The sequence below is a fragment of the Diospyros lotus genome, chromosome 7, assembly GCF_014633365.1.
Source record: "Diospyros lotus cultivar Yz01 chromosome 7, ASM1463336v1, whole genome shotgun sequence".
Taxonomy (NCBI): domain Eukaryota; kingdom Viridiplantae; phylum Streptophyta; class Magnoliopsida; order Ericales; family Ebenaceae; genus Diospyros; species Diospyros lotus.
Genome location: NC_068344.1, coordinates 31,268,527 through 31,339,871, shown reverse-complemented (window position 1 = coordinate 31,339,871; position 71,345 = coordinate 31,268,527). Strand labels below are relative to the sequence as shown.

The 71,345-nt window shown below is 36.3% G+C and overlaps 8 protein-coding genes across 8 annotated transcripts in view; 2 read left to right on the top strand and 6 right to left on the bottom strand.

Moving 5' to 3' along the window:
• Positions 1 to 268, bottom strand: part of LOC127806019 (class V chitinase-like) — a 2,115-nt gene extending 1,847 nt beyond the window's left edge. The window contains exon 1 of the mRNA XM_052342964.1: positions 1 to 268. This exon is cut by the window's left edge and continues 850 nt beyond it. Within this exon, the coding sequence (XP_052198924.1) occupies positions 1 to 228 (228 nt within the window). The 5' untranslated portion in view covers positions 229 to 268.
• An 8,030-nt stretch (positions 269 to 8,298) lies between these two features.
• Positions 8,299 to 8,967, bottom strand: LOC127805666 (uncharacterized). The gene has a single exon (XM_052342421.1). It carries the CDS (start codon positions 8,965 to 8,967, stop codon positions 8,299 to 8,301), a length of 669 nt encoding a protein of 222 aa, XP_052198381.1.
• A 3,419-nt stretch (positions 8,968 to 12,386) lies between these two features.
• LOC127806018 (class V chitinase-like) lies at positions 12,387 to 14,400 on the bottom strand. The gene is made up of 2 exons (XM_052342963.1): positions 13,244 to 14,400; positions 12,387 to 12,659 (listed from the first exon to the last, which is right to left on the bottom strand). The coding sequence occupies exons 1-2, from the start codon at positions 14,325 to 14,327 to the stop codon at positions 12,637 to 12,639; spliced, it is 1,107 nt and encodes a 368-aa protein (XP_052198923.1). The 5' UTR covers positions 14,328 to 14,400; the 3' UTR covers positions 12,387 to 12,636.
• Positions 14,401 to 32,760: 18,360 nt separating this feature from the next.
• Positions 32,761 to 35,733, bottom strand: LOC127805665 (class V chitinase-like). Its single transcript, XM_052342420.1, has 5 exons — positions 34,632 to 35,733; positions 33,891 to 34,016; positions 33,594 to 33,769; positions 33,300 to 33,510; positions 32,761 to 33,212 (listed from the first exon to the last, which is right to left on the bottom strand). Exons 1-5 carry the CDS (start codon positions 35,731 to 35,733, stop codon positions 32,968 to 32,970), a joined length of 1,860 nt encoding a protein of 619 aa, XP_052198380.1. The 3' UTR covers positions 32,761 to 32,967.
• A 5,255-nt stretch (positions 35,734 to 40,988) lies between these two features.
• LOC127806016 (cysteine-rich receptor-like protein kinase 7) lies at positions 40,989 to 44,133 on the bottom strand. The gene is made up of 7 exons (XM_052342962.1): positions 43,011 to 44,133; positions 42,704 to 42,823; positions 42,438 to 42,613; positions 42,151 to 42,361; positions 41,823 to 42,060; positions 41,566 to 41,716; positions 40,989 to 41,486 (listed from the first exon to the last, which is right to left on the bottom strand). The coding sequence occupies exons 1-7, from the start codon at positions 44,104 to 44,106 to the stop codon at positions 41,178 to 41,180; spliced, it is 2,301 nt and encodes a 766-aa protein (XP_052198922.1). The 5' UTR covers positions 44,107 to 44,133; the 3' UTR covers positions 40,989 to 41,177.
• A 3,542-nt stretch (positions 44,134 to 47,675) lies between these two features.
• LOC127805664 (uncharacterized) lies at positions 47,676 to 48,692 on the top strand. The gene has a single exon (XM_052342418.1). It carries the CDS (start codon positions 47,676 to 47,678, stop codon positions 48,690 to 48,692), a length of 1,017 nt encoding a protein of 338 aa, XP_052198378.1.
• Positions 48,693 to 49,469: 777 nt separating this feature from the next.
• Positions 49,470 to 50,907, bottom strand: LOC127806020 (class V chitinase-like). The gene has a single exon (XM_052342966.1). The coding sequence runs from the start codon at positions 50,887 to 50,889 to the stop codon at positions 49,870 to 49,872; it is 1,020 nt and encodes a 339-aa protein (XP_052198926.1). The 5' UTR covers positions 50,890 to 50,907; the 3' UTR covers positions 49,470 to 49,869.
• An 8,909-nt stretch (positions 50,908 to 59,816) lies between these two features.
• Positions 59,817 to 63,088, top strand: LOC127805663 (receptor-like protein 15). Its single transcript, XM_052342417.1, has 5 exons — positions 59,817 to 59,882; positions 59,989 to 60,047; positions 60,857 to 60,996; positions 61,066 to 61,766; positions 61,832 to 63,088. The coding sequence occupies exons 1-5, from the start codon at positions 59,817 to 59,819 to the stop codon at positions 63,086 to 63,088; spliced, it is 2,223 nt and encodes a 740-aa protein (XP_052198377.1).
• The last annotated feature ends 8,257 nt before the right edge of the window (positions 63,089 to 71,345 follow it).

The window sequence follows — 71,345 nt, the reverse complement described above, 5'->3', positions numbered from 1 at the left end:
TTGCGAGAATGGGCCGGAGTTTGCGGGTGAATCGATGACTTGGTTTGTGCTGGCATCAAGATCGGCGAAAGCGCAGAAGAGGTGGGTGAACAAAGTGGAGTCTATGGCTTTGGCTTCGATCCCACTGCCTGGAAACCAGTAAGCCGATCGAACTGCATCTTGGCCTGCTGAGACATGATTTTGGATTAGAAGAAGAGAGAAGAAGATATGAAGAGTCTTGGAAGCCATTGAAGATGATCTTCTTTGTTGCAACTGTCATTGTAAGCACTGCAGCAGAACCTCAAATACAGGCTTTAATTGCTCCCAGTTTTCTTGGTTTTGACTCTTCTTTTCTCGGAAAGATTTTTTTAACTAATAATAAATGTTTTAATCAATCCTAATTTTAAAAAACTAATTCCCTGAACAAGCCCATCAATTGAATTATTTCATATGAAATTAATTACAATTGTTACCGTGATATTGTTGACTAGGGGGTTGATTATGCACTCAACTGAAAAGCTAGCCGTGGCTGAGTTGGATGATGAAGTGATGATTTTGTCCTTTTCATCAATTCTAGTATCATCTTGATCTCTTGACAGTTTCGTGCAGGGCAAAGCCTCTTTTGACGGCCACAGAGGATAAGGATGACATCCATCAATGGTCGATTTTCTCGAATAATGAATTATGGGTGGGAAAAAAAACTAACATAATTCCATCATTGAAATAAATAGAAGAAGAAGAAGAAAAGTGACCTATGTAATTGCATGCATGTGCGCCAATTGTCCATTAATTGTTTGGTCCAATACGTAAGCTTGAATTGGTCTTAATTTGATGATGAAAAGAATGCACATCAATGTCTTCCGACATGTGTTGAGATTTCTCCACAAAGTGGTCCATCCCCGTCCACAACGCCAAACAAAGAAGCCGACATGATGGAGTCTTCAATATTTTGGCCGTTCATAAGTTAGATTCTTTTTGTATATATGCATTCACTGTCCACACACCCCTAATTTCATACGAGTAGCTAGTTTTTTACTTTAAGCATATTATTTAATTTTTTTAATCTAAATATCTTTTATTACTGCTAAATGAGGTACTTGTCATGTTTAAATAATATCAAAGTACTCAACTTGTAATCTTAGGCGCATATTCTTGAGAGGAATTCGGACTACTGGCTCAAAACCCTAGCGGGTTATTTTATTGACAAAAAGTTGCCCTTTCCAGTGGTTCAATCGATTGCATTCAAGATTGGGAACCATTATGGCCTTGTTGAGGTAATATCCAATAATTGTGCATTTTATTTACTTCGTTTTGACATTCAAGATCACATGTTAGGTGTGTCTGGCCCATGGCATTTTGTGAGTGAGCCTTTATTCCTAAAATGTTGGGAACCTAAGTCTTACACAAGAGTCCTATATGTCTATTCCTATTGGGTTAAAATTTATAAATCCTATATGTCTATTCCTATTGGGTTAAAATTTATAATATTCCTCTGGACGAATGATCAATTGAGGGTGTTGAAGTGATTGTCAGTGGGTTGGGTAGGCCTCTTCATGCTGATCCAATGGCAGAGGATTACTCGCTAGGGTCTGCATGAAAATGCATCTGACTTCAATTTTTTTGAGATATATTAATCTAGATCAGGGTTTGAATGATTTCATAGGTGAGCCTAAGATTACTTGTCTACTCGTAAAATATCAATGATTTCCACTTGCGTGTACTCACTATAAGGTGTTTAGTCATACTGTTTTTCAATGTCCTAAGTCTCCTAATCTAGTTCAGGTTGTGTCAAACATAGCCTATTCCCACATCTGGTCAAGGACAAGGGGCTGACCTTATGAATCATAAAGGGGAGGGCCTTGAGGGTGTTAAGATTAAGGACATGTGGAAGCCCATGAATAATTCTCGTCGGGCTTCTTCACCTATGTCATTGTGTGCGATTGCAAAGTATGCTTCTCAAGCTAGCCCTATCAACTCTTCTAAGGTGGGTCAGTTGATGGAAAATTGGTTTTGCTCCCTCATGGAGGAGGATATAGTCATTCCTTCTTCTAGGGATTTGTGTTTTCCCGTGGAAGAATGATGTCTTGTAGAGAAAAGGATGGCTATTGAAAATAGGGGTAAACGGGATCATGTTGAGGAGAAGGATTTTTCATCTGACTTTGTTCTTGTGAAGTTCAAAGCCAAGTTGAAGAAGGAACGGAAGAAGAAGGATGCACTAGAAAGGGCTAAACAAAACTCAGATGCAGTTGGGCTCGTGCACACAAACTCAGCATGATGTCGCGCTCCAATTTCACTTCCTTGTGTTGTGAGTCTTTGTTCTATCTTTTGTCTCATTCTTGTTGGGTTGGTTTGCTAGTTGTTGTTGTGGTCTTTCTTTCTTTGCTTGCTCAATATATGCCCTAACGAAAATTGTATTTGCTTGGTGTTTTATTATTAATATATTCTTATTTAATGAAAAAAATTATTGTATATATTATCTTTAACATAATATATATATCTAATTGTTTTGGTATTAAGGTAATATTATACAAATATAATCATTATACAGAATTATATTATTTAATAATATCAACCCCTATTGTGATTTATACTTGTAAAAATATTGCTACCACATCTTGCAGGACTTTAACCCCTCGTATTTATGTTTATACTAATGATAAATTATTCAAAATATCCATCAAATATAGATATTGAGTGATTGAAATCATCATTTGAAGTAAAATGGTGTCATTTCACCCTACGTGAATGATAATTTTAATCACTTCACCCCTGTATTAGACCTTCCTTCTAAACAAATTATGGATTTCTTATATTTATTTTAATTCTCAAATAGAATAGGGTAATTTATAGCTTTTTCTAAGGCAGTATTCTTGATATTAAAAGTACTCAAATTTCAGTCTAGAATTGATGGGACCAGAGCCGGCTCAACACATTTTGGGGACTTAAGCAAAAAAATAAATAAAATTGGAAAACTGCTTATGGTTTTCCGAAGGGATGGAAAGCTGGTATGTGGAAGAGTTGAGGTCTGCGTAGGCACACATGAGGTGAGTGAAGAGAGCAGAGTTTATGTCGGAAACGGGGAATCCGCTGACGTTATACCAGTAACCAACTTTGATCCATTTCTGTGCACTTGAAGATGGTAAGTTGCAGGGAATTAGGAGGATGAGGAAGAGGGTGATAGATGTCAATGCCATTGCCATTGAAGAGTTGTATTCTGCTAGCCGAAACATACATATATATATTCACAAATCAAATTTGATTATTTGTGGGTAATTGTTTAAAAATACGTTATGCGACATTAAGACACATTAAATAACAGAGACTGGTGGTCAAATTGTTTGTTTTATAGTGTCGGTGAGAATTCGCACACATGATACCTTTTCACTCGATTTTCAACTCTGCATTCAAATTTCCAATCATTAAAAATAAATAGAAGAAGAAGAAAAGTGAGCTATGTAATTGCATATGCATATCCGCTAATTGCGCTTTAATTGTTTGGTCCAATACGTAAGCTTGAATTGGTCTTAATTTGATGATGATAAGAATGCACATCAATGTCTTCCGACATGCGTTGAGATTTCTCCACAAAGGGGTCCATTAGATGCCCCCGTCCACAATGCCAAACAAAGAAGCTGACATGATGGAGTCTTCAATATTTTGGCCGTTCACAAGGTAAATTCTTTTAATATATATATATATATATATATATGCATTCAGTGTCCACACACCCCGAGAGCCTAATGTTATGTACAAGAAGAGACTTTAAAGAAGTTAGTATATATATCAAGAATGGTAAGGAAGGAAACATCACCAGTTTGATACCTTTTGAATTAAATGTGAATAAAGAACTCTCGAATTAAGTATACTTAAATTAGGGTAACTTAAAGATGGGTGACCCCTAGAAAGTTTGCATAGGCCCATTATGATAAGTTGATCTGATTCTTCCTATCACTCAATACAAAATGTTACAATCAAAATATATTCCCTATCCACTGTAAGCTCACGTCCAACCCTCCCATTCAATCGAAAGGAACACCCATAATTCATTCCTATTATAACCTTCTTTAATTGAACACCAACGTAACATAATGAATAATCAATGTTCATTTAACTGTTACAGCGTATAATATTTAATCTCCATTCCAATGGTCATCTCCATTTTTCTAACATTTTTTTATTGTCAGAATTGTTGGTCTTTAGTCTTTAAATACCAATTTCTAGGGATTTTTTTTTACATTAATATTTAAATAGTGATTTTTTTATCTTTCTTTTTTTATGATATGGTTGCATTACATGAAAAATACACAGTCAAAACCCAGAAAATAATAATTCACATGAAACACATGTATACTTGAGCACTTTTTTATATGGATTGGGAATACGATTTCAAATAAAATTTAAAGAGTTGTAGGTTAATTCTCACAATGCATCTAAAACTATTAACACAATTATATACATTGTGTTAATTATAACCTTCTTATTTCATGTGTGGTTTTGATTAAAATTGCTTCATTAATTGTAACACTATTTTTTGATGTGCTTAATTATTTTCACGCAGTCACTCATTTGGACTATTGCTTGAATTAACTATAAAGCAAAAAAAAGAATTTCTTCTTGTGTTCTTTAGGCGCAATGCAAGCCAATAATACTTTGTGTTGTGGTTGATTAAGAGAGTTTACGAAAATGTGATTTTTTATACATTGGATGGGGCCCGGGGGAATATATAGAAGGGGCATTTATATATAGATAATAAATGAGATAGAGAGAATAAATAAATGAAAAGAAATCCAGATGTGTGTTAGGTGGTGTAGGCAAAAAAGTACCTAACTCACAAAGAAAATCAAAGTTACTGGAAAGACACAAAATTTAATTTAACTGAGAAACACTTTAAGTACATAGAAAACTCAGCAAACAAACTGCAACGTTGCCCATGTTCTCATAACTGTTAGACTAAAAATAAACAACTAATAACAAACTCCTAAAAACTTGGTAAAGTTGGCTGTAGCATGTTGCACACTCTCAACCATTATGAAAAACAGTTACTGAGGCATGTAACATAACACTCCTCCTGCATCAGTAGCTGCACACTCCCAACTTTACTCTTAGAAATTCAAATATGCTCCTAGAGAGGGCCTTCGTAAATATATCGGCTAATTGATCAGTTGTATTGTAATATTGCAGACTCACCTCACCATTTTGCTGTACTTCTCTGAGAAAGTATAGCTTGATATTGAAGTGTTTAGTTTTACCATGGAAAACTGGATTATTTGAGATTGCAATTGCTGCTTGATTATCCACAAACACTTTAGTACTCTCCTCCTGCTCCATATGTAAGTCTGTCAGGATTTTCCTTAGCCACAGTGCTTGGTTTACAGCTGCAGTTGCAGCTATGAATTCAGCTTCAGCAGTAGACTGGGCAACTATCTCTTGCTTCTTTGAGCTCCACGAAAACACACCAGATCCAAGAGTAAAACAGTACCCTGAAGTACTTCTCATGTCATCTATGGATCCACCCCAATCACTATCAGAAAATCCATGGAAATGATAATCTTGACCATGATTAAACAAAACTCCATAATCTAGAGTCCCTTTGACATATCTTAGCACACGTTTGGCTGCCTTGTAATGCTCATCGCTGGCACAATGTAGAAATCTTGACAATACACTCACTGCTTGTTGTATGTCTGGTCTGGTTGCAGTGAGATACATCAAACAGCCTATGAGACTCCTATAAACAGCTTCATCAACCTTGTCTATACCATCTTCCTTGTGAAGTCTCTCCTTTTGATTCATAGGAGTACTCATTGATTTGCAATCCTCCATTTGAAATTTCCTCAAAATCTCCTTAGCATATTTTCTTTGACAAATGAAAATTCCTTGCTGATTTTGCCTAATCTCCATTCCAAGAAAATATGCCATTACTCCTAGGTCTGTCATTTCAAAGACTTTCATCATTTCCTGCTTGAACTGCTCAATGAGCATGACATTACTTCCTGTCACTAAGAGATCATCCACATACAAAGAAACAATCAGAGTATCAGCATTAGAGTGCTTAACATAAAGAGTTGACTCACTCAGACTTTTTGCAAAACCAAGACTTAACAAATGCTCATCAATTCTGCTATACCAGGCTCTTGGAGCCTGTTTTAATCCATACAAGGCCTTCTTGAGTAAATAAACCTTGTCTTTCTCCCCTTGCATTATAAATCCCTCAGGTTGCTCAACATATATCTCCTCTTGTAAATAACCATTAAGAAATGCAGATTTTACATCAAGCTGAAACACTTTCCACCTTTTTAGAGCTGCCAATGCCAAGAGCAATCTGATGGTGTCAAGTCGTGAAACAGGAGCGAATGTTTCTGAGAAGTCAACTCCAAACACTTGAGCAAACCCCTTCACTACAAGTCTGGCCTTGTGCTTGTTGATAGAACCATCTGCATTCAATTTGGTTCTAAATACCCATTTGACTCCGATAACATTTTTGTGTTGAGGCCTCTTAACTAGCTTCCAGGTCTGATTTTTTTTAATCATTTTCAGCTCCTCTTGCATTGCAGCTACCCATTTTGGATCTTCTTTTGCTTCACAAAATCCCTTTGGTTCAAACACTGCAACATTGCATCTCTGGTAAACATTAGTGAGCAGCCTGGTTCCTCTAACAGGTGGTTCATCAACTTGTTCACTTTGCTCCAATGGAAAGTCAATAATTTGCTCAGAAATTTGCTTTACTTCTTGTCCTTCCCAACACCATTGTTGCTCTTCCACAAAATGAACATCTCTGCTGACTAGAATCTTACCAGTTTGAGGTTGATAAATTCTGTAAGCTTTAGAGATGTTGCTATAACCAATAAAAATACCAGGTTCTGCTCTCCTATCAAGTTTATCTCTCTTCACCTGAGGCACATGAGTAAAGCAGATACAACCAAAAATTTTTAAATTTTGTAGTGAAGGTTTATAACCATACCATACTTCAAATGGAGTTTTCCCATTGACAGCTTTTGTAGGAAGTCTATTTAGCAGAAACACTGCTGTATTAGCAGCTTCTGCCCATAAGTTTTTTGGAAGTCCTTTCTCATGTAGCAAACATCGAACCATCTCCATTATTGTTCTATTCTTTCTTTCACTCACCCCATTTTGCTGTGGAGTGTAAGGGGTAGTAAGTTGGTGTTCAATTCCAGCTTTTTCACAAAACTGATTAAACTGAGCTGATGTATACTCCTTCCCATTATCAGATCTCAAAATATGAATTTTGCAGCCACTTTGATTTTCAATCCAAGCTTTGAATCTCCAAAAAACTTCTGCAACCTCTGATTTGAATCTTAAAAAATAAATCCAACACATTCTGGTTAGATCATCAATAAAGACAATGTAATATTTACTTCCTTTTAATGATGGCTCTGACTGAGGTCCACAGAGATCAGTGTGGATCAACTGCAACTTCTTTGTTGCTTTCCAAGCTGTCTGTGATAAAGGCATCCTGGTTTGCTTGCCATATTGACACACCTTGCAGCTTGACATTAACAGTTCATTCAGCAGTGGTAGTCCTTGCACAAGATCCATTTTCCTTATTAGCAGCAACGCATTAGAATTGAAGTGTCCCATCTTCTTGTGCCAAAGCTCTACACTGTTGTTTGAACTAAGAAAGACAGCTTGCTCAGCCTCCATCAAGTCTAATGAGAAGCTTTTGCCCCTCATTTTCACTTTGAACAAGTCTTGTCCTGCTGTATCTTTGATTAGACATAATCTGTCCTCAAACAGAACTTTATATCCCTTTTCAAGCAACTGCCCAACACTCAACAAGTTTTGAGTAATTTCAGGTACATAAAGAACATCAGTTATAATTTTAGTACCTGAACTGCTTTCCATTGCAACTGTTCATCTTCCTTTGACAGCAATAAATTCTCCATTACCAATTTTGACTTTGGAGGCAGCAGTTCTATCAAGCTCCTTGAATAATTCCTCATTGTATGTCATATGATTGGTGCATCCACTGTCAATTAACCAGCTCTCACTTGAGTTGCTGGTAGCAAAACAAGTTGCTGCAAATAATTGCTCATCCTCTTGACTTGTAATCTGTGCTTCAACTTGTTGCTGCTGGTTTTTATTTTTGCAAAACTTTGCAATATGACCCAGCTGATTGCATTTATGGCATTTTACATCCGGCCTCCTCCAACACTTATAATGAGGATGATTTCTTCTGCCACAATGTTGACAAGGAGGGTAACTTTGTTTATTATAACCTCCATTGCTACTGCTGTTGTCCGTACCTTTTGTTTGAGCACAGTTGTTGCCTTTTGCTGTCTTTTTCTTCCCTTTGCTACTTTAACCAATTTCAAGCTTGGCCTGCAGAGCTCCCTCAATGGAATCTTCTTGTCTCATGAGTCTTCTTTGCTCTTGAGCCTGTAAAGCATTCAATAATTCTGCCAAGGTAATGCTTGACAGGTTTTTAGTATTTTCCAAAGAGGAAATTGTTGATTCAAATCTTTCTGGGACAGTAACTAGAATTTTCTGAACTATTCTAGAATCAGGAAATTCAGTTCCAAGCAATCTTACCCTATTCACAATGCTGAGAAGTCTGTCCAAATACTCCTTCACAGTATCTGACTCCTTCATCCTTTGCATTTCGAACTCCCTTATCACATTCAGCACTTGCATCCCTTTAACTCTCTCATTGCCTTCATACTCTTTCTTGAGAAAGTCCCAGATCTCCTTTGCTGATTTCAAGGTCATAATTCTGGTAAAGATTGTTGATGATACAGCTGTAAACAGACATGCCTTTGCTTTTGATTTCCTTTCCCTTTTTTCCTTGTGATTCTTGATTTGAGCAAGAGTTGGGTTGTTAGGCAAAGGAGGAATCACATAGTCCTCTTCTATAGCTTCCCAGAGATCACAAGCTTCAAGATATGCCTCCATTCTAACTGCCCATACCTGATAATTCACACCTTCAAACACTGGAGGAGCAGTGGCTGTGAAAGGTGAATCAGAATCCATAATGGGTGTAATAGGGTTGGTTTAGTTTTTGAGTGTGTGGTGTTCCCTCAAACTCTCACAATCCCTCAAGAACTTGACTCTGATACCAATTTGTAGGCAAAAAAGTACCTAACTCACAAAGAAAATCAAAGTTGCTGGAAAGACACATAAAATTTAATTTAACTGAGAAACACTTTAAGTACATAGAAAACTCTGCAAACAAACTGCAACGTTGCCCATGTTCTCATAACTGTTAGACTAAAAATAAACAACTAATAACAAACTCCTAAAAACTTGGTAAAGTTGGCTGTAGCATGTTGCACACTCTCAACCATTATGAAAAACAGTTACTGAGGCATGTAACATAACAGGTGGCCTAACCCCTATTTGTGAACATTATTTTTTTAAGAAATATATATTTACAAGTCCGCTTGTCAACTTCTTCAAGCCGTTAGTTAGTGATTTATACTATTTAAATTTGTTAAAATAAATAAGATAAAATTATATTAAAATAAAATTTAAATCATAATATAAAATTGTTAAGACTGAGAAGTATTTTAAATTTTTTTTAAAATTATTTATTAAGTTTTTTGAAATATATTGAAAGATACATGAATTATTTTTTCTTAAATAATATTTATTAATCAAAATATAAATCGTAAAAAGTGATATATGAAAAATATTATAAGTAAAAGTATTTTCTATTGTATTTATTAAATTTATCTAACAATCTTTAAAAAAAAAGTTACATGACTTTTTATCTAAATTTTTCAGATAAATTTATCTTTTCCCCTCTTTAAATAAATTTATCTTAGTCCTTACAGATAAGAAAAACATAACACGTTTCCTCCAGTGAATTTCAAAAAAATTGACAAATAATTTGGTAAGATTTTTGAAATATTTGCCAGTTTTATCTTAACAATTCTATAATTTGGTCCGAAAAGAATTATAACATATCCTATTCATTTTAACAAACGCTATCTTATTGTAAAATTCAAGATAAACTTATTTAGTGGAGGAAGAAATAAATTTATCTGAACAATTTCAGATAAGAAGTCGTGTGACTTGTTTTCTAAAGGTTATTAGATGAATTTAATAAATATAATAAAAAATACTTTTCTGTAGAATATTTTTCATATCTTATTTTTTTCGGTTCCTATCTTTGTTAACAAATACTATTTTAATAGTAAATAATAAAATGATAACTAAATTATATATATATATTATATTAGAGTATAGGAGAAGGGGAAGATTTATGGAAAAGGTTTTATTGCACAAGAATTTTTTTGAAGGGATTGTTGTATTTTGAGAAGCGGATATCGACAAATTCAAAGCACAAAAGCACATATTTGCTCTTAGGAGATCCAAAAAAATTTCTAAATCTTTAAGACAATAACATGCCCAAAAGAACGGGGCATTACATATGATATAAGAGTATTTGTAATATAATATAATTTAGGGTTATTTGTGATATAAATTAACACTTAAAATAATTTAATGATTATAATTAATCTAAAAAAATTGAATGACTCACAATTAAAAATATCAATATTCCAATGATACCACAGAAATTCCCCTTTTATGATTGATGGGATGTCTTGTCGCTTATTGGATGCTTTATTAACTAATTTTGAAGACTGTCCTCCCAATTACGCCACTAATTGTTCAATTAGGTGAATTTTTTAATTTATTTTAATTAATTAATATTAAATTATTCATGCTCCTTAATCTTATTAAAACCTAATTAAGTAGAGCTTACTAAATTACCTAAGAAAACCTGACCCTGCTAGGATTACTACTTAATTACTTTAACCCCAACTTAGTTTAAGTCTCTCCAACCATGCATGGGTTATCAAATTGGGTTAATTTATTTTAAATTAGGCCACTTCTGTAATTACTATTTAGAGCTTGCAATTAGGTATAGACTTTTAATTCAAGATTGGGCCTAACACCCCCATTAAAGGGTCTTTAAAAACAATTTAAGTCTAATTTAACCTACTCTAATGAGTCAGTTAAATAATATTATATTATTGTAAAAATTATATAACACATACGAAAAATGAATAAACTTTCAAGTTTTTTTAAACCCAAAATAGTTAATTTGTAAAGATATTCATCTTCAATAAAGATGAACAAATGAACTCAAGTCAAATCTAAAATTGATTTATGTTTGATCTAAGTGATTTGATGTGAGCTATTTCATTCATTTGTTCTCATACCCAAATTGAGCTTAGGGTTTTTCTTCAAATGAGAGAAATACAAAAGTAGGGGAATAAAGAAAAACAATGAGTAGAAGCCAAATAAAAAAAAGAAAGAGAGACACCATTGACATTGAATCAATAATTGGACATCTTCAAATATAACCATCCTAGTTGTTATTCTTTTTCCTTCCCCTTCTTCTAATTAGCATTGCCAATTACTCATTGATAGCGATGGGATTTTTGCAACCCCATAGTCGATGAGGTTGGTTAGCCATTATTGCTCTTTCGATCGATTGATCAAGAGAGAGAGATAATCACGATTGTTAGTAACATAATCGATTTCCAGTAATGAGACATAGATGAGAGAAAGCATATCTTGGGTGTTTGCAAAAGATTAATGTTAGTTTTCAAATAGTAAAGAAGAAATTGATATGGAATGGTGTAAATCAAGAGAGGTACGTGTTGTTTTTTAAAATATTCGGATAACTTGTGCTTTTATTTTTTTCAAACTTCACGTTTAAATTGTTAAATTTACTTAATAATTTATCTAATAATTGATTGGAAGAAATTAGTTATTAACATATATGTTAAACAGGTGAACATAAAAGATCATAATCTTATCAGAAATATGGTGCATGATTTGTAGATGATGTGTATAATAAAATTTTCACGAATATTATAATTAATTAAAAATTTATATATAAGTTGACAACTTGGAATCTAAAACTTTAAATAAAATGTGTAATTGTAGGAAATAAATAAGAAAAACTAAAAAAATATAGTTAATGAAAAAAACAATAGATGAAAACCAAAAATTAGAAAAGTGGGAATTTTAGTTAATAAAAAATAACATCTATCAATTGTTAACGTAAAAAAAAATATTTTTCATAAGAAAAAAAAAAAAAACTCAAAAGCTTGACGAGGTTAGAACTTCTTTATAGTATTTTAATAATTATATGTTAGGGTGTGACTTACCTTATCTACCTATAAGTTAAAAAAATATATTTAATAGTTGAAGTTGAGTCTTTTTATTTTTTTAAATATTATTTGTATGAAAAAAATTTGTGTGTAGTGACAATATTACGTTAAATGTTAAAATACTTAAAGTTAAAAACTTATTAATACTTAAAGTTATAATTTATAAAATTTATTATAATATAAACTTAAAATCAATCTTTCTATTACAACCAAACTCAAATTGGCCTAATTTTTATTTAAAAGATATATAAAAAAATTAAATTTTAACTGTTAAATATATATTTTTATTTATACATACATAATAAAAGATACACCTCTGGTGTGTACAAATACAATATTAGAAGACCACAATAACATGGAGACAAAAAAAAAAAAAACTTTATTTTATTCTATGATCCATATCATTTAGCTTTCTAAGTACAAGCCTTGTACAGTAAAAGGCCGTTTATTCTAATTAATTGATCTTCGTGAGCATATATCACGGATACGCGTCTCCCTTTAGCCTTGACTTTCATGCTCCCCATGCTTGTTTGGCTGCAAGAAAATTAAAATCAAAGCCCAAATTAATTAAACCAAAAAAAGAAAAAAAAAATCCGAAACCCCTTGAAGGTGTTGGGGTAAAGATTCAATAAACTTCCTAAAATTTATGTCTTAATAATATGCATGTATAATTACAATAACAATATGATAATAACCACAACATGTTGTGCATTTTTGTTAACCTCTATAAGCTATTACAGTTAATAATTTATACTTCCTTTTAACGTACACGCAATAATTTTTTGTTTAAGCCCCTGTTCTTTTCAAACTTCTATAAACTTACCTTGCAAACAATATTAAATTACAAAATTATGGGGCAGTACTTGTTACAATTTGAACCTTAGCATTCTACCTATATATATGTATATATATATATTGCTGTAACACGCATCTCCTAAATGTTATTATTTCACATAAATTCAATACGTATTATATAAGCGTCAGTAACAATTTTTTTCCATAAAAGAACAGTATTTAATTAGACCTTCTATTTATATAGTTTTTTAAACCTCACAACAGCCACTCTTTTGACTTTATTTATATAACCAAAGTAGATAATAGATAGATTGAGAACTAACCTGCTTTGGAAAGTGCCCAATTTTCATCAGCTGCAACATGCCAAGCAAAGTAACCAAGCAAGCGCTTTTGCTTAGCATAAGAAACCTTGGTGGAAACAGTCCTGGTACCATCGTACCCTATCCAAGTTGTCCCAGAATAGCAATAGTTTGTGACCACTGTCGCATTGTACACAACTGGGGCATTGTTCTGAGTGATGAAATTCCTGATTTGGTTGAACCCCATTGCCCCACTTTCCGGACCCACTGCACCATTGGCCGGTGCATAAAGGCCATGATTATTAGCATTCACCAGCCTCCAGGCATACCCATAAAATGGCAAACCCAGAACCAGCTTCTTTGAGCCCAAACCGGCCTTAATCCAAGCCCCAACCCCATAATCTCCACTGACTTGGCCTGCTGGATCGTACAATGCAGCGTGAGAATTTGTCACCTGAGACCTAGTTGGATCGTAGAAGTCATAAGCCATCAAGTTGATCCAGTCTAGTCCATTTGCTATAGCTTGAATTGGATAATCCACTCCATTCACCCTAGGCGCATAGTAAACAGCTGCAGTCAGAAGCAAAGCCGGTTTTCCTGTGGCTTTTGCGTCGGCGGCCACCGCCGCCCGCCACTCATTGAAGAGAAGCCGGAGGTTAGACATGTGAGCAGCAGTTTCTGGGTACTCCCAGTCAAGGTCCAGGCCATGGAACCCATAATTCCTGGCTAGTTTTATTGAGGAATCAATGAAACTTTTCCTGGAGCTGGCTTGGCTGGCCATGGAGGCGAAGGCGGTTGTATCAGAATTTCCACCGCCGATGGACAAAAGGGTTTTGACATTAGGGTTCTTTTGCTGGACAGTTTGGGTGAATTGTGAGAAAGGGCCAGAGTTTGAGGATGAAACAGTGACTTGGTTTGAGTTGGCATCAAGATCGGCAAAAGCGCAGAAGAGGTGAGTGAACAAAGTGGAGTCTATGTCTTCGGCTTCAATCCCACTGTCTGGAAACCAATAGGCAGATTGAACTGCACTTTGGCCTGCCGAGAAGTGAAGTTGGAGAAACAAAACAGAGCAGAATAAGGAAAACATCTGAAGAGTCTTGGAAGCCATTGAAGAGGAGGTAATGAAGTTTTCTCACTTTGTCATAAATGCTTTGGGATATGTAACTTGACATCGCTAACCATGGATGTGGTCATAGTTATAGAATGAATGGATAAAGATCTTTTGACAATATCGCACCTTGACTATTGTATATCAATCCTAGGTTGGACGACTTATCTTACATTTTTAGGCAAAGGCTTTTTAGGTGTACCGGCCATAGGATGATGTACTAATAAAAGGTGACGATTTATGAACGTGGTTGGTTTTCTGCATCAAATTAATGATCAATTGGGCAGTCCTTGATGAACGAACGATCCAGAATTATCTGTGTGTGGCAATTGTGTTTGTTTGGTCAAATATGTCATGCTCCAATTGGTGATAATGATGTTAAGAAGCTAGCTATGATCTCTGTTTCTTATCCAACATGGGCTTAGATTAATCTCTATATAAATTTGGTCTGCGTAGTTGCCCAGTCAACCATTCCGCCAAATTAAACAAGGTAACTAACACGCTATCTTTTTAACTGAAATGCTGCATGAATGTCTCCCCCTCCCGTTGAAAGGTCTCCATTTACATGGAAGCTAATTAGAACCGATGATGCGGAGCCGATCGCCTTCTTCTGTCTCGGACCAAGTACCTGCAAAAAGGGTGGGGACTTGCTCCCCGTGATCCCTCCGATGCTCAAGTCAGTTCATAGGGTTTTTGAGGAGTATAATAGTAATGGAAAAATAATATATGAGTCCCTTAGGAGTCAGATCCTCATACCTGTAGAGGTTGCCCTCTATTTATAGATGTCCCGCGGCCTTTCCTTTAGGAGATAAGATATATTTCAAAAAGAGAGGTTGATCCCCTTTCCATGGGGAGAAAAGATAATCTTCCCTAATAGAGATAATTCTTGGGATATTTAAAGATATCATTGGTTGACTTAATCTTCTTCTTTATCTCTTTCCAGTTCAAAATCATAATAAAGATTATAAAGATAAGCGGAGCTCCTAAGTCTTGACACGTGGCGATCGCCCATTGGCCTTTACTAGCACACATGTCTCCAAGTTAATAGTAACCTCTAGGGGTAGCATAGTAAAATTGCCCCCCTATAAATATTCCCTCATCACTTGCCCCCCACTCCTTGAGCTGATCGAGCGAGGAGTTTGAGCAGCTGAAGGAGTAGTCATCATTGTTTTTCTGAGCCTCTGTAAAAAAGTTCTACTAAAAGTTGGGTTAGCAGTCTCGAATGCTGAATTCGCTTTTCAAGTCTCCCAGTGCCCTTTCACTCTTCCCATGCAGAATGTGATTAGGTCGCTCGAGGTGATAGAGACGTTCGGGGATTTTCCTATAATAGAAAAGGGGTCAGCTCTTAAATTAGTACATATATATATTTTTATTGTTATTTTTGGCCTAGGGCCGAGGCTATGCTAGTCAAGGCCGCATTCCTCATCTTCGAGGGCCGCTGGCTGAGGTTATGGTGGCCGAGGCCGCTTGCCTTATCTTCGAGGCCGCTGGCCAAGGCTGTGTGCCTTGTCTTCTGGGGCCACTGGCCGAGGCTGTGGTGGCCGAGGCCACGTGCCTAACCTTCGGGGTTGCTGGCCGAGGCTGCGTGCCTAGTCTTCGAGGGCCGCTGGCTGAGGTTGTGGGGGCCGAGGCCGCTTGCCTTATCTTCGAGGCCGTTTGGCTGGGGCTATGGTCCGCTTTGATCTTCATTTGATGAAGGTTCGTAGCCTTCGAACTGATGCCTTTTGGTCTTCACTTGGCGGAGGTTCGTAGCCTCCGAACTGGTGCCTTAATTAGTAGGGGTGGTCCCCTTTGGTCTTCATTTGGTGGAGGTTCGTAGCCTCCGAACTGGTACCTTAATTAGTAGGGGTGGTCCCCTTTGATCTTCATCTGGCGGAGGTTCGTAGCCTCCGAGCTGGTGCCTTAATTAGTAGGGGTGGTCCCCTTTGGTCTTCATTTGGCGGAGGTTCGTAGCCTCCGAACTGGTACCTTAATTAGTAGGGGTGGTCCCCTTTGGTCTTCATTTGGTGGAGGTTCGTAGCCTCCGAACTGGTGCCTTAATTAGTAGGGGTGGTCCCCTTTGAACCTTCGATTTTGAGTTGTCAAGAGTTCGAGGATCATAAGTGATCATTTGTTTTTGAGTGTTCGGGGGTTCGGGGGCCCCCGAGGATCATGTCTGATCCTTTGTTTTTGAGTGTTCGGGGGTTCGGGGCCCCCCGAGGATCATATCTGATCCTTTGTTTTTGAGTGTTTGGGGGTTCGAGGCCCCCCGATGATCATATCTGATCCTTTGTTTTTGAGTGTTCGGGGGTTCGAGGCCCCCCGAGGATCATATCTGATCCTTTGCTCTTGCGTTGTCGAGGCATTTCAGACCCTCGGTCTTCATGTGCACATGCTGGCTTGGATTGTAGTTGATGACGGGATTTTAAAGAATACCCATATTTTATTTTCGGCGAAATGCCTACTTCCACAATCCGAAATAACATCCATATTTTGTTTTCACGGTTCGGCTTGATGCCTACCTCCGCAATCAAAGATAATGTTCATATTTTGCCTTCGCGGTTCGGTCTTGATGCCTACGTCCGTATTCCGAAATAATGCTCATATTTTGTCTTCGCGGTTCGGCGAAATGCCTACGTCCGCAATCCAAAATAATATTCATATTTTATTTTCGCGGTTCGGTCTTGATGCCTACGTCCGCGATAGCCATCTCTACCGTCTTGCCATGCAAAGATGCATCCTACTAACCACTGGCCATCTCTTTGAGCTAGCCCAATTTGGCCCTTGTTGCCGTCATGGAATAAAACCCCCATGGGTAGAAAAAGATGCTATGCTTATTGAAAAAGCCCTTTATTGACATTGTAGCCCAAAAGATAGGCCAGAAAAATATAATGTATACAGCATGAACAAAATCAAGCTTCATCATCTTGAGGTTTTTGACCTCAACAAGTGCAATTAATAAGCAACGATGATAAACAAACACATAGACTCAATGGATTAGAAAAATTAGCAGTACCTGTTATCGTGAAACTCCATCCATTGATTCTGCTTGTCTTTTTTTCTAGCCTCTAAAAGGTTTTATTTTAACCTAAAACTGCCTAGGATGGCAAAATCAAGCCTCATAGGATCTATAAAATAAGATGAACATCTTCTTTCTCTGGGATTACCGCTCCCAATTTCTTCTCCCATTTTTTCGGAAGCCGTTAATGAGGTCACATAAGAGCCAAGCGTTAATGAGGCCACATACGTGAAACCTTTTCTTTCCCACTCAATCTGATTGTGCTTCGAGTGGCTTGAGATTATACTTGGCAGACAAAAAGAAAAACGAAGGCCCCACGGTGGGCGCCAATTGATGATGCGGAGCCGATCGCCTTCTTCTGTCTCGGACCAAGTACCTGCAAAAAGGGTGGGGACTTGCTCCCCGTGATCCCTCCGACGCTCAAGTCAGTTCATAGGGTTTTTGAGGAGTATAATAGTAATGGAAAAATAATATATGAGTCCCTTAGGAGTCAGATCCTCATACCTGTAGAGGTTGCCCTCTATTTATAGATGTCCCGCGGCCTTTCCTTTAGGAGATAAGATATATTTCAAAAAGAGAGGTTGATCCCCTTTCCATGGGGAGAAAAGATAATCTTCCCTAATAGAGATAATTCTTGGGATATTTAAAGATATCATTGGTTGACTTAATCTTCTTCTTTATCTCTTTCCAGTTCAAAATCATAATAAAGATTATAAAGATAAGCGGAACTCCTAAGTCTTGACACGTGGCGATCGCCCATTGGCCTTTACTAGCACACATGTCTCCAAGTTAATAGTAACCTCTAGGGGTAGCATAGTAAAATTGCCCCCTATAAATATTCCCTCATCAAGAACCTTTTTTTTTATATATATATATTTTTATTAAATAATAAGATATCAACAACCCCAAAGAAACCAGAAGCAAAGTCTTGAAGAAGATGATCCAAACAGAGACCACGCTGAGAAAAGATCCAAAACAGCCCCCAACTACAGACCCACGAAATCCGCCCGAATGCAACAGCCAAAATAGGCCTAAACAGCGCACCTTATAATGGGATGTGACACAGAAATCCAGAGCTCCCCTCCATGATGCATTCAATTTCGTCAAAGAGATGAGTAGCATTTGATTGCAACCAGTTCATTTTATTTAGGTTAAATTGCCTTGCACCCCCTCTTATGATTTATTTTTATCCTTAGAGCTCCTCGTGCTTTTTAGTTTTTGCAACGACACTCCTTGATATAGACACTATAATAGTCAGACAGCTTTTAGTTTTGCCTTTAAACCATACTTAACCCAATTAAATAAAAGCTAGATAAAAGCAAATAAATAAATAAAAGAACTAGTGAGATCTATCCCATCCAAAATTTTTATATAGCAAGGCATCATCACCGTCTTCAAGCATGGATTCAAGATTGACAAGAATATCATTTCACCTCCTCCATTTTTGACTTAATTTCTTCAATTAATTTTGGTATATTTCATACACACATCTTTATTCCATTTTCAAAAACTCGCCATGTACTTTCAATTCTTTACAAACACACCCTCTCTATTACTTTTAACAATTAACACTGTAAATTTTAATTCAAAAGGACATAACACTGATTTTAATATCTTTAATTAAATTATATAAAATTAAAGTTTATTGAAAATAAAATAAAAAAGCAAAAGAATCAATTAACTAAAAATAAAAAGTCAAAACATAAAAAATTTAAAAGAATCAAAAGAAGAAGTAAAAGGGTTAGAAACTATTTCTTCTTATTATTCTTTTATCTGTTAATAAGACAATTTCAATCATGGGAAGATGGTTTGAACCTAATTTGGGTTCTATTTTCTTTTTCAATCCATGCTTCTTTTACAATCAATCTTCTTCTTTTTCTTATTTTTTCTAGACAATTTCAATCATTTGAAGATGGTTTGAATGTATCTAGTTCAATCTAATTTGGGTTTTATCTTTTTCTTTAATCCATCTTCTTCTTCTTTTACAATCAATCTTCTTCGTCTTCTTCCTTGTAAAGAGTCAATGGAAACAAATGGTTCCAACATCATCATTTTTTATGATGGTCAATAAAGGGACTTTTTGCCTTTTCTTTAACTTTTATTTTTATATTTTAGTTGAATTTATTTTTAGTTATTTTTATTATCTTCTAGCTCAAATTTATATGTTGTTTTGATATAAAGTAGATGACATTAGCCTTAAAGTTGATAAATGGGGGGTGTTTGTGAAGAATTGAAAGTACAAGAACTTTCAAGGCCAATTTTAAAATACAAAAAATATTGTTGGAAACAAAAGATTAACGTGAAAATAACAGAAGAAGAGAGAGGAATGGAGGATAGAGAAACTAAGAGCATGTTTTCAAAAAGGGGTAAAATGGTTAAATGTTGCACTACCAATTAATGGCAAGGGAAGTCAATGACATTTTAAAAAATGCAGGGATACTCGGTGCAATTTAGACAAATCTCAAAAGTTGCATTGGAAATTTATCCAAAATAATATGTATCAAAATAAATTTATATTTTTTTTGTTACATAAATGATAAATTATGTTATATTGACCAAAAACAGTTTCATCATCAGAAAGTTTTGGCCAAAATGAGAGGTATAAAATTTTTGCCCCTTTTGTCCTTGTGATTGTTAATGCAAGGACAAAATGGAAAAAATTTCACTCTCCTATTTTGGCCAAAACTCTCATACCGAGAAAAATATTGTTTGTCCCTAATAATATTTGCCTCTTTAAAAGTTTACTATTTTTATAAGCAAAAATACTACTTACCCTTAATGATTTGCTTCTAAAAGTTAATTTTATTATTTCAGAGGTAAAAAATACGATTCACTTCTAATAATTTTATTATTTTATTAATTTGTTGCTGAGAGTTACCTTTTGTTACTTTTAGATGCAAAAAGAATGCTACTTGTCCCTAATAATTTGCCTCTGAAATGCATGTTGTCTTTCCCTTCACTTTGTCCTTCTTATATATATTATAAACTCTACCATAATCTCCTCATCCTACCTAATTTCTTTGAACAGGCAGGAGTTTGGCTTTTGTGATCAGAAGAGGACCAAGTTATATGTAGTGACTTTGAAAGAAAAATGAATTGAAGAAGAAAAGGGTTAACATTAATATACATTTCAAAGATTTCAATCTCCACATTTACTCTGTTTGCCAACTAAAATATTATACAACCAGCTTAATCCTTTATTATTTCCTTGCAAATTCTTGTAGCTAAAACACGACCTAATCCACCTTGAATGTTCCTTGATGTTCTGATAATTAAATAAGACGGACCCTTTTACCAAATATTTTTTTGATTAATATAAGGGTAATTATCTGGAAAGGCATCTCAAGACAATGAACCATAAACCTAGTGACTAACCTTCAAGTAACTGTCTGAAGAATGTAGCTGCATGTTGATGTGTTGAATGTCCAGTGCTTTGTTTAAATTCAATTTCCAGACTAACTAATTTTCTCTTTTAAGCTCTTGATTTTTGAATAGATGCATATCCTAGTAAGAAGAAGTCTCTATCTGGGCACCGTTGGAGTTATAGTAGCATCATCCACTGACCAAGTTTCTTCCTGTGACGGGGATTTTCGCACGCCACCACCATCTATTCTAACATAAAAAAACAGGCCTTTTTGGAGCATCCATGGCTGCAGTTTCGTTTTTGAGCATTGAAGACACTTCCAACATGGAAAGCCTATCAGCTGGATTTTCTTGGACACATGATGATAAGGCTATTTGCATGCGTCTCATCAATTAAATCCACAATTTTTTTTCACAGGAATGGCCCACGGAAGCCACCTTTTCAGCGCACACACATATATATGAAAGCACAGAGTCAGAGCGAACAGAATGGTAGAGAGAACCACGAAGAACAGAGCGCAGCAGCAGCCCACCTTTTGAATCTTCAATGACCCCATCGATCTCTGCTCCATCTGCAAGAACACGGATTGAAGTAAGGCTGAGGGTAACCAAACGAATTAACCCTCGATTCGAACAGTGTTGGATTTGAAAGGGTTTAGATTGTCAGTGGAGCAGTTGTAGGCAGGCATCATCGTGGCCCCCAATTTTTGCTTAGGCGTCTCTCCCCCTTCTTCTCTTCCTATCCCACTCCGGGCGACTGGTCTCGACGCAGTAACGCCATGATCCATCCACCCAATCCCACCCCAACGATGATTCCTGCACTCATATTTTAGTCTAAGGTTTAAGATTTAAATTTTTTAAATATCTTATAATTTAATATAATTTACTTATCATAAAATTATATTAGTCTAAGGTTCAAGCAATGAAACATGGCTTATTACATATTGAATAAATTATAACATGATTTATTCAATTGAGTAGACAACAAGTATCAGTTTCTTCTTTAATTTGGACATCGTTTATCAATCTTTTGTTCCTTTTTTTCTCAGCTTCTTTGGATAAGATAAGCAAATGGGTCTCATGTCGAAGAGTTTTAGATTGAAAAACATTTATGATGGAGTTTTAGGCCAACGAATTTCTTGAAAAGCGTTTCTAATGTTGATTATATATATATATATATATATTTATTTGGCCCGACAAGATACATATTGACATCTAATTCATATTATAAAATTGTTGCATGTATTCTTTTTTTTTTATATTATAATGGCTTCTATATATCTCTCATGAGATGAACAGAGATTTATCTACTTGTCTCAATTGATCCTTTGTTGTTTATCTATGTTTCCTTTCCCAACATTTTTAGATAGGTAGATTTAACAGAGCCTTTGTTAAGAAATTTTTTTTATTTAGGTTTAGGTACACTTCTAATGCAACACTGTTACAGAATAGACGGTTATTAAGGATTATTTCTTTGACTTGTTTAGGGATGACAAGCACTTGTTCCTTGCCATTGGTATTATGATTTTATTATTATGAATAATAATAAATTAATCTTATTGATCTTGTCATCTGATGATATAAATGTTAGACTAAATGAACATTGATAGTGATAAATTGAACAACGTTGAATTAGCTTCCCTTAATGGGACTCACTGTCCTATTAAAAAGCATTGTCTCATGGTCTAAATTTAAGTCGCGACATGACAAATCGTCAAACATATTAGTAACTTGAAAAACAATTAAGCTAATATTAAAAAATTTAAATTTTTTATTCATATATATATAAATATATCTGTTAGAATTGCAATTACACTATGATAAGTATTTAGAATTTGAATTTGTTTCAAATTCATTAGTATTTGAATTTTAACAATATGATGGGATAAGTGATTGAAATTTGTGTGATATCTATAAATATGTGTAGAAGACATAATTAGAATCAGTTTCTGGTCGCTCGTTTCCGGTATCACCATTCGATCCTTGGACAAATAAGGAGTGGATATATAAGAAAACTTTTATAGTTTTCTTTCACGGAGCCTGTTAGAAAAATCAATTTCGATTATTTTCGCTGCAATCCAGGCATTTTATATATCGTTTGCAATTTTATTAATGGTCTGTTTGATTGGCTATCTTTTTCAAGGAAAAAATGACCATTTTTTACCCAAATTTCATCTTTTTGGGAGTTTGATTGGCCAAATTTTTCATGAATTTTTTTTTTCCATTTGTGGTCTTTGACCCTTTTTTCTCACTTTTGCTAGAAGAGAAATTCCCATGGGGGGAGAAATTATTTTATGGGCAAGGGAAACCATCGATCTGCAGCAAGAGAGAGGGAGAAGCAACAATAGACTTCATCGATCAGCAGTGAGAGAGAGGGCGAGTGAATGATTTCATCCTCTTTACTATGGCTGCGGCTGCGGTTGCGGCGGTTGTGAGAGAGGACGAGCGGACGACTTCTTCGATAGAAACCATCGATTACCGTTGTCATTGGCCACAGTTGTGGCTGCGACGACTAGCGATGACAGCAGCGGCTAGTGACGGCAGCGATGACAGCAACAACTAGTGACATCGGCAATGGCAGTGGTGGCTCCTTCATCATCTTTGCTCGGTGTGTATGTATATTTGTGTATGCATATTTGATTTATTTTTTAAATATTTTGTGTATATGTATTTGATTTATTTTATGTAATTGATTATTGATTTGTGTATTTATTGATTATCTGCATGTATGTAATTATTTTCATGAAAAATAATAGCAATCAAATACCAAAAGTTGAAAAAATATAACAATTTCTAGGTAGAAAATTAAGCTAATCAAATACCTTCAATTGATATTTTCCTTGAAATTTAATTCTAGACAATTCAATTGCCTAGAAAATATTTTCTTTTCATGCAAATTCCATGCTTGCAATCAAATGCACCCTAAAAATTCTACAGTGGTATCGGAGTTTTATTTATTTGTCTAAACCTTTATGGTTGATCATTCAGTCACATTCCATTCGAGTTGTTGGTGAGCATGGGGTTGCAGTCTTCTGCCATTTTCTACCATAACCGATGTTTCATGCTTGGTGCTTGACATGGGTTGGATCGATTGCATCGACATAGGTTCGTTACGACTTTGTTCTCTCCCATGGGATGAATCTCGCCATTGAGAGGTCGACGATGTTGAGCCTACTTGTCATATTTAATTTATTTTAGGGTTTTGATAATTAACAAAAAGACTAATTTTGAATTATGTACAAATCGTTAACCCCCAATCTTATTTTATAGTATTTCTTATGGCTTTAATTCAAATAAACTATGTTTATGTATTCAAATCATTTTGCAAATATGTTTTAATGAAGAAAATTCATTCTCAGTATTTTTTGATCATTAGTTGAATAACCAATAACATTAGTCAACTAAGTAAAGAGTATTTTTGCGTAAATATTTTCTCTCTTATAGCATTAGTTGATTGGGCTGAGAAAGGTTTTTCATTAGTCGACTAAAGATCCAAGTAAGTTGATTATTGATTTATATTAGTCAACTAAATATTCGACAATAGTCAACTAAAGGTTCTTATTAGTCGACTATTCAGGTGTAACAGGCAAAAAAGTTTAAAAGGAAAACAAGTCGCCCTAAGGAGTATAAAAACGCTTTAAGCCCGGATTGAAGGTTCTTTAATAACATTAAAAAAGCATTCAAGAGTCATTAACAAAAGTTCTCAAAGCCCTTACTGTTTCATTCAGATCTGAAAGGCTTGTGTGCCCTATTGCTCATTCAACATCGAGCCCAAGGCAATCGAAAGTTGAAGTGTTGAAAAGATATTTTTCATCTCCATCAACTGAGGGTATAATTGATTATTTATTTTACCATTGCCTTGTAATATATTAATTTTGTGATTTATTTGTCCCTGTGAGGACAATCTTTGCAATCATTAAACTATTGTGTGGTTTGTTTTGATTTCCTAGATCCGATGAAAATTTAGGTGTTTGTGTGTAGTTCCCAAAGTAAGCTAAGGGTAAATCTTGACATTGATTGGTTAGTGGAACCCCAAGAGTGGTTGAGATCTTTGAAGAATGGATTAGGTGTTTGTGATACACTGAACCACTATATATCGCTGTGTTCTTTAATCGTTTTTTATTACTTTCTTATTTGTGTTATTGTTTGGCACAATATAGGTTTAGTATAAGATAAGATTGATTTTGAATAATCATATAAATAATTAAATAAGAAATTTTTTTTCTCAATTCACCTCTCTTTTGAGTGACTATTATCTAAAGGACCAACAATTGGTATCAAAGTGGGCTTCTAAGGTAGTTGAATCTTTGTGTTTTAGTTCAACCTAAAAGAGATCTAGATGGTCTTTTTCACAAATCAAACCATTCCCGAAGTGTTGAGCCAAATTGCTCTAATCAATCTATTGTGTGTTTTGATGATTAACAAAATATCATTTTAGTAAAACTATTTTTGGTATATTTAAAACCCCTAATGTATTTTTTATATTTCTTAAGTATTGTAGTATTTTGTATCAAAATAAACCAAGAAATGTTATTTCTCTAAGTTTGGAAATCTAACTCCCGATATTTTCATAGCTAATATTCATTAATGTTAAAATGATTTTTAATGAATTTTTCAATAAATGGAAAGTATGTATTTTGGAAGTGCTAAAATTGCCAAATCCAAAATTTATTCTAAAACCAAAAATCTACTTTCTTATCTATTTGAATTTTGATTTTTTAGATATTTTTATTGAATCCAAATGTGGTACTTTGTTATTTACATTTAAGTATTAAAGTAAATGGAAGGTAAATATAAATAAAATAAAATGAGGATATTTACTTGTATGATTTATGTCTTCAAACAATTGTTACATGTATAAAATCTATTTTCTGTAAATCTGGCCTCAAAAGTCGATTCTTGGTTCAAAGGAGTTGACCCCCCTTAAGTTGGAGTCGACTCTTGCAAAGCTAGAGGCGACCCAGCCGAGAGCAATTGATGCAAAGTCGACCTAGCAGCATTGGTGTTTTTCGAAGAGTCGACTCTATCATTAGAGAAGTTGACTCTTGTATAACTAGAGTTGACTCCTACTTCAAATAGGAGTCAACTCATGTTTTAGAGAAGTCGACTCTCGGGTCCAACGGTCGAATTTTTTCTAGCTGTTACAGATCTGTTGGAAGCTCCATTATAAATATCAAGAAGGAGTTTTTAGAGAAGGCTAATGCTCTATCATTTCCTATCTTCTAAAAACACACCCAAGCTCTCAAGCACTCAAGAAAAACAATCCAAGCCTCAAGCTCAAAGATATATCATTTGGAGCTCAAGGCAAATGAGAAGAAGATATTCTCTCCACTTGTGGTAAATTGTATTTGTACTAGGGATAACCCGTGCCTGAAGGCACGGTGCAACTAAAAAAAATTGAACATTAAATTTGAACACAAAATAATGAAGTACTGAACTCGGATACGTACTAAACTGAAAGCTTAAACTCGCTTATATCACGTATTTGAAGACAATATATATAGTTCTTAAACATTAAATTATCAAGAAATGAATATAAACATGCCTAAAAATACGATATAAATAATATTAAGATTAAAATACAATTATGTTCACTAATATTGCAAAAACAAAAATGATAAATACTGAACAAAAAACAGAAATTAAAATTATTATATACTTGTTAACGTTTTATAATAAAAAAAATTACTAAATTAATATAATAAAACACGTTAGTAAATGTTCTACAATTTGAAGTAGTTAAATTAAAAATTAAATATCAAATAATACATACCAACCATCGCCGGACACCCTTTGAGACCCCTACCATTATTGGTTGGGGACTTCAAGGGCCCCCAATAGTGGTCGATCGGGGGCCCGCGGGTCATCTCGAACCGCCATCGCCCCCATTTGCTGTCGCCCCTCTTGCCCCCCTCATTGTCGTCTTACCCGCCAACTCAATGTTTAGAATAGATGTATTTTAACAATCATATTAAAATGATAAAATTAAAATTGAAGCACAATTTTATAGAAATGAAATTAAAACCAAAATCAAAACGTGGTATGAATAATTATTACTTCGAAAGTCAAAACATAAATTTATGCAAAAAAAAAAAAAATTTCCACATATAACAAAGACATAGAAAGTGAAGATTCACCAAAAATTTTTAAAATACAACATAAAATATTATACTCTCTTAAAAAAGTGTAAAAAAAAAAAAACATAAACTTTCTTGCTATATATATTACACAAAAATGTTAAAACAATCAATTTCTTTTTAAATATCTCCAAACAAACAGTCTTTTATGTCCCAAACCAATTTAATTTTGTTAGATAGCTCTCTCATTCTCACTTTTCTTTTAAAGAGCACCTAAAATATATTCAGTGGAATGGCAATAAGAACAAAGAGTCTTTGAAGATTTGGGCACAGTTAAATGACAAAAGTATTTAAAATTTCAACTATCGCCACTGCCATTGATTACAACACATGAGTAAGAATAGTTTAAGTAAGTTGACATAATGTGAAAAATTGACACATGATAACTAATAAGTTTTAATAAAATTAAAAATAAAATAACATTTATTATTTTTTTGATCTCATGTATTCACAATTTAGTTACATAATAATACATAATTAGATAATGTGAAATTACCATTAAATTAATTTTTTTTCAATTTGATTCACCTTTGATGTGAAATTACAACACATTCAATGTTTGATTTTGTTTTTCTCCTTGGTTTACCTGAACGCACGGGCTATCCCTAGTAATAATAATAATTTTAACAATCAATATAAAATAATGACATTTTAAATTTAAAATAATTTTATTTTTATTAAAATAGTCTTACATTAAAAATTATTCTATTTTTATTTTATGAAAAGGCTATTTTTAGTTGTTTATAATTAAAAGTATCGATATGTAGATTTAGTTTTTTATTAAAAATAAATTTACAAAAAAATTCTTAATTAAAACTAAAACTATATTATATGGAATAAAAGTGAAAAACAAAATCTAATATTAAAATTATAAATTAAATATAAAAAAAATTAACATCTCTATAAATTAAAACTCATAAATCATCATTTCTTTATATCCACACAACTCAAATGTATTTCACAATCACAAAGATATCCCAAAAAATTTATTTACAAAATATAAAAATTAGAAAATCATGTCCAATTGAAAAAAAAATTTAAATAGACATCCACAAAATCTGTTTTTCAAAATATCTTTTGTTTGTTTTTTACTGTTTTCTTTAACAAAAAAGTGACATCCCTTGTATTAATATTATTAACAAATATAATATGTTCACAAATTGAGGAATTCATACTAATAGACCAAAATACATTATCTAAAAATTTTAAGAAAAAAAAAGAACCATTAATTTATGAATTCGATCTAATCAATTAGTTAAATTTAATTAAGGAATATCAATTAAATAATATTACATAAAATGATGGTATTTACTATTTATATATTAAAAATACTAAAATAGTTCAAATTGTAGAAATTAGCATTTGTTTTAAAATATAAAACACAATATGAAAATATATTGTAAATATATTTGTATTAATATTATTAACAAAGATAATACGTATGTATTAAATTAAAATCAAAATTAATTATATAATACTTTTTTGTTAAAGAAAATAGTAAAAAATTAATGTATTATGTTTGTATGTATGTAAACAATATCTCTTATTTTAATTCAATTAATAACACATAAAAACTGACATAAAATAAAATCACATAGAATAATTCAACATACTCCATTGCAAATTCTAACCTAGGAAAAGATTTCAACTTTCCCCTCATTGACATAACTACCAACAAAATCTCAATGAAACTAAAAGAAAAACAACAAAAAATTTCAATTCCAAAGAAAGACAAAGATTGGTATATTATATATATATGGGTGTGTACACACGCACACAACACACACATGCATATACACACTGTAAACATCACACACACAGTCACACACAACACACACATCTATATAATAAAGGAAACATCACAAACACACTCACACACACATATACATAGATACACACAGAACACACGCACACAACATACACATATTTTTACTTTATCTAATTTGAATAACTCGTGCCTCTACTTTATCTAACTTTAAATATTTTTGTAAATTTTTTTTTACACAAATTATAAGTGTAAGATAAAAAAAAACAACAAAAAAATATGAAGTATAAAATGAAAAATAAAAAAAGTGGCCGGGGAGAGGGTATCCCTCCCAGCCCACGCCCTCCCCTTGGTTCCAGACCACCCCTCCCCCCAACCCCCAGCACCCCCCTCCCCCAGCAACGTGGCCGGCGGCTGCATGTATATCTATAAACAGAGAGAGAGAGATGAAATGGAGAGAGAGAGAGATAGGGGTGACGACGGTGGACGGCAGGGGCGACGATGTAGAGGCTTTGAGAGAGAGAGAGAGAATGGGAGGCGGGCAGAGAGTGGGTTTGGCAGAGAGGGAATGTGTTGGGCAGAGAGGAAGGATGAAAGAAGAAAACTCATTTACAAATACACATACACAGAACACACACATACACCCATTGACATATATATACACACACCCATTTACACAGAACACACACATACATATATTACGTATACACAGAACACACACACCCATTTACACACACACACACACATATACATGTATGCACAGAAAACACACATACATATATTACATATATAAGCACACACTACATAAATATACACTACATATAGGTGTTATTATATACACCCATTGATTGTGGTGTTATTATTTTTATTTTCTTGGAAACTTTAACTCTCATTGACCGAAAACAAAATCAAAAAACAGGTGGCATGTATCATAAAAAGAAATCGATGATTGTGGAAGCAACTTGAACATTTACAGAAATCTATTAAGCGGACAAATATGCATTCCTCATATAAAGAGATCAAAAACTAAGTTGATTCTGCATATAGAGATCAAAAACAGAGAAAAATAGAGATGGAAACTGTTGATTTCTGGGCCTTCTGCCTTCTCTCCTCCAACAGAAAGGCGCGACAGAGGCAAGCGACGGCGACTGGAAAAGGAAGAAGAAGACTGATGGCCGGTCACTGCTGCCGCCCTACTCGCTGCACCGCCATCGCCGGTCACCGACGCCTCCGCCGCGACTCGCTGCTGCCACCAATCGGCCTTCTCTCTCTCGCGATTGCTCTCGGCCACCTGCTCTTTCTTCTCTCTCTCTCCCTTCGTTTGCTCTCTCTTCTTCTCTCGGCCACAATCCCAATGTCCAAAGATTTTTAAATTTTGAAGGCACTGTAAAAGACTTATCTGTGTGAGTGTACGTTGGCCAGAGAGGGAAGAGTGTGTGAGTGTAAAGGATGGGATGGTTTTGGGGGGGAAAATGTATTGATCTCAGCCATTGAACTTCTTGAAAATTAATCTCAACCATAAAAAAAATGTCCCCCTCACATTTGTCTATATAGATTTCAAAAACCTTCTTGCTATATTATATAGATTACGTATACACAGAACACACACACCCATTTACACACACACACACACACATATACATGTATGCACAGAAAACACACATACATATATTACATATATAAGCACACACTACATAAATATACACTACATATAGGTGTTATTATATACACCCATTGATTGTGGTGTTATTATTTTTATTTTCTTGAAAACTTTAACTCTCATTGACCGAAAACAAAATCAAAAAACAGGTGGCATGTATCATAAAAAAAAAATCGATGATTGTGGAAGCAACTTGAACATTTACAGAAATCTATTAAGCGGACAAATATGCATTCCTCATATAAAGAGATCAAAAACTAAGTTGATTCTGCATATAGAGATCAAAAACAGAGAAAAATAGAGATGGAAACTGTTGATTTCTGGGCCTTCTGCCTTCTCTCCTCCAACAGAAAGGCGCGACAGAGGCAAGCGACGGCGACTGGAAAAGGAAGAAGAAGACTGATGGCCGGTCACTGCTGCCGCCCTACTCGCTGCACCGCCATCGCCGGTCACCGACGCCTCCGCCGCGACTCGCTACTGCCACCAATCGGCCTTCTCTCTCTCGCGATTGCTCTCGGCCACCTGTTCTTTCTTCTCTCTCTCTCCCTTCGTTTGCTCTCTCTTCTTCTCTCGGCCACAATCCCAATGTCCAAAGATTTTTAAATTTTGAAGGCACTGTAAAAGACTTATCTGTGTGAGTGTACGTTGGCCAGAGAGGGAAGAGTGTGTGAGTGTAAAGGATGGGATGGTTTTGGGGGGGGGGGGGAAATGTATTGATCTCAGCCATTGAACTTCTTGAAAATTAATCTCAACCATAAAAAAAATGTCCCCCTCACATTTGTCTATATAGATTTCAAAAACCTTCTTGCTATATTATATAGATTCATATTTGCCTTATATAATTGTTCTTGTTTTTATATCCATATTCGTTTAAAATTGTTGGACTTAGGATTACATTGTAACTTTTTTAATTGTGGATTGTGAGTGGTCTCTTAGAACCCAAGTAATGTAGGTGTGTATCGTTGTATTAGTTTTTAAGGTGAGCTAAGAGGAAAACCTCGGTGTTGTGTAAAAGTTCCCTAGGTGAGCTTGTTGAAAACATAGGTGTGGTTTTAGTGGAACCTCAAGTGTCAAATTGAACTTGAGAGATTGGAGTCGGTGTTGGAGACACCGAACCACTATATTTCTTGTGTTGATTATTGTGGTTGTTTGTGTATTTATATTATTATCATTTTCAAACAACATATATATTTATAACAAGTATAATTTGTGTATAAGAAAATCTCAACAGTTTTTAAAAGGGAAGAATTCAGTTTTATAAGTTTTTAATCACTCAATTCAACCCCCTCTTGAATGACTATTGTATTGTGTCAAGGGACCAACAAGGACCTTCACCTTCTAAACTGTCATTCTTTAATGGCACAAATTTTATCTATTGGAAGATGAGAATGGAATCTTATTTGTTTTCTATAGATTATCAATTATGGAAAATTGTTAAAGATGGTTTTATTACATCTAATCTTGAAGAGAAAGAATGGACCGAAGAAAACATTAGAAAACACCAAATGGACCATAGGATTAAATATATAATTTTTTGTTCAATACTTCCTAGTGAATATGCGAAATTATCTGTTTGTTCCATATCTCATGAAATATAGAGAAAATTAGAAGTGGTATATGAAGGAACTGATCAAGTCAAAGATATTAAGATCAATCTCTTAATGACTCAATATGAAGAGTTTAAATTGAGAACATAAGTGATATGAATGGTAGGATCCAAAAAATTATAAACAGCCTCAAAATGCTAGGAAAAATAATCTTTGAAGAGAATCAAGTTAAGAAAATTCTTAGATCATTATTTCTAGAACGGCAACCATTGGTTACTGCAATATCTCAAGCCAAAAATCTAAAAGTTTTAATACTATCTCTGACATCACCATTTGAACTCTAGGCGAATAAGAGGTGGACGTATAAGAAAACTTTTATAGGTTTCTTCCACGAAGGTCGTTAAACAAATCAATTTTAATTATTTCACTGTGATCCAGATATTTTATATACCATTAATAATTTTATTAAAAATTCTACAATATCTAACAAAAAGGAGAGAGCTTCTCTATCGAGCCACCATTTGAGTAATAGTAGCATCATCAACTGACCAAATTTGTTGTTGTGACGGGGACAGTTGCACCCCACCTTCATCTCCTCTCACAGAAAAAGCAGGCCTTTTAGGAGAATTCATTGCTACAGTTTCATCTCTAAGCATTGAAGACACTTCCAACATGGAGGGCCTATCGCTTGGATTTTTTTGGACACATAACAAGGCTACTTGCATGCATCTCATCAATTTGTAGGGACAATTTGTGTCATCTAGTGCTGAATCAGTGAACTGCTCGTATTTGCTTTCTTTCCACAGCTCATATGCCTGAAATGATCTAGCAATCATTCATTTTCATCTTCATATTTCAATGAACAAGAAAATTCAATTAATTTTAGCTTATATTTTTCATGCCTTCAAACTAACTTACATATTCAAGAAGGTTCAAGTTTTCTTGCTGGCCATAAAAACAATTATTCGACTTTCCACTTATGATTTGGAGAAGTAAAACTCCAAAGCTATATACATCAGATTTTGTAGAATACGTGCCATATCGTATATATTCAGGAGGGATATATTCACTGCATTGCATGAGTAAACATAAGAAAATTTGTATGTTAGTTTTTGGGTAAATAAGACCAAATAGACATTTGAAAAGATTTTGATGTATAAATGATTTATGTCACTTGCTATGTTCCAACAATTTTGCTCGTGTTTGCTTCAAGCTCGTCTTTTGGAAAGATTCTAGCCATTCCAAAATCTGAATCTTTGCCTTCATCTCATTGTCCAATAAGATGTTGCTCGCTTTCAAATCTCGATGAATTACAGTGAATCTTGAATATTCTTGAAGATACAAGAGCCCTTGAACAATCCCTTCAATAATTTGAACTTGTTTCTTCCAATCTAAGATCAATCCTTTAATTGAATCTTCATGAAATAGATGGATTAGCTAGTTGCAAGTAATTCCAACAATGGGAATGAATATTAGAAAATGGGAACAAATATATTTCTTACCATAGATGTACCAGTCCAAGCTTTTGTTTGGCATATACTCGTAGATTAGTATTTGCTCTTCTCTGTCAACACAAAATCCAAGAACCATGACAAGATTCACATGTTGTAACTTTGCAGTGAGCACGACCTCATTCTTAAACTCTTCATATCCTTGTTTAGAACCTTTGGAAAGTCTCTTTACTGCTATTATTTGTCCATTCTTTAATTTACCCTGCAAAACAGTCGCCGCCAATTTGCTTGTTTGTAATTCTAGCATAGATGCACAGGTTAAATTATCCAAAATACAAATCTTACCTTGTAAACTGGTCCATATCCACCTTCTCCAAGCTTATTTTCAAATGAAAAATTATTGGTAGCCACAACAATATCATTGAAATGAAACATGAGCAAATTGGGATCATTTTCAGTATTTCCAATAGACAGCATACTCTCTTGTTTAAATTGCAATTCTCTTCCTTTGTCCATCGATCCTAAAACCAAATGAAACAAGAGTAAAATCAAAGACAAAAAACGGAGGATAGCACAGCGTGCAATGCTCCACATTATGAATATATTTAGAAGAAGCAAATTGTCACGGTTGGAAGAAGTTACCTCTCTGTACTCTCTCTCGGAGATACCATGTTGCAGAAACTAGTACAAGAATGGCTAGGGCTATTGTTGGACCTAAGATTAGCAACATGTGCCTCTTGTTCTGATGATGTTTCTCTCCTTCTTGTGCTGGGAACATTTGTGTTATGTTAGATAAATTATGATCCTTAAGCTTTCATGTTTAGCTCTTATCAGAAGAGTCAATACTTCAGTAGCCATATAGAGATCAGCTGCCTTGTTTGTAACAGGGGAGCATGTTTCTTATTATTTGAGAAATCCACACTCTTTTTCTCCATCAAGTATTTTTTATCGAAACAAATAAAAATCTTAAATGGTATGTTGACAGAACTAAAACTTTCTTAGTTTAACCAAAAAAATTCGTTATCGTTACCTGATTAACGAGACGACCATTCTGCAACATCTTCTAATCAACAATCTTCTATTTAAGAAGGAACTTATTATGGTGAGTTCAAACCAACTTTGAATTGTTTTAATCATGTGGGTCAATCATGTTAAGACTTCCAAACCATCCTTATTAAGAAAAAATGAGCTCTCAACACAAAATGTGCTACAATTAATTCTTTTATCCGTATAATTACAAGAGGAAGCGACAGAAACAACTTTCAAGGCAACCTGATTAATTTGGCACTTCATCTTCAATCTAAATTTAGCCGAAAAATGTTTACGGAGAGAGACAATATAGATCACAAATGATATAATATATATATATGTATTTATACTCACCTGCTGTTTGAGAAAGCAACCAATTATCATCTTGGGAGACTTCCCAGGCAAAATAACCAAGTAAATTCTTTTCTCTTGCATATGCAACCTTGACTTTTATTACCTCAACATCATCAAAACTAATCCAAGTTGGTCCAAGGCTGCAGTAGTTCACCACATAAGTTGCATTGTACGTGGAAACAGCTCCATACATATTGCCCTGTATTAACCCCTTTATGTCATTATAAGTCATGTATCCATCCATGGCAAAATGACGCGCAGGCCCCCATGCTGGTGCACCAATTCCATTGTCATCAAGGTTCACAAGAGTCCATGCATAGCCATAGAAAGGCAACCCCAAAACAAGCTTTGTGCTTGGAAATCCTCCATTGATCCATGCATTAACACCATAATCTGTACTTAGTTTGCTTTGCTGTTCATATAAAGCTGCAGTAGCCGCTGTGAAATTAGACGTAAGTGGTGTGTGATAATCAAAAGCCGTAAGATGTACCCAGTCCAAGTTGTTCCTCATAGAGTCAATTGGAAATGTTGCAGTCCCAAGATATGGAGAGAAACAAACCACCATTGTTAAAATAAGCTTTGAATCATTTGAGTTTCTTGACTCGGCTTCAATGGCAGTCCGCCATTCCTGGAGTAGGGTGTCCAAGTTGGACATTTCAGACTCGGTAGTTGCTGAATCCAAAGAAATATAGTCGAGGCCATGAAATCCATAAGATCTAGCTGTTGTTATTGAGGAGTCGATGAAAGATTTCCTATAAGAAGATTTGTTCATCATTGAGGAGAAAATTGGGACATTGGTTGATCCACCACCTATTGATAAAAGTGTGACAACATGTGGATTCTTTCGTTTGACAGTGTTGGTGAAAGCAGAAAAAAACTTATCGTATTCAGAAGGGATGGAAAGCTGGAAAGTGGAAGAGTTGAGGTCTGCGGCAGCACACATGAGGTGAGTGAAGGGAGCTGAGTTTATGTCAGAAATGGGGAATCTGTTGCCGGCATACCAGTAACCAGCTTTGATCCATGTTCGTGCACTTGAACATGGTAGTAAGTTGCAGGGAAGGAGGATAAGGAAGAGGGTGATAGAAGAAGGCATCAATGCCATTGAAGAGTTCTAGCCTGCTAGCTGATATATACGCGAAGCACGTTGATTATTTCCAGGTAGTTGGTTCAAAACAAGAAAGGAAAATGACATTTCCCCCCCCCAAATAGAATAGTGTGAACTTTAGGGTGGCGTACCGTCTCTTTATGGATGATGTTCCATATATATTATTTTTATGGGTTCTTAGTTAGCATTGTTACACTTGAATGGGATCCAATTAAACAGTCAAACCAAATTTTGCTTTAAAGAACCAAACAACCACTCCAATAATGAAAGCTCATTTGAACTGAAAATCGACCGCAAAGAAAAAGTCACCAGGAATGCCATTTAGACTCCTACTGGGAAGCCCATGTGCCAAAATAATCCGAATACCACCCACGCCATGATCCATACATAGGCAGCAGCTCATGTAAGAACATCACGTCTAAACCCCCAACCATCGAAGCAATGGTCCAGCACTGCCTAGACACAAGAACAAAAGAACACATACCACCAAAATAGAGAAAAAAACAAACTGAAATAGAAGACACCACCCAGGACTGGCTGAAGGGCTTAGGGGGCCCTAAGCCATCATTAATTTAGGCCCCAACTCTTTAATGAAAAATTAAAATTTTATTAATTTTATTTTAATATTAAAAATAAAATAATTATTTATTAAACTAAAAGGTTAGGCCTAGGCAATTGCCTCACTAACCTACCTCTTTAGCCGGCCTGACACCACGCACTTGTTGGACCAAAGACAACCACAAAAAGAAGCTAAATGTAACATCACAGCACCTCACCTAAAAGCACTAGTTGAAGATGACTTATAAGATCGGGGCAAGTAACATACCTACCATAATTTTTAGAAAATTGTGCAGATGCCCTCCATTTTTCCCAAAATTCCAGGAGCATTCCTATACTTATTTATTATTGCTATTTTACCCTTTACTTCACATAAATCATGTTCATGAAATGAAATAAAATGTGTGCATGTTTAAAGTTTTGACTTATTGCATTTGAACCTGAATATCATAACACATATGCATTGAATTCCAATATGGCTTGGTGGACAAGTTGGTTGGGTTAGTGAAGTGGCATGAGTCCACTTGTTATACTGATATTTGGTGATCATCTTCTCATTATTCATTGTGAATTTATTATAGTAATGCAGTTCATAATTATTAGTTGTTCACGAGTTTAAAAATATTTTTGAGATGTTATTAGGTGGTTTATTACCTAATCAGCATATTCTCATGTACTCATAGGTGAACGGTAAAATCAGTTCCTCTAAAAAAAAAAAAATAAATAAACGAAAAGGTGAGAATTTCGCACAATTTTTGTGTATGGCTTTAAACTTTTATGTGTTGAACAAAACAATATGGAACTCGATTTGGGGTGATGTAATGATTGATGTTATTGCTTTTAAACCTTTTAGTAATCTTATTTAGGTATAATATAGTTTCAAAAAATTTATGAAAAATTACTAAAGACTTTATATTTAAAAAAATAAATTCTTAAATTCTTTGACAATAAAAACTGAAATTTAAGACATTATATAAATTATCCAAAACACAAATCTAACTTGTCATTTGGCCCATATCCACCTTGTTCAAACATATTTTCAAATAAAAAATTATTGGTAAACTCTACAATATCATTGAAATGGAACATGAACAAATTGGGATTCTCAGTATTTCCAACGGATGATATACTAGTCCCATTTTTAAATTTCAATGGCAATTCCACATTCTCGGAATATGTTGGCCATAATAGACTAAGTAGTTATTGAATCTCATAAAAAATAGTTGAGATGATGAAACCCATAAGATCTAGTCGTTGTTATCGACAAGTCAATGAAAGATTTCCTCTAAGAAGATTGGCTCATCATATATTAAGGAGAAAATTGAGTCATTGGTTGGTGTCCTGTCGATAGACAAAAGTGTGACCACATGTTGGTTTTTTCATTTGACAGTGTTGGTGAAGTGGCAGAACTATTTGTCGTATATTAAGGACAATTGTTACTTGTGTTCGCTTAGATTATAATCATTTCAAAATTTTTACCTTTATCTCACTATCCAAAAAGATGTTTCCTTGCTTTCAATTAATCTAAGTGAATTAGGATGAATCTTGAGTAAACAATCACTTCAATCATTTAAATGTGTTTCTCCAATCTAACACCATCTTCTAATTGGATCTTTATGAAATAAATCAATTAGCTATTTGTAAATAATTCCAGCAATGGAAATGAACATAGGAAAATAGGAAACAAATCTTGACCACATAACCAAGCTATTCCAAGCTTTTCTTTGGCATATAATCATAGATCAACATTTGTTCTTCTTTGTCAACACAAAATCCAAGAACCTTAAAAAAAACTAAGAATTCCATTTTTGTTTTCTTTCTCTTTCTTTTTTGTTGATCTAAGAATTTTATCACTTACCGTCCTAATTAATGAGACCATTCACCCATCACTTCCCTAGTTTTCGGTTTGAAGAATTCTAACATTTGGTGTTATTTTATTTCTCTCACTTCTCCATCTCTATTGATGGAACCCTAGCATTTGTTGCGCATTATCGATGAACTTGCTTTTTAATTTTACTAAAATGATAGAGAAAAAAAGAGAAAATTATAAGAGTAAAATAGTCATTTTATATTAACTTTTAACGAAAGGAGTCCTTGTAATTTCTCAAATTATAGGGTTAATTTATGTAATTATGCTAATCCTCAAGAATGGTTAGTGTAATTTTGCTTTTATTTTTTTATGCATATACTTACAACTTATGATCTGCATGGAAATTTCTTGGGGGTGCCATTTCGGTGTTTTCGAAACTCCAAGAAACCTTTTTGATCCACTTTTGTAATTTCAGAAATTTTTCATGACTATTTCATAGTATTAGAAAAATATCGATTCAAGAGATAAATTTTTAATTTTTTTCATCTCTAACACAAAGTTTTTAATTTTTTCTAGAATTTATTTTTAAAATTTGTTTGAATGCATTATAGAATTTATGTTTATTTTTAGATTGAATAACTTAGTTTTTATATTAAAAATTATATTTACAAAAAAAATTATATCTTTTCATTTACACGTTTCTCCTGTGTTTCTGTTCCTTATTTTTTTTTTTATGAAAAATGACATTTTCTATTTTTATTTCATATTGTATGTATTTTCTGTTTTTATTTCTGTGCAATCTAACTTACAATCGAAACAGACTTCAAGACAACGTGATTAATTTGACCAACCAATCTAAAATTTAACTCAAATGTATATTTTGCTTCAGAAAGCAACCTATATAGTTTACGCACAATGTGCATGTATATACACACTCACCTGCTGCTTGAGAAATTAAGCAACCAATGGGACTTGTCTCCCAACCTTAATCTTTACTATCTCAACCAGTCCGAGTTAATCCAAAACCGCACTAGTTCACTACCTAAGTTGCATCTGTACTTAGAAACAATGCCACGCGCACGCGCACATATATATGAGGTTTGCGAAGAGAGTCGAGTTTCTGTCGGAAATGAGGAACCCGTTGCCGGAATACATAAAGTGCAAGGAACAAGGATAAGGAAACATGAATCATGCTAGATGTACACTCATTTTGTACATTTTGGGCTACATAAGGGGGTATTATAACCAAAATACCCTGAGTCTTATATGCGCCTCACGCGCCTCTATGCGCCTCATGAAGGATTTTTTTGTCATAATACCCTCTTATGTAGCCCAAGATGTACAAAATGGGTGTACCAATAGCATTTTCCAGGAAACATATAGGGTGACAAACGTAATCAATAGTCACTAATCAGGGATATGGGCGTATCAATTGTGAAAGCCCAGGGCAGTTCACAATTAAAATTAATTTTTATATAAAAAATTTAATTAGTTTTAAAAAAAATTATAACTCACCTCAAAATCTGCGATGTATAATTTTACATATTAAAAAAATTTCAATTTCCCCCTACATAAATTTCTCTAGATCTGCAATCTACTGCATGCCACCTGAGACATTAATTACCCCAACCAAACAAATCTATTTAAACTAAAACAAATCTCCCTCTCTTTTTTTTAACGTAATATGATTAAACTGAAAAAATTTAATTGGGTTTAATTGGTCAAATTGGATTCTGTTCAAGCAAAAATTCAAATTGGTAAATTGGGCTCAATCTCCTAAGGCCCAAGTCTTCTTTTGTTCAATTCTATTTGCATTACATGGTATTGGGCCTATAAGACCCAAGGCCCTTTCTATTTCAAGTTCAATAGTATACCGAAATCAAGTGCTCAACAGTGGTTGACTTGCCAATTGCTCACTGATTGCTTCACTTTGTGATTAGAATGAATGGGCAATCAGAATTTGGTTATTTGAGTTGAATTGCTCCTTTGGTACATCAATTTTGTGAACCAGGGCTTCATCTCTCTCTCTCTCTCTCTGGCTCTGCGTCATGCTCATGCATGCAATTGCAAGCTGCAACTGGGGCTTCAGTTAGTAGGATGGAATTTCTTTCAAAAAGAAAGGTGCGTTACGATTTGGGTTTAGTCTTTTTCTTGATCACAGATTAATATTAAGATTCCATTTCAAGTTTGATCAGAGCCCTTTCTGGACTTCTCGTTTCAATTTCTTGAATTCCTATTTCGCTTTGTTGATTTCTATTATCAAGCTCATTGTGGGAATTGCTAAAAGAATAAGAGAAGGAACAGATAAAGGCTTACCCACAATGCAATCATCCAAAGCTCGTCCATGGCGGTAAGGTTGTCTCCCTGCTTCTTGCTCATCGCCTTGGAGTTGGAATAGCAGAGAGAGAGAGTAGAGTGGTGGAGATCTTGGCGATAGAAATAAGGATTCAGTCATGTGTGAGTGATGAGAAGTTATATTGTCCCAATCATCCCAAATTAATAAAAAAAAAAAAGTGGTGATCTAAATGTATGTATGAATTTATATTTTATTCTCACCGCTAATATAGGAAAATGAAGCAACTGCGCTAACCTCCTTATTTGAATATAGTTAGAAAATGTCAATCCCCATGGGCCATGGCCGGAAGGAGAAGTTACCTCTATCTCTATGTACAAGAATGGCTGTGCAAATTGTGGAACTAGGATTATTAGCAATATTTAATGATAAAAATGGCCTTGCTAATGCTTGGTTACAAAGAGGCGCGAGAGGATTTTTTTCTTCTTTTTGGTGTTAAGTTAAAATCTTGAAAAAAGACAACCAGTTAGTAGCTTTAGAAACTACAAATCATGAAATTCTCAACAAAAGATGAAACACCCAATTAAGAAGTTTAGCTTTAGAAACTACAAATCATGAAATTCTCAACAAAAGATGAAACACCCAGTTAAGAAGTTTAATAAAATCCAACGATCAAAGAAGCAATTTAGTATATATATATATATATATATATATCAAAAGTTTTATTTTTTAATTCTTTTCACATATTTATCCTAGCTAGTAAGATTGGAGAAGAAGTCTCTATCGAGCCACCAATTGAGTAATACTTGCATTATCTACTGACCAAGTTTCTTGTTGTAGCGGAGACCGTTGCACTTGACCTTCATCTCTTCTCACTGAAAAAGCAGGCCTTTTCAGAGCATTCATGGATATGGTTTCATTTATGAGCATTGAAGAGACTTCTGGCATAGAAGGCCTCTCAGCTGGATTTTCTTGAACACATAGCAAAGCTATTTGCATGCATCTCATCAGTTTACAAGAAGAATTTGTGTCATCCAAAGATGGATCAGTGAACTCCATACATTTTCCTTCCTTCCACAGCTCATATGCCTAAAATTATGTTGACAATCATCTATTCATCTTTACAATTCAAATAATGAACAAGAAAATTGATTGCGGCGTAACTTACATATTCAAGAAGGTTCAAGTTTTCTTCCAAGCCGTGGCAACAATTATTTGGCTTTCCGCTTATGATTTGAAGAAGTAAAACTCCAAAACTGTAGACATCAGATTTTGTAGAATAAATGCCACGTTGTACATATTCAGGAGGGATATATCCACTGCATTTCGTGAGTAAACACAAGAAAATTATTACATTAGTTTTTGAGCGAACATAAAAAAGTGTTTGAAATAGTTTATACAAATTTTTTATTGATGATCACTTACTATGTTCCAACAATCCTACTTGTGTTTGCTTCAATGTCTTCTTTTTGGAATATTCTAGCCATTCCGAAGTCTGAAATCTTAGCCTTCATCTCACTATCCAACAAGATGTTACTTGCTTTCAAATCTCGATGGATTATGGTAAATCTTGAATATTCTTGGAGATATAAAAGCCCTTGAACAACTCCTTCGATAATTTGAACTCGTTTCTCCCAATTCAAAACCAATCGTCTAATTGGATCTTCATGAAACAGATCAATTAATTTGCTAGCTAATGAAGAAAGGAAAATAGTTGTGAACAGTTAAGTGTGTACGTATATATATTGCTCACCATAGATGTAGTAGTCTAAGCTTTTGTTTATCATGTACTCATAGATTAGCATTTGTTCGTCTCTTTCAACACAAAACCCAAGAACCCTAACAAGATTTACGTGTTGCAGTCTCGCAGTAAGCATAACCTCATTCTTAAACTCTTCGTATCCTTGTTTGGAAGTTTTAGAAAGTCTTTTTACTGCAATTTCTTGTCCGTTCTTTAGCTTTGCCTATAAAACAGACACCTTTAATTTGTAATTTTGGCATAAATGCATCTGTAAAACTATCCAAGACAGAAATCTTAACCTTGTAAACAGGTCCATATCCACCCTCTCCCAGCTTATTTTCAAATGAAAAATTATCAGTGGCCTCCACAATATCATTGAAATGAAACACGAGCATGCTGGGATCATTGGTATTTCCTTCAGACAGCATCCCAGTTCCAAGTTTGGATTGCGATTCTTTTCCTTTGTACATCGATCCTGAAACCGAATGACACAATTACCAAATCAAAGGCAGAAAATGAAGGAAGTGTGCTAGCTAGGCTCCCCATGGCTGCAAGAGGATGTTACCTCTCTTTCGAAGATACCATGTTGCAGGAACTAATACAAGAATGGCTATGGCTATTACTGGAACCAATATTTTTAGCAACCTGCGGCTCGTGTTTCCATGATCTTCCCCGTGTTCTCCGGCTGTGAACATTTTTATTGTTCGAGATTGAGGCATAGTTAAGATCATTAAGCAGTTCATATTTAGATCTTATCAGTAACAGCAATTAGGATTAAGAATGGCTTCCCCTGCCTTTCTTATAACAGGGGAGCTAGGCCATGTTCATCTTCAATCTAAGATATAGATAGATTACAGACAATATATACTGACCTGCTGCTTGAGAAAGCACCCAGTTATGATCATCATAGGTGACTCTCCAGGCATAATAACCCAGCAAATTATTTTCTCTGGCGTATGAAACCTTATTCTTTACTACCTCAACATCATCAAAGCCAATCCAAGATGATCCAACGCTGCAGTAGTTCATCACATAAGTTGCATTATACTTTGTAACGGCTCCATTCCTCTGAATAAAGTACTTAATGGCCTTATAGGTCATCAGTCCATCGGTGTCGGCATCAATAATCTTCGCCGGCCCCTTAGCCGGTGCGCCGATTTCATTGTTGTTAGGGTTCACAAGCGTCCACGCATAGCCATAGAAAGGTAAACCCAAAACAAGCTTCGTGCTCGGAAATCCGCCATTAATCCACTCATTAACGCCATAATCTGTGCTTATTGACGTCGCCGGATCGTATAAAGCTGCAGACGCCCCCGTGAAATTCGCCCTTGTGGGGGAACGATAGGCATAAGCCATGACATGGAGCCAGTCCAAGTTGTTCCTCATAGACTCGATCGGAAAGGTTGCTGTAATTGTATTTGGAGAGAACCAAACTGCCATTGTTAGAATAAGCTTTGAGGTGTTTGAATTTCTTGGCTCGGCTTCAATGGCGGCTCGCCATTCTTGGAAGAGGGTGGCCAGTTTGGCCAATTCAGACGCTGAACTTGCATCAAACCAATTAAAGTCGAGGCCATGAAAGCCGTAGGATCTGGCTGTTCTTATTGAGGAGTCGATGAAAGGTTTCCTATAAGAAGATTGGCTGATCATTGAGTTGAAATCTGAAGAATTAGCTAATCCTCCGCTTATGGATAGAAGGGTCACGATTTGTGGGTTCTTTTGTTTGACAGTGTTGGTAAAGTTGGAAAACTGTTTATGGTTTGCCGAAGGGATGGAAAGCTGGTATGTGGAAGAGTTGAGGTCTGCGTAGGCACATATGAGGTGCGTGAAGAGAGCTGAGTTTATGTCGGAAACGGGGAATCCGCTGTCGTAATACCAGTAACCACCCTTGATCCATGTCTGTGCACCTGAAGATGGTAAGTTGCAGGGAATTAGGAGGATGAGGAAGAGGGTTATAGAAGTCAATGCCATTGAAGAGTTCTATCCTTCTGCTAGCCGATACATACATACATATATATATATATTCACAAATCAAATTTGATTATTTGTGGGTAATTGTTTAAAAATAATGAAGGATGGAAAATGACATTCATTTCTCTATTTGTGCACTTCTCTCTCTGTCTCTCTCTCTCTCTCTCTATTCTGATTTACATTTCTTAAGAGGAAAATATATTAATCTGATTAATTTATATATATATATATAATATGAATACATTATGCCACATTAAGACACATAAATAACACATACTGGTGGTTAAATTGTTTGTTTTTTATAGTATCGATGAGAACTCGCACACACTATACCTTTACTCGATTTTCGACGTCGCATTCAAAGTTGCAGGGTACATTAGAATTCAGAAACGTTAATTCTTCTTCCCTTTCTTTTTATATGTTTGTGTGAGTCAACAAGCGCAAATAATGTAGTGTTTTCTTTTTCTATGTTTCTTTTTATATGTTTGCTTGACAACTGACAAGTTGGACCACTGGAAACAACCCTACATTTATTTATGATGAACGTGTCATTTTTTCTCCCCTGAAACATCACAGGCCATAGAACGAGTCAATTGAATTAATAATATTATATTATATCATTGTCAAATTATATATGTAACATATTGCTGTGCATTAGAACGCACTACAAGAGAAGGTGATATTACCAGCGAACTTTTTTCGATGATTTGTACAATTGTCAAGAAAATACCACAATTGTTGGGAAAATATCACAATTTTCGACAGTTTACAAATCGTCGGTGATGTTGACATATCCCCGGCTATTTTCAAAAACTGTCGACGATGTTGACCCATCCCCGGCGGTAACCGCTGGGGATGTTTAACCTTTACCAGCGGTTTGCGAAACCGCCTGAAATTATGACCCATTCTCGGCGATTTTAATACCCGCCGGGATATGATTTATATACGCGCCCCCCCCCCCCCCCCCCCAAAATTAATCTTCCCCAAAATCCCTCATGCAAACCCTAACCTTCTCTTGCTCGCTCTCGCATCGCTCTCAGTTGCTCTCGCTCGGTCTCGCCGTTGCCTCCCTGGCCTTGCTCTCAGTTGCTCTCGCTCGGTCTCGTCGCTGCCTCCCTCACCATCGCTCGCCTCGCTCTCAGTTGCTCTTGCTCGGTCTCGCTGTTGCCTTCCTCACCATCGCTCGCCTCGCTCTCAGTCGCTCTCGCCATTGCCTCCCTCGCCATCGCTCGCCTCGCCCTCAGTCGCTCTCGCTTGCTATTGCCGCTGCCTCCCTCGCCATTTAAGCAATCTTTAAACTCATCAAGGTATCTCAATTACTTTATATTCACTAACTATCCTTAGAAAACTGTTTGGTCTCTATGTTGTTGCGCCATAGATCATCCATTTCATATTTTTTTCTGTTTAGTTTTCTTTGACGTCTTTTAATTTTCAACTGTTTTACTTGGTGGCTTTTGTTGGTACTTGTCAGATTTACTTTACAAGAGGATAAACACTGCAGAGTGATAACATTGAAGCATTTTTTATTAATGAGAGCCAACTATTTTTGACAAGAAGTTAATCTTCATGATGTCTTCTTGATCGTATCATTTGTCCGACGCCAGAGGGGGCAGAAGTTAGGTGTTACCTCTGTAAAAGTGCCCATTTACGTGTAATATAGTTAAAGTTCTTGTGTATTTGTACGTTGTGAATAGATGATACTGAAATGTTTTATCGGTTTTTGTTTTCATCTTTAAAATCTGCATGGTGTTAGTCAGTGCTTTCCTCACTATTTCTTGCTCTGCTTTGAGGCTTCTGCATTCCTTACCCCACCCTCCCCTGGCCAAGGTGCAGTTTCATGTGGGGAAGCTGAGCTGCTTGAATCCTGAAACCCTCCCTGCTGCCATCCATATGACTTGACTGGCTTGCCTTAGATATAGGTTGGGCATTGGACACTTTATGATTGAATTTGAGGTTTGCCAATGAATTTGCACAAAAGCTGAAAATTCTTCATGTCCCAAATGTTTGTCATGTGAGCACAAACTCTAAAGAGAAAATTTCCCCCTTATTTTCTATTAAAATAATACTATTATTGTCAGAAGATAAGTAGTGTGATTTCCTCAATTTTACTGAATTTATCTGGTGGCTTGTGTCTTATTGTTTTTATCCTTTAATTGTTGGTTCTTTTGGTCATCCTTATCCGATGGTTATGGTAGAAGTGGTCTGAGTCTTGGTCCTTATCTGTTTGTTTGTTTCAGGATAGTTGGTTAGGCTGTGTGTCCTATTTTTAAGGAGGTGGGTTGTTAACCCCCAGAACTGTATATATTGAGTCCTATTATGCTGGAAATACATATGATTTTTCCTGCTAAAGTTTTATCAATTATAAACATCCAGGTCTTTTCCTAGCGTGACAGAAGGTATATAGGTGTTATTCTGTAAGTCTTGGGTCTACCTCAATTTCCAATACATAATGTCATTATCTTTACTTGCACTCTCACACTTATATCTTCTCTGACCATAAATCACTGCCAAATTTCAAAGCTACTGTAGTGTGTTATTTGCTTAAGACCTGCTCAGTCATTCCATGTTAGGGCAACTGCTTGACTGTCATGTCTAATTTCAGTTCTCATTTCAGAATCAGGTTCAGTTATTTTGCCTAATTTGGTTCCATTACCATTGACTTGCTGCTGCTTTGTATTCAATGCTATTGGTTCAATATTATTCTCATATGTATTTCTGGTCTTTAAATAGACTAATACATATGAGAGAAGACAAGTGCTTTGATACAATATTATTCAATAATTGCTGGTCTTTAAATAGACTAATTCATCAACAAGAAAGATGCAGAAAGATAGCAAACTAATTCCTAAAATAATGCAACGTGCAATCTGTTTTCCAACGTAGTGCAGATACTCGTTCAGTACATAACTAAAATCAGAAACTACTGTAAATAAAAAAAAAAAATCCAAACTAAATTGCTCCCTATAGAATAGAACAAATATTAGAGTTATTCAACATTTTTACATAATATGTTAGATTGCAAGTGCCTTAGCTTGATAAAACATCGAAATGGCCATGCTTGAGAAATGCATGTTGAATTTGCAATCTAAACATGCCGGTCATGCAATTTGGAAAAAAAAATAAAAATAAACACTTAATATGCTCTTTCATGTGAAACACCATACCATTTGGCCTATCAAAAACCTAGAGAAATCAACATGAAGCATGGTAGAAACTAAACGGCATGCCAACTATCTTAAACTTTTTTCCCTAATATTAACTATTGAAAACTTAATAATGGTAAAATAATAAATTTTTTGATTATAACACATTTTTTTGTTCTTAATATGCGTGGCAACTACTTTAACACTTATTTGCTCATGTTGCACAAGTTGTTTACCACATCTATTTTCTTTATTTTGTACAAGTTTGAATTTCTCATATTGGGCAGTTTATACTGATTCAGTGCACAACATGGACAAATGAGAAGCACAACCTATATTGTTTGGGCCACACAAATATGTTTAAATGGAATGGTAACTTTAGCTTGAATCCTTATTCTTATCAGGTTTGATATATAAATTATTCTAATGGAGCTGAATAAGAGTTGGATTAACATATCGAACAGACTAGATCCTCGATACGAACAAGGAATTAAGAAGTTTATTCAATTTGCCTATAAACATAAGTCTCCTAGGGCAAGTATTAAATGTGTTAACAGATATTTTCATAAACGAGATGTTGTGGAGGAACACCTCATTCTGAATGGATTTGACACTAATCACATAATATGGACGGTTCATGGAGAGCTATATGTGCCTCATCATAGTCGAGGAGAATTTCAAGATCAGGAATGTAATATTGGAGATGATATGGTGGGAATGATACATGATGCACATGGAGTTCCCATAAACAATGTTGGAAGCAGTGAAGAAGTTACGAGATTCTATGAATTGTTGGAGAAGGCAGAAACAGAGTTATGGCCTGGTTGTAAGAATTTCACGACATTATCGTTTATTGTTCGTTTACAACACTTGGAGGTATTGGGTGGGTTGTCGGATAAAATATTTGATATGTTGCTTGAGTTGTTGAATGAGGCATTTCCAAAAGGAGTGTCATTGCCACGATCGTATTGGGAGGCTAAGAAACTGAGTGAGGATTTAGGTTTTAAGTACTATAAGTACGATGCATGCCCTAACAATTGTATGCTCTTTTGGAAAGATGCATCAAAGTTGGACAGATGTACTTTTTATGGGGAGTCAAGGTACAAAGAATACGAGGTGCACGTGGACGACGATATAACGAAGATGAAAAAAGTCGCTTCTAAACAAGTACGACACTTTCCTTTGATTTCGAGACTGCAAAGATTGTTTATGTCTAACAAAACAGCATCGTTAATGAGGTGGCATGAAAAAGTTAGAACAAAGGATGGTATAATGAGGCATCCTGCTGATTCATTGGCTTGGCAATCTTTTGATGAACAACATCCGAAATTCGCTGAAGATAGTCGCAATGTTAGACTTGGGTTGGCTTCTGATAGGTTTAATCCGTTTCGAACAATGACCATTAGCTATAGCATTTTGCCCAATTGTGTTAATGCCATATAATCTACCGTCTTGGTTGTGTATGAAACAACCTTACTTCATCTTGTCTTTATTGATTGATGGACCTTGTGCACCAGGAGACAATATTGATGTGTTTCTGCAACCGTTGATTCAAGAGTTACAAGAATTATGGAGCGAAGGGATAGAAACTTATGATGCTTCAAGAAAAAAAATGTTTCACATGCATGCAGCATTGTTGTGGACGATTAATGATTTTCCTGCGTATGCTAATTTATCTGGATGGATTTATATTTTCCGACGGAGGTATTTCGGCAGATAAAATTACCACCGATAAAAATTTTACCAACAGTTTTTTTACTTTTTCCAGCAGTTTCTTAACTGCCGAAAAAAATCAAACCTCTTGCAGTGACGATGGGGACAAAAACTTTATTTTATTCAGCTTTTTAGTTCACTAAGGCTTTTATATTAAAGGGCCTTCTTATTCTGATTAATCTTTATACGATCACATTTATGGCTTTCATGCTTCACATGCTTTCTGGGTTGCAAGAAAATTAAAAACCCATGCCAGGGTAACAAGATTAAATTGATCAAAGCAAAATTAAACTAAAAATCAGAAAAATCATAACAAAAAGTCATACAAAAATATATATATACGCATTGACAACAGTAATTATTAATTAATTCTTTTGTTTACTTTGCATTCCTCGTTATTAAAATTATACTTATGGAGAAGGTGTAAAGAAAAGATTACACACATCACACAGAAAATAAGAAAAAAAAACACAAATTTAATGTGATTTGGTTTCTAAATAAACTCACCTCCATAATCTCACAATAATAAGATTAATGTATTCAATTAATCAACATGCAGCTTTTGAAAGAAAAGAACTAGAAAACCCCTCCAAAAAGATTTTAATTATATATGCACAAAATTGAAAACTCTCATAATCCTTAAAACACCAGATAATTAACTATCTTCTCCCTTAAATGATACAGGTGATTAGGTCACGGTATAGTCGTTGGACTACATACAACTTCAATAATTTAGTTGTAATCTCTATAAAATTCCTAACTACCAAGCTATGGTCACTCGGCATTATACCTGCTTGATTTTTTTATGCACACATAGATTTAATTTTCCTAAAAATACCTAACCGGTCCAATTTAGAATTAGAGGAGTTAGATAAGAAATATGTAACAAGGTGGATTTTGATGAGAACTAACCTTCTTTGGAAAGTGTCCAGTCGTCATCATCCTGTGCAACATGCCACGCAAAGTAACCAAGCAAACCCTTTTGCTTAGCATAAGAAGCCTTGGTGGAAATAGTCCTGGCACCATCCGTGGCACTGTTCAGAAAGGCCTTGATTTCGTCGAACCTCATGACCCCTTTATCGGCGCCAACTGCACCGCTGGCCGGAGCCTCAAGGCCATGATTATTAGCATCCTGCAGCCTCCAAGCAAACCCAAAATATGGAAACCCAAGAACCAGCTTCTTCGGGCTCAAACCAGCCTTAATCCAATCTGCAACCCCATCATCGCAACTGATATGATCATCTCCTGCTGGATCATACAATGCAGCGTGAGATTTTGTCACTGAAGACCTGGTAGGATCATAGAACTCATAAGCCATCAAGTTGATCCAATCCAATCCATTTGCTATGGAATCAATATCATAATCCACTCCATTAACCTTTGGTTTATAGAAAACAGCTGCTGTGAGAAGCAAAGCCGGTTTTCCAGTGGCCTGAGCGTCGGCGGCCACAGCGGTACGCCACTCGTTGAAAAGCAGCTTGAGATTGGCCGTTTGGGCGGCGGTTTCTGGGTACTCCCAGTCGAGGTCCAGGCCGTGGAACCCATATTTTCTGGCTAGTGATATTGAAGAATCGATGAAGCTTTTCCTGGAACTTTCTCGGCTGGCCATGGAAGCATAGTCGGCATTGTTGGCCTTTCCACCGCCAATGGAGAGAAGGGTTTTGACATTAGGGTTATTGAGCTGGACTGTTTGGGTGAATTGCGAGAATGGGCCAGAGTTTGCGGGTGAATCGATGACTTGGTTTGTGCTGGCATCAAGATCGGCGAAAGCGCAGAAGAGGTGGGTGAACAAAGTGGAGTCTATGGCTTTGGCTTCGATCCCACTGCCTGGAAACCAGTAAGCCGATCGAACTGCATCTTGGCCTGCTGAGACATGATTTTGGATTAGAAGAAGAGAGAAGAAGATATGAAGAGTCTTGGAAGCCATTGAAGATGATCTTCTTTGTTGCAAATGTCATTGTAAGCACTGCAGTAGAACCTCAAATACAGGCTTTAATTGCTCCCAGTTTTCTTGGTTTTGACTCTTCTTTTCTCGGAAAGATTTTTTTAACTAATAAGAAATGTTTTAATCAATCCTAATTTTAAAAAACCAATTCCCTGAACAAGCCCATCAATTGAATTATTTCATATGAAATTAATTACAATTATTACTGTCGTTATACGGTTACAACAATAAATTTGTAAAAGAGAAATCGTCGATGGATGACCCATGTGTGGTTGATCCGAGCGATGGATGACTCTCGTGTGGTGTATCTGAGCGATGGATGACTCACGCGGGGATGGATGACTCCTTCGGGCCATGGGTGACGTGTGGATTGTCCAAATGATGAGTAATTATCGGGAGAGATGGGTGAGTCTCCCGGGGTGGAGTGATAGCAATGGATGAGTCTCTCGGGGGTCACAGCAGTGATGGGTGAGTCCCTTGGCTAGTTTGAGAGCGATGGATGAGTCTCTCGGGGGTCACGACAGCGATGGGTGAGTCATTTGGCTAGTTTGAGAGTAATGGGTGACTTGTTGGAAAGAAAATTGATTAGAGGCGAGGGTGAGAATCCCCGCGTGGACCCTCCGATACTTAAGTTAGTCCCTCATAAAAATGAAATGCTTGAAGACAAAAAGTAAGTACATGAGAGGAAAAGACCCCCAATTTATAGCGATGAGAGGGGCATCCATGTGTTGAGTGGACCACTTTTCTTGGCGGATATCTCGGAGGTGGTTTTGACCGAGTCTTGCGGGGTTATCGGCGCAAGGGTGCATGAATGCAGGCACGCAAAGGCGCGCAAAGGGGCACGCATTAGGCACCCCCGAGTGACCTCCCTCGGGGGTGTAAGGCACCCCCGAGAGACCTCTCTCGGGGGCGTGAGAATACCCTTGAGAGACTCTCTCGGGGGTAAGGGTGAAGCCCCAATTTTGCCTTAGCCACGCTGTAGCGTGGCAGCGTGGCATGAGGCATGAAAATACCCCCGAGAGACTCTCTCGGGGGTGGGAGGGGGTTGAAGCCCCCCTTTGTCTTAGCCACGCTGCCACATGGCAGCATGGGGGAGGAAGGAAGCGGCCAAAGTGGCCACTTCCATGCGGTCAGGCCGTTTCCTGGCTGCATAGAGCAGCCAGGCCACTTTGATAGGCTGCCACGTGGCCTTTTTTTCTCTTTCTTTTTTCGGACTACTTATTTATTTAATAGGCATAACAATTGCTCCATACTCTTTCTTTCAGGTCTCCCAGGAGAAAGAGTATTATGCCTACAACACTGCCATATTTTTAAGAGGTTATTTTTCCTCCTTTGTAGCAATCTCCTCCTTTACGTTTTTCGTAGCTATTTTTGGCATTCTGCTCCCTGGGTGCCTCTATAAAAGGAGGCTTGAGCTTCTCGTTTGGCCATTGTTTCAATGAGTTTTCTACATTATTTGTAGCTCTGGCATTTTTCTATTTCGACTCCTCATAAATGCGATGGCTTCAAGTAGATGTGGCAGAGTCTTCGAATGATGTGTTGAAGCTCCTGCCCTTGCAGTTGTGGTCCATGCATTCAGTTCTTCATCTCATATGAGTATAAACACAATTTCTTCATGCGCTCCCAGCTCTCAAGGTGATGGGGGCTCGGAAAGATCTTCAAATCAAGTCAAGAGTGACCATATCATTACTGGCTCGTATATGTATCTACATGTTGCCGAGAGATGAATTGACGTATTGAGAAATTTTCTCCGAATCCAATGGTGTTCGTGATGATTGTCACTCCATTTTTTGGTTTGTTGGATTACTTGCAAAATGATGAATATGACATATCTTCTTGCAGGGTAGCAGCTATTGCACTATTCGGATGCCAGGCGAAGCAGTATAAGTCACTTGTGGGGCCGTTGAAATTATGCTCCCTCGATGTATCGCAGGATAACGGTTTCATGTCTTCTCGTTGTCAGGCTGCTTGCGAGGCAATGTGATGTTCTTACCTCCTCATCGCCAGGTTATGAGTGAGGCAATGATCTTTTTCGTTACAATGGCACGGGCTCTCTAGCTTCAGGTGTACATGCTCATTGGTATTGTGAGCGCAGTGTCTAATTTTGCAATATTTTATTTTTGCGATTCGACATGATGCCTACGTCCGCAATTAAATAGCATAAATATTTTATTTTTGCGGTTCGACATAATGCCTACGTTTGCAATTAGAAAGAATATACATCTTTTATTTTCGTGTTTGGTGTAGCGCCTACGTCCGCAATTAGTTTTAGTATTTTCTTGTTGCCGGGGTATGAGCAGGGCAACAGACTTGTTGTTTTCACCTTATGGTTGGACTATTAGCGAGACAACATGTCTTTTTGTGTTTACCTCGTTGTCGGGCTAGTAGTAAGGTAATGGGCCTTAGGTCACCAAGCGAAGCTGTGTAGGTCGTTCACGGGGCAACAAATATTATGGCTCATTTCTATCTGACTTTTTGCAGGATAGTAATTTTATTTTCACCCCATTGTCAGGCCATGTGCGGGACAATGTCTTATTTTTCCCCTATTGTCGGACTACGCGCGGGATAATGGGCTTGTTATCTCCCTCGTTGCCGGGTTATGAGCAGGGCAACGAGCTTTTAACTTTCACCTCGCTGCCAGCCTGTGCGCGAGCCAACGGGCCTTTCGTTCTAGAAAGAACCCTTGATGAAATCTGGTAGATAATAGTGGACGCAATAACGATAATTTATTTGTAGGAGTGAGTACAAACATTTTGATGTGGTTCAGCCAAATGTGCCTATGTCCACAATCCTGTTTTGAACTCACATTATTATAATACAAATAATTCTAATGAAAGAAATAATACAACCTAGTCTTGCATAGTTTGCTTGGCAATCGATAAAGTCTCTTCACTTTGTTTCCCTTTTATAGATGCAACATAGCACGTGTGGGCCTTCCGTTGATCCCCTCGGACTTGTCCCACTCCTTGGGGTGTAGGAAATTTCATCAACAGATAGCAGTAAGAGACTACGGCTCTCATATCGTTGAGTAAGGGATGGATAAAAATTAGATTGTATGCAGTTGATGAGGCTTTAACCACCATGAAGCAGGACTGACGTGTTGTTCTCTGAGGATCAGAGCCCAATGTGACTGGCAACTGAATTGAACCAACCACCGAGACAGGCTCCCCTGTAAAACTATATAAAAGGGAAGAGATATTTTTCAATCGATCTTGTGAAATGTGCATTTGCTCGAAACAATTCCAATAAATGAGGTTAACTAAGCTACCATTGTCTACCAAAATTCTCTAAATTGGGTGCTTTGCAATGATAGCTGAGATTACCATCGGGTCATCATGTGGAATGATTATATCTCCTCTATCCGCAGGTGTGAACATAATGGGCTCTTCATTTTCTCTAACCTCCATTACCGAATTGTCCTGGTAGGCCAAACGGGCATAGTCTTTTCGGGAAGAGGAGCTATCACCAGCCAAGGTTTCGCCGCCCGAAATGACATGTATAACCTAATGTGTTGGTTCATTATCTAGAGGGAGATTTTGTCTGTAATCGCTTCCTTTCTCTTGTTGTCTTGGATTATGTATTTCTTGTGTTTCAGGCCTCTCTTCTTTTCTTTGTGGCTCCCTGTTGTTTTTCTCTTCTTCTCGTACATATCTTTGTAAGTGCCCTTCTCGGATAAGCATCTCAATTTGATTTTTCAACTCCCTACATTGATCAGTGGAATGGTCACGAGTCCTATGGTATCGACAGTACTCATCCTGATTCTTTCCTATAGGTCGATCCACCTTTTTTGGAAGCCTGATTAGGCTTGATCATTCTATGGCTGCTAATATGGTAGACCGAGGTTGGGTGAGCCGGGTATAGTGATTGAATTGGGGCCTGACATCATCCAGTCTTCGGGTCCTCTCTTGTCGCCGATTAAGGTTTTCTTCAATATCTCGCTCCTTTCTTTTTCGCTCCTTATTTTCATTTCCCCTTACCGTTCTCATCATCTCCGTATAGAGTATGTACTTATTAGCCCTGATAAACAGGTCTGCCAGAGATTTCAGAGGGTCTAGAGACAATGATTCTTGCAAAGGGGTTAGTCGTGTCCCTTAGAACATAGCAGACACTGCCATTTCAATCGGTAAATTACAAATCTCAAGTGTGGCGTTTTGAAATCTGTCCACGTAGTGGCGTATGGTTTCTTTATTCCCTTGTCGAATGCTAAGCAGATATGTCGCATCTTTCTTTCTCTGACTGTTAATAATGAATGCTTTGATAAACTTTGTTTTTAGCTAGCCAAATAAAGAGATGGATGCTTCGGGTAAGCCGTTAAACCAGGCCCGAGTGTGCCCAGTTAGGGTTAATGGAAATGCCATGCACATTATCTCGTCGTCCCATTCCTGAGGCATCTTGAACTTTCTCGGTAAGGGTTTCTCCATTACTTCTGCCACGAATGGTAGTTTTCTTCTAGATTGTTCCTCGGAAGTGGGTAATAACTTATTCTATTGTAGCACCCGCTCAATCATCTTTTTCATATTGGCTGTCTCCCGTGCACTAAATGCAGTAGGGTTGTTATCAGACCCATCATTCTGCTTGGTCGCAGGTTTGGAATCCCGACCTCTTTCCATAAGAGTGCTGGCCACTGTTTCAGAATATCTTCCTCTTTGTGGGCTTCGCCTTTCTATCTTTCGACGATCAATTCCTCCATGATTTCCTCGATGGGGAGAAGTTTGGCTATAAGCTCCTCTTAAAGGAGATCTTGGTTGATTGTTTCTAGTAGGGATAGGTTGAGCATGAGTTTCAGGGCTCGCTTCTCGATAGGAGTCGTTCCCTGGTACCTCCTGACGAGCCTTGTGGGACGGAACTATTTCTGGTATGAACTTTCTCAATGTGGCTGGGATTGACCCGTGAGGAACTAAGCTTTGCAAAATTCCAGCCATTTCGCGAAGAGCTTGCACCTCTTCGGCATGTTCTTGTTGTAAGGCCTCATACTCAGCCCAAGGAACTACTGATGGGATATGTATATCTGAGTAGGGTCCTGAAAGGGCATATGTGGTGGTAAGGGGTGGCACCTGAAGTTGAACCCTCAATGGATGAGGAGGCCCTGGAAGGGGTGGCTGCTAATGAGTGAGGGATGGGTGACCCTCACGATGGGACTGATGGATGAGGGGTGGATGGCCCCCATGGATGAGGGGTAGCTGATCTTCATGAGTAGATTGATGTTGTTCTTCCACCTGAGAGAGGGTATCTTGTTGAGGTGATTGTGCACCATGAGAGAGAGTCTGTCGATCGCTTCAAGTTTGTGCCATGGTGAATGAAGGTTTCTTGGCCTTTTGTTTGAGTTCCCATAGACAGCGCCAATTGTTGTTACACGGTTACAACAATAAATTTGTAAAAGTGGAAACTGCCGATGGATGACCCACGTGTGATTGATCCGAGCGATGGATGACTCTCGTGTGGTGTATCTGAGCGATGGAGGACTCAAGCAGGAATGGATGACTCCTTCGGGCCATGGGTGACGTGTGGATTGTCCAAACTATGAGTAATTATCGGGAGAGATGAGTAAGTCTCCCGGGGTGGAGTTATAGCGATGGATGAGTCTCCCGGAGGGTCACGATAGTGATGGATGAGTCTCTCGGGGGTCACGGCAGCGATGGGTGAGTCCCTTGGCTAGTTTGAGAGCGATGGATGAGTCTCTCGGGGGTCACGACAGCGATGGGTGAGTCCCTTGGCTAGTTTGAGAGCGATGGATGAGTCTCTCGGGGGTCACGACAGCGATGGGTGAGTCCCTTGACTAGTTTGAGAGCGATGGATGACCTGCTGGAAAGAAAATTGATTAGGGGCGCGGGTGAGAATCCCCACGTGGACCCTCCGATGCTTAAGTTAGTCCCTCGTAAAAGTGAAATGCTTGAAGACAAAAAGTAAGTACCAGAGTGAGAGGTTGCCTCCCGAATGAGAGAAAAAGACCCACTATTTATAGCGATGAGAGGGGCATCCATGTGTTGAGTGGCCCACTTTTCTTGGCGGATATCTCGGAGGTGGTTTTGATCGAGTCTTGCGGGATTATCGGTGTGAGGGTGCATGAATGCAGGCACGCAAGCGCCCGCAAAGGGGAGCGCATTAGGCACCCCTGAGTGACCTCCCTCGGGGGTGGGGGTGAAGCCCCCCTTTTGCCTTAGCCACGCTGCCGCGTGGCAGCGTGGCATGGGGCATGAAAATACCCCCGAGATACTCTCTCGGGGGTGGGGGGGGGTTGAAGCCCCCCATTTGTCTTAGCCACGCTGCCACATGGCAACATGGGGGAGGAAGGAAGCGACCAAAGTGGCCGCTTCCTGGCTGCATGGAGCAGCCAAGCCACTTTGATGGGCTGCCATGTGGCAGCTCCTGAGATTGTCACGTGATCTTTTTTTCTTTTTTCTTTTTCGGATTACTTATTTATTTAATAGGCATAACAGTTACCATGATATTGTTGACTAGGGGGTTGATTATGCACTCAACTGAAAAGCTAGCCGTGGCTGAGTTGGATGATGAAGTGATGATTTTGTCCTTTTCATCAATTCTAGTATCATCTTGATCTCTTGACAGTTTCATGCATGGCAAAGCCTCTTTTGACGGCCACAGAGGATAAGGATGACATCCATCAATGGTTGATTTTCTCGCATAATGAATTATGGGTGGGAAAAAAAACTAACATAATTCCATCATTGAAAATAAATAGAAGAAGAAGAAGAAAAGTGACCTATGTAATTGCATGCATGTGCGCCAATTGTCCATTAATTGTTTGGTCCAATACATAAACTTGAATTGGTCTTAATTTGATGATGATAAGAATGCACATTAATGTCTTCCGACATGTGCTGAGATTTCTCCACAAAGTGGTCCATCCCCGTCCACAACGCCAAACAAAGAAGCCGACATGATGGAGTCTTCAATATTTTGGCCATTCATAAGTTAGATTCTTTTTGTATATATGCATTCAGTGTCCAAACACCCCTAATTTCATACGAGTAGCTAGTTTTTTACTTTAAGCATATTATTTAATTTTTTTAATCTAAATATCTTTTATTACTGCTAAATGAGGTACTTGTCATGTTTAAATAATATCAAACTCAACTTGTAATCTTAGGCGCATATTCTTGAGAGGAATTCGGACTACTGGCTCAAAACCCTAGTGGGTTATTTTATTGACAAAAAGTTACCCTTTCCAATGTATCAATCGATTGCATTCAAGATTGGGAACCATTATGGCCTTGTTGAGGTAATATCCAATAATTGTGCATTTTATTTACTTCGTTTTGACACTCAAGATCACATGTTAGGTGTGTCTGGCCCATGGCATTTTGTGAGTGAGCCTTTATTCCTAAAATGTTGGGAACCTAAGTCTTACACAAGAGTCCTATATGTCTATTCCTTTTGGGTTAAAATTTATAATATTCCTCTAGACGAATGATCAATTGAGGGTGTTGAAGTGATTGTCAGTGGGTTGGGTAGGCCTCTTCATGCTGAGCCAATGGCAGAGGATTACTAGCTAGGGTCTGCATGAAAATGCATCTGACTTCAATTTTTTTGAGATATATTAATCTAGATCAAGGTTTGAATGAATTCATAGGTGAGCCTAGGATTACTTGTCTACTCGTAGAATATCAATGATTTCCACTTGTGTGTACTCACTATAAGGTGTTTAGTCATACTATTTTTCAATGTCCTAAGTCTCCTAATCTAGTTCAGGTTGGTGTCAGACATAACCTATTCCCACATCTGGTCAAGGACAAGGGGCTGACCTTATGAATCATAAAGGGAAAGGCCTTGAGGGTGTTAAGATTAAGGACATATGGAAGCCCATAAATAATTCTCGTCAGGCTTCTTCACCTATGTCATTGTGTGCGATTGCAAAGTATGCTTCTCAAGCTAGCCCTATCAACTCTTCTAAGGTGGGTCGGTTGATGGAAAATTGGTTTTGCTCCCTCATGGAGGAGGATATAGTCATTCCTTCTTCTAGGGATTTATGCTTTCCCGTGGAAGAAGGATGTCTTATAGAGAAAAGGATGGCTATTGAATATAGGGGTAAACGGGATCATGTTGAGGAGAAGGATTTTTCATCTGACTTTGTTCTTGTGAAGTTCAAAGCCAAGTTGAAGAAGGAACGGAAGAAGAAGGATGCACTAGAAAGGGCTAAACAAAACTCAGATGCAGTTGGGCTCGTGCACATAAACTCAGCATGATGTCGCGCTCCAATTTCACTTCCTTGTGTTGTGAGTCTTTGTCCTATCTTTTGTCTCATTCTTGTTGGGTTAGTTTGCTAGTTGTTGTTATGGTCTTTCTTTCTTTGCTTGCTCAATATATGCCCTAATGAAAATTGTATTTGCTTGGTGTTTTATTATTAATATATTCTTATTTAATGAAAAAAATTATTGTATATATATATTATCTTTAACATAATATATATATAATCTAATTGTTTTGGTATTAAGGTAATATTATACAAATATAATCATTATACAGAATTATATTATTTAATAATATCAACCCCTATTGTGATTTGTACTTGTAAAAATATTGCTACCACATCTTGCAGGACTTTAACCGCTCGTATTTATGTTTATACTAATGATAAATTATTCAAAATATCCATCAAATTTAGATATTGAGTGATTGAAATCATCATTTGAAGTAAAATGGTGTCATTTCACCCTACGTGAATGATAATTTTAATCACTTCACCCTTGTATTAGACCTTCCTTCTAAACAAATTATGGATTTCTTATATTTATTTTAATTCTCAAATAGAATAGGGTAATTTATAGTTTTTTCTAAGGCAGTATTCTTGATATTAAAAGTACTCAAATTTCAGTCTAGAATTGATGGGACTAGAGCCAGCTCAACACATTTTGGGGACTTGAGCAAAAAAAAAAATTGGAAAACTGCTTATGGTTTTCCAAAGGGATGGAAAGCTGGTATGTGGAAGAGTTGAGGTCTGCGTAGGCAAACGTGAGGTAAGTGAAGAGAGCTGAGTTTATGTCGGAAACGGGGAATCCGCTGACGTTATACCAGTAACCAACTTTGATCCATTTCTGTGCACTTGAAGATGGTAAGTTGCAGGGAATTAGGAGGATGAGGAAGAGGGTGATAGATGTCAATGCCATTGCCATTGAAGAGTTGTATCCTGCTAGCCGAAACATACATATATATATATATATTCACAAATCAAATTTGATTATTTGTGGGTAATTGTTTAAAAATACGTTATGCGACATTAAGACACATAAATAACACGGACTGGTGGTCAAATTGTTTGTTTTATAGTGTCGGTGAGAACTCGTACACACGATACCTTTTTACTCAATTTTCAACGCTGCATTCAAATTTTCAATCATTAAAAATAAATAGAAGAAGAAGAAAAATGAGCTATGTAATTGCATATGCATGTCCGCTAATTGCGCTTTAATTGTTTGGTCCAATACGTACATAAGCTTGAATTGGTCTTAATTTGATGATGATAAGAATGCACATCAATGTCTTCTGACATGCGTTGAGATTTCTCCACAAAGGGGTTCATTAGATGCCCCCGTCCACAACACCAAACAAAAAAGCTGACGTGATGGAGTCTTCAATATTTTGGCCGTTCACAAGGTAGATTCTTTTAATATATATATATATATATATAGGGAAATTCTATTCACAGCTAGCTTTTTACTCTTCGCAGCCATAATTAAAATAAATTTAATAATTACTCTTCGCAGCCAGAATTATTACTTGTTGTAGCCAACTATATTCCAAATTTGCCTTCATATACTCATACAATACACATCTCTGCCGCGCCTCACCGCCGTTCTCAACCTCCACTCACCTTTGAAACTTCCCTACACCGCACTCGCAGTCGTCGCCTTCTCTACAGCCGCGTCTCTTTGCTGTGCGCGCTTGGTGAGATAAGTTTTACTTACATTTTTGATTGTTTGGGTTGTATCAGTGAGCTAATGTCAAGAAATGTCATTTTTGGGTTCGATCTAATGTCAAGAAACATCATTTTTGGGTTTGATGGGGCTGTTCGGAGGTGTCCCTCGCCTATGAAACCTGGTTTCGGAGGCGGCCATCGCCTCCAAAACCCAGGTTTCGGAGGCGGCTAGATGTTTATACATTGTTGTTGATAAATTTCTAACTCACTTTTCTTTTTCCAAGGTTTGTCTGAATTGAAGACTCTTCAAGAGATTGACTTGAGTTATAATGAACTAGGGGGTCAGTTGCCTTGGTGCCTAGGAAACTTGACATCTCTTAGGTTTTTGGATATCACTAGCAATCAATTTTCTGGGAACATTGTATTATCTCCTCTTCCCAATCTCATATCCTTGGAATATCTTAGGCTTTCAAATAACAATTTTCTGGTCCCAATCTCATTTAAGTCATATTACAACCTCTCCAAACTTACGATGCTGGAAAGTGTTGGCAACATATTTTTGGAAGAAGAGGACATTTTTGGCTTAGCCCCAAGTTTCCAATTGATTAAAATCCATCTTTCTAATTCTAAACAGAGCAAAAACACTCCCAAGTCTCTGCCCAACCTTTTCTACTATCAAAATCAACTCAAAATAGTTCAACTCTCTAGATTTGATTTTGGAAGAACATCCCCAATGTGGTTGTTGGAGAACAATACTAGACTACAAGCATTTATCCTAAGAAAGAATTCATTTTCTGAACCTTTCCAATTGCCCTCATCTCCAATGACACAACTTGTAGCATTAGATATCTCTAACAATAATTTCTATGGTGCCATCCCATACAAGATTGGTAGTTTTTTCCCCAAGTTAAAATTGCTAAACATGTCTAGAAATAACTTTAAAGGCATGATTCCGTTTTCATTAGGTGACATGACCTCTCTATATGTTCTGGACTTGTCAAATAACCAATTATCTGGTCAAATTCCTGTACATTTGGCAATGGGTTGTAGATTATTGAAGTGATGAAACTATCAAACAACAACTTGATAGGCCCTATACTACCCCCTCAAAACGACTTGCCAAACTTAAGCCAGTTGCATCTGGACGAAAATAAGTTCACAAAAATCCCACACAACTTATCCAGTAGTATTGCCTTGAGATTGTTGAATCTTAGCCATAATCATCTTGAAGGTGAGTTTCCTATTGAGTTTTGTCAATTTAATAGACTACAACTATTGGATCTTTCTAGCAACAATTTCACTGGGATAATACCGTCTTGCTTTAATGTGGAATACCTAGAGCAAATTCAGCTATCCAACAATAGGCTAAATGGACCGTTTCCAAAGGTGTTCCACCGATTAATGAATCACATAAGAATGATAGATCTTTCAAATAACCATTTTAATGGAAGCATTCCAGATTGGATCGACAGTCTTTCTTGGCTAAGCATTCTTATCTTGAAAAATAATCACTTTGAAAGTAATATCCCATATCAGATTTGCCACTTGTCTAGATTAATCTTGATTGATCTTTCTTCCAATAAGTTGTCGGGCATCATTCCTTATTGCTTAAATAACATCACATTTGGGCTAGAAAATGAAACAGTAGAAATACTGGATTTTATTCTAAGTCGCTACTGTATCGAAGAACTCGTGTTTCCTAGCCTAAAGATTCGTAATCATCAAGATTACATCACGCGTTGTATCAATGAAGATGGCATGGAGTTCACAACCAAAGGAATGACCTTGCTTTACACAGGACAACCTTTGTTCCTTTTTTCAGCAATCGATCTCTCCAACAACAAATTAACTGGCCACATACCACTTGAAATTGGAAATCTTAGCAAAATCAAAGCACTAAACCTATCTCACAACAACCTGATTGGAGGAATCCCCACAACTCTTTGCAAGTTAGAGAACATAGAGAGCTTGGATCTTTCTCACAACAACTTGAATGGAAATATCCCCTCTCAACTTACTAATCTATACTCATTGGGGACGTTCAATGTGTCTTACAACAACTTAAGTGGAAGGATTCCTCAGACAACAAATCAATTTGGAACTTTCGACCCAAGTAGCTATATTGAGAATCCATTTCTTTGTGGAGAACCATTACCAAATAATTGCATAGATTCACCTCCATCAGCTTATAAAAATGCAAGTGTGGTATTTGACTTTATCGACCTGAACACTTTTTATATGAGTTTTGCAGGGTCTTACACAGCTATTTTACTAGCTATTACAGGAATTTTGTATATAAATCGGTAAGCATGGTTCCATGTAATTGAAGTTTTCATCACCTCTAGCTACTATGTTGTGGATAATATGTGGAGAATTATAGTTGATTTCCTTTGTAGATATTGATAATTACCCTAGAGACATAATAATGTTGTTCTATGTATATCCTACTAAACTTCTTTTTTAAGTAGTTAGTTTTATTAAATAAAAATCTCTCTTGACTTTCTTTAGAGGTATTTTCTTCTAAACAATTTGGTATTTAGAAATAAATTTTTCTCTTATTTTGGGTCTTGAACCGATTGGATCTTCATTAAAACCAACTGGTTGGAGAATCGACTAGGTCTTGATTAAAACTGACTGGCCCTTAGTAACAACTAGTCTAAGAATCGACTGACCCTTAGTAACAACTGAGGTAAAGAACCGATTGGACCCTAAGAACCGATTGGCCCTTTAAATGCTTGAGAGAAAAATAGAGTTCTTGTCCCTCCCCCAAAAATGAATCCCCTCGGATGAAGAGGTAAGCCGCCTATTTATAGAGGAGGGAGTGAGGGACACGTGGCAACCATCGGGAGCTTCCTGACATATTCTCAACATATTCCGCTTGGGATTTTGAGGTAGCACGGGGCTAAGAACCGAGTTGGACTTGGTTGGCTCCCACTTGGAACCGTGTGAGTCTTGGATCTTTATTAAAACCAACTGATCTTGATTAAAACCGACTGGTTGGAGAACCGACTAGGTCTTGATTAAAACCGACTGGCCCTTAGTAACGACTGGCCTAAGAATGGTCCTTAGTAACAACTGAGGTAAAGAACCGACTGGCCCCTAAGAACCGACTGGCCCTTTAAATGCTTGAGAGAAAAATAAAGTTCTTGTCCCTCCCCCAAAAATGAATCCCCCCGAATGAAGAGGCAAGCCGCATATTTAAAGAGGAGGGAGTGAGGGACACGTGGCAACCATCGGGAGCTTCCCGAATGGCATATTCTTAACATATTCCGCTCAGGATTTTGCGGTAGCACGAGGCTAAGAACCGAGTTGGACTTGGTTGGCTCCTACTTGGAATCGAGACTCACTTGGTTCAAAGGAATTGAGTGAGTCTTGGTTGTGGCCATTTTGGCCACCACTTGAACCAAGAGTCTCTCGGTTCAAAGGAACCGAGAGAGTCTCGGTGGTGGCCACTTAATGGCCACCATTAATAAATGAACCGAGACTTACTGGGTTAAAAGGAACTGAGGCGTAAAGTGTAACGACCTATTAGTGGGTCTAGGCGTTATTGGTAATTTATTTCGGGTATTTGAATTTTTACCTCAAATAGTTGTGGAAATAATTTATGTGTTGACAAAAGGAAATTAATGAATATAATAATTGTGTGGGATGATAAATGTAAGTGAAAGTGAAATTTGTAAACCCACATAAATGGAGTTTAAAATGTGTGGGAGAGTCTAAAGTTATGGGCTAAATTGGCTTGGGCCAATATGTGTGGATTTTTTTATTTGGGCTTAAGCCCATGTATATAATGTGAGTTTGAGTTAAATAAAGGGAAAAGAAATGAAAAGGAGATGAGAAATGACCAAAGAGGGCACGGATATTTAAGTGGTGTGTGTGTGTGTGTGTAGTGAAGGGCAATTTGGGAAGAGGAAAATGAGGGGGTGCTTGGAGTTGGCAGCAGCCCCCTCCCACCCTATCCTCTCTTGCTTTCTCTACACTTCTTCTTCTCTCTTTCTCTATCTCAATTTCTCTTGCTCTCTCTTTCGTGAATCTCTTATTCTTCCTCTTCATTTTCTTCTTCTATTCTCTTCATTTCTAGCTTTTGATTGGAGTTCAAGTTGAGAGTTGCAATTTTTGTGAATGTTTTGCATCTCTTTGAAGTAACACCATTTAAGGCAAGTTCTCTTTGCACTTTTGTTTCCTCGTGTGCAAGTTTTTCCTTCTTGTTCATTGTGATGTTGAAATGCTTCATGGTTCTTTATCTTCTCATGGTTAAAAGTATTTTTGGTATCAGTTATATATTTTCTTCCAATTGTATGTTATGTCAAAACTTTTGTTGGGTCTTGGTGTTAGTCTCGTTGGGGCTTGTTCACCCTATTTTTCATTCAAGGAATGACTTTGGTGGGTTACGAAGCTAGATGAGGGGGTTTTGGTGTGTTTGGTTCCCATTTTGTATGTTTTTGGTTGCGTCGAGTTGACTTATATATGGGTTAAGTCGACTCGACAAAGGCTTGTCGTTGCAGTCATTTTTCTCCCTATTCTCAGATAAGTCGACTTATGTTTCCCTTAAGTCGACTTAGCCTCAGTCGACTTAGTGAATTCCGTCAACACTACACATTTTGCGCTATTTTGCCCATGACTTTTGATGTAAAAGTCGAAATTGGGATCTGTTTGAAGGGTCATAAACTAAATTTTGTGGGCTTCGATTTAATATATAATATCATATATTTTGGTTATAATTTGAGTTGGTTAAGGGTCTCCTCAATCTAAATTAAGCATGATTATTGATCTAAGTAGTTATTAATTGCTTCCTCTAGCATCACCCAATCCTCCAAAATGCTAGGATGTGATTGAAGTTATGCATATGTGCATGCATGGGCTCATGAATGAATTTGTTATTGAAATGTTTAAATGTGCATGATGTTCATGATGTGTACATTTCTATAATGGAGCATGTATGGTATATTTATGTTGCATGACATTATTATTTGCGCCTTTATTATTATTATTTTGGCACGACGGCTATGTTCCACGAATGAAGAAAGAAAATGATATCCTATGGAGCACCTGACGCGAGTGAGGTGGCTATATAGCCCGGTAGGCGATACTCAAGCTAATGAGTGGCAAATTGATTTTTTTTATATATATGTATGCATTCATGCATGTGAATAAAGGGCTTTGAGAGCCAATATGATCCATGTATATGGAAGGCAGTGTGAGCCAATGCGATGTATGGAGATCAATGTGATTATGGGAAATGAAATGTTGCATAAATTCATAATGATGATGGTATGGAATGGAATGGAATGGTATTAATAATGAGAATTGAATGATGGGTTTAAATTATACTGGGGAGTCGGGTGTACTCTATTATGTTATCCATTCCTTTATTCTTGATTTCGTTATTGCATATATATTTGTTGAGGCTTGTGGCTCACCTTGTTTATTCCTGTCATTTCAGGTAAGGGAAAAACAATTGCTGAGGGCGAGTCTAGTGAGGCTAGAGCACACGTTTAGTGGTGTATAGAGATATCCCAGCCGAAAAAAGTCTATGGGAGTGGCTTGTTTTGAGGGCATATAGAGTGAGATTCATTTTGTAAATGATATTTGCCCTTATATTTTGATTGTATGGCCTATGAGCTTAAAAAATTGTGTAAGTTAAAATGTCATTGGAAATGTTTTATTTTGGCTCCTAAAGATGAATGAGCAAGTAAGAAAAAAAAAAATATTTGATGTTTAATTTGAGTTATTGTTTCGGTATCCAATTATGTGATGATCTCCTTTCGAATTTTCTTATGCTAGCACAATTATCCAAGAGAGGGCCGCTACACAAAGAAATCGAGAGAGCCTCGATGGTGACCATAAATAAATGAATCAAGACTCACTCGGTTCAAAGGATCCGGGAGAGTCTCGGTTTTTACAAGAGGAGGGGGCCGAGGGCCCCCTTAATGAAAACGAATGGGGGCGCTCTCAGCCCCCCTTTAATTAAATGAGAGAGGGGCTCTTGGCCACCCTTACTTTGAACCGAGAGGGGGGCTGAAACCAACTGGTGGGCTCTCGCCCCCTTTAATAAAACGAGAGAGGGGGTGCCGAGAGGCCCCCCTCTTAATTAAATAAGAGCCGAGAGGCTCTCGGTTCAATTAAATAAGAGCCGAGAGGCTCTCGGTTCAATTAAATAAGAGGGGCCTTCTGCTTCTGTTTAATTGCTGTGCGGTCCAATTGCCTCTAATTCCATGCCTGCTATTATATATATATAAGACTTGTTGGACTATCAATTGTTTAATAACATTCACGTTGCATCAATTATGTCATCACGTGTGGGGCAGCTTGGGCTTCAACTTCAATTGCTAAGTTTCAGACCCCACTAATTGTTTAATTGATTAAATACTCCAACTGCAAGGCTTCATATCATCTTAATTTACTGTTTGGTCGAATGATCTCTCGATGGGCTCTCAGCTTGGGCTGTAAGCCTACTTTGTTTTATTTTTGTTGCTCTTCCGTAGTTGATTTTGGCATATATACATTCATCATGTGGGTCCGGCTTATACCTAAATTATTTGCGGGGCATATCAAAAATAAATACGACAAATATATACAATATAAATATTATATGTATTTATAATTGCTTGGATCATACATATATATAATATATATATATTTTAAAATTTTATACTAAAAATAAAAAATAAAGAATTTGAATTAGTTAAAATCTGTGATAATTATGACTCAAAATTTTTGTTTATTTGTGATTGAATTTTCTAATTTGACTATGACTATGATTTTAAATTTGACTGTGATTATGATGTCAAATTTGATTTTATGTGAGATTTATCTTATCTGAAAAAATATTCTCATGCATCATCTTTTGATAAGGATATAATTTCATGTGCTCATCCTAGATGATTTTATGTCTATAAATAGGTGTCCAGCTCACATGAATAAGACACAAAGTGTGTGTGTGTGCAACTATATCACTTTTGTATTATCAATTTTTTATTAGTGATATTTTGTTCTTTCTACTAGTGATTTTTCTCAATCTGATTTTTCCACGTTAAATTTTGTGTCCTTGTGTGGTTGATTGTGATTTGTATTCGATCTAATTTCATAACAAAATCGAACATCGAATTGGTCCGATCCCAACTCTAATTGAGTCAATCTTCAATTTAAAATTTTATAAAATCCAATCTAAACGTGATTCGATTTAATATAGAGTGAATGAGTGCCAGTAGTTGCCATTATTAAAGAGCATTGTTCATATTTTCAAACTTCCAATGGACCCTTCCCTGTGATGTTACATAATGAAAAAAGGACTAGTAGCCATGATAAAGCTACTAGTCCTTTTTTCATTATGTTTAATATAGAGTGAAAAAAGGATTTTCTCAAAGACATGATAAAAGCTATTTGCATGCATCTCATCAATTTATAAGAAGAATTTGTATCAGCCAATGCTGTATCAGTGAAGTCTATCTATATATGCGTTTGCCTTCTTTCCACAGCTCATGCATACGCCTGAAATGATTTAGCAATCATCCATTCATCTTCGCGCTTCTATTCAACAGTTTGTAGCTTTCTTCCATTAGATCACGGACGAAAAATGCTAGAAAGCCCGACGTGCTTACCGACGGGTTTATCCAAAGGGGTCAAAAAGATCCAAATGCCCTCGCCCACCTTCACCCCTCTCCTCTCTCCCTTCTCCCATGGCTATTTTGCAAAGTCCTCGCCTCCCTTCTCTCTGTCTTCTTCGAGCGACCGCCGACCGCCACGTCTCGCCTCGCCGATCATCCCTGCAACCAGCAACCGTCGGCAAGGCAACGATGTTGGCGGCGAGGCTACGAGTGAGACGAGGCGAGGCGATTGGCAGTTGCCCGAAGAAGACAGAGATGAGGGAGCGAGGGCTCTGCGCATAGCCATGGGAGGGTGAAAGGAGAGAGGCGAGAGATTGGCTGTGCAGTGAAAGGTATTTTAATCTTTTCAACCCTATTTTGTAAGCTTCTCTGTGAGATTGTCTAGCCCTCTAGTAGAAGTCGATCACGAACATATAGAAGAGAGGTTAGGAACATTAATTAGACATGTTTTACGTTTCCCATTAGTATATTAGAATAAAAATATTTTTTGTTTGGAGGCATAGCATCACTATTAGTATATTAGTAAGTTGGTAACTTTGGTTTAGATGTATCACTTAATTTCATGAATTAAAAAATTGATTAATTTTAAATGTGTACATTTTTAAGTGGAGACTTGTAATTTTAAGAGCAACGATATTAAGATTGATTCAAAAACTTTTCTTTTGATTACAAGCCGAGAAATTGGCATATCCTAACTTAAAATTGTGTGGAGATAAAAGATTTTTTGCATTGCATTTAATTCCATCAATCTATCCATCTTATGTGTCAAAGACCTTATCAACTCAAATGAAATATCTCCACTCCCAACAAGACTGGACACCCTCTCCATCCTCCTCCATTCTTCCTTTCTTGATGCATTTCTTAATTGACAAGATGGTCAATAAATAGCAGCGAAATAATTAAGAGACAAAGAAAGAGAAAAAGAAATTTAGATATATTGACAAGTATTTAGATATAATCAAATGATTAATTCTAACACAAGCACCTACTTAAAACCACATCCTTAATATGGACCACGAAATTAATTAGGTGTGGACTGATGTATCAATACCAATAGATGTCATTTAGTCACAACAATTGAAAATATTATAATATTCCGTATTAGTTTTGATAAATGGACGGTGTTGTTTTGGGCATTTGAATTTAGATGCTCATACTTTGAATTGTATCCTATCTCTCCCAAATGATAGATTGCTATCATAAGTCTACTAGATATTATTGGATTAGTTATTACGTATTAATCAATAATTAAATTAGTTTGTATTGGGACCCATGCTTATTTTATCTACTTGCATGTACTCTAACGTATAAATTAAGTTCTAAAGACTACTATATTTCCAAGTCTTCTCTTACAAGTCCAAGTCAAATTCTAAAGACTACTATATTTCCAAGTCTTCTCTTACAATTTCCAAATCTTCACTTACAAAATCAATTTGAAACTTTCGACTCAAATAGCTATATTGAGAATCCATTTCTTTGTGGAGAGCCATTACCAAATAATTGCATAGATTCAGCTCCATCAACCTATAAAAATGCAAGTGTGGTATCTGACTTTATCGACCTAAACACTTTTTAGATGAGCTTTGCAGGGTCTTACACAGCTATTTTACTAGCTATTGCAGGAATTTTGTATATAAATCCATATTGGAGACGGGCATAGTTCCATGTAATTGAGGTTTTCATCACCTCTAGCTACTATTTTGTTGTGGATAATATATGAAGCATCAAAATTAGTTTCCTTCGTAAATATTGATAATCACTCCAGGGAAATAACAATGTTGTATGTATATATTGCTAAACTTCTTTCCTAAGTAGTTGTTTGCATTAAATAAACATCTCTCTTGGTTTTCTTTAGAGGTGTTTTCTTCTGAACAATTTGGTATTTAGAAATAAATTCTTCTCTTATTTTATTCTTCTTTTGACCATAAAAGGTTTATATATAACACTAAAAATTCCTAATCTATGGGATTTACAAGAAGACAAATATATAATTAGGAAATAGAATATTAAGAACAGTTAGGAAACTAAATATTTCATGAGAAAATTACTCCGCTTATAAAATTGGAGTTTAAGAAACTGAATATGTGATATGCCAAAAAGATCTCCAAGTAACCAAGATGTTCTAAGCTTGGAGATAAAACTGGAAAACTAGGACCACCAAGCAAAAGTACTTTGCGTTTGTTATCAATGCACTTAGTTGTTGTGCATTAATATGAAGTAGGCCCTAATAAAATTATCAAAATTAAATAAGTATTGGTTTGTTGTTGCCATATTATTACACATTTAGAATGTAAAGTGTGATTGTTGATGACAAAGAACAACATTAGAGCCAAATTTGGAGCTTCAAAATCAAATAAGTTCCAGATTTTGAGGGAAAAATGAGAAATGAGAGGTGGAGCATTTGAAATAAACTAATTGGTCTCCTTAAGGGAATTAAGAGAAGGAGAGAGAAAAAAAAGGTGGAGGGTGAGAGCATACTGTTTCGTTAATGTTGGTTTTTCACCTCTCATCATGTGTTTTAAGTTCTTAACATCTCGTTAATTGAATCATCTAAGATAATTTGTAATATTAGTAATTAATGATAAAATATAACTACAACAAAGCAGTAATCTAAAATTGGAATTATCAAATAAATTTTAGAAGCTAAAGCTACGAAAAATATATATAGTTTATATACAAGGATTAAAAAATATATTTTTTATAATTAATTTTTATTTTTTATTTTTTCATTCTCTTTCTCTTGTTATTTTCTCTTCTATTCGACGATAATGGTGAATTATACTTTAAGAAATCCTTTTTGACCTAAAAATTGCACTAAGATAGGCTTACTATTAAATTATATGATTTTTTTTTTTTTCTTTTTGGTCATTTTAGCTGTTTTGATAGTTTATAATTAAACTTTTGTTTTACCATATAAGTAAATAATTCACATGTTAAAACATATTTCATTCAAATAC

What these genes read in the sequence shown, in the direction of transcription:
- LOC127805663 (XM_052342417.1), top strand. Translation starts at nt 59,817, where the DNA reads ATGGTTTTCCAAAGGGATGGAAAGCTGGTATGTGGAAGAGTTGAGGTC. An exon ending in TCTGCGTAGGCAAACGTGAG is followed by an intron (nt 59,883 to 59,988) that starts GTAAGTGAAGAG and finishes GGTAAGTTGCAG; the next exon opens with GGAATTAGGAGGATGAGGAA. An exon ending in CCATCGCCTCCAAAACCCAG is followed by an intron (nt 60,997 to 61,065) that starts GTTTCGGAGGCG and finishes TCTTTTTCCAAG; the next exon opens with GTTTGTCTGAATTGAAGACT.
- LOC127805666 (XM_052342421.1), bottom strand. Translation starts at nt 8,967, where the DNA reads ATGGATTCTGATTCACCTTTCACAGCCACTGCTCCTCCAGTGTTTGAA.
- LOC127805664 (XM_052342418.1), top strand. Translation starts at nt 47,676, where the DNA reads ATGGAGCTGAATAAGAGTTGGATTAACATATCGAACAGACTAGATCCT.
- LOC127805665 (XM_052342420.1), bottom strand. Translation starts at nt 35,733, where the DNA reads ATGGCATTGATGCCTTCTTCTATCACCCTCTTCCTTATCCTCCTTCCC. An exon ending in GTTGCTTTCTCAAACAGCAG is followed by an intron (nt 34,017 to 34,631) that starts GTGAGTATAAAT and finishes AAATGTTCCCAG; the next exon opens with CACAAGAAGGAGAGAAACAT. An exon ending in CTTGGACTGGTACATCTATG is followed by an intron (nt 33,213 to 33,299) that starts GTAAGAAATATA and finishes TATTTCATGAAG; the next exon opens with ATTCAATTAAAGGATTGATC.
- LOC127806016 (XM_052342962.1), bottom strand. Translation starts at nt 44,106, where the DNA reads ATGGCATTGACTTCTATAACCCTCTTCCTCATCCTCCTAATTCCCTGC. An exon ending in CTTAGACTACTACATCTATG is followed by an intron (nt 42,061 to 42,150) that starts GTGAGCAATATA and finishes TGTTTCATGAAG; the next exon opens with ATCCAATTAGACGATTGGTT. An exon ending in ACTTGAACCTTCTTGAATAT is followed by an intron (nt 41,487 to 41,565) that starts GTAAGTTACGCC and finishes ACATAATTTTAG; the next exon opens with GCATATGAGCTGTGGAAGGA.
- LOC127806018 (XM_052342963.1), bottom strand. Translation starts at nt 14,327, where the DNA reads ATGGCTTCCAAGACTCTTCAGATGTTTTCCTTATTCTGCTCTGTTTTG. An exon ending in TTGGGCACTTTCCAAAGCAG is followed by an intron (nt 12,660 to 13,243) that starts GTTAGTTCTCAA and finishes ATTTTCTTGCAG; the next exon opens with CCAAACAAGCATGGGGAGCA.
- LOC127806020 (XM_052342966.1), bottom strand. Translation starts at nt 50,889, where the DNA reads ATGGCTTCCAAGACTCTTCATATCTTCTTCTCTCTTCTTCTAATCCAA.